This window comes from Salmo salar, chromosome 13, assembly GCF_965601325.2.
Source record: "Salmo salar chromosome 13, fSalSal1, whole genome shotgun sequence".
NCBI lineage: Eukaryota > Metazoa > Chordata > Actinopteri > Salmoniformes > Salmonidae > Salmo > Salmo salar.
The window spans coordinates 84,468,761-84,540,849 of record NC_138303.1 but is presented as its reverse complement, the minus strand read 5'-3'; the positions used below and the strand labels follow the sequence as shown (position 1 = coordinate 84,540,849).

The following is a 72,089-nucleotide window of genomic DNA, read 5'->3' as shown; positions in this document are numbered from 1 at the left end:
AGATGGGACAGGGCAGTGTGCAGTGCGATGGCGATTGCATCGTCTGTGGTTCTATTGGGGCGGTAAGCAAATTGAAATGGGTCTAGGGTAGCAGGTAAGGTGATATGATCCTTGACTAGTCTCTCAAATCACTTCATGATGGCAGAAGTGAGTACTATGCGGCGATAGTCATTTAGTTCAGTTACCTTTGCTTTCTTGGGTACAGGAACAATGGTGGACATCTTGAAGCATGTGGGGACAGCAGACTGGGATAGGGAGAGATTGAATATGTTTGAAAACACTCCAGCCAGTTGGTCTGCGCATGCTCTGAGGACGCGGCTAGGGATGCCATCTGGGCCGGCAGCCTTGCGAGGGTTGCCACGCTTAAATGTCTTACTCACGTCGGCCACGGAGAAGGAGAGCCCACAGTCCTTGTTAGTGGGCCTCGTCAGTGGCACTGTTATCCTCAAAGTGGGCGACGGTGTTAACTTGTCCGGAAGCAAGACTTCGGGTGTTCCTTTGTAGTCCGTGAATTTCTGTAGACCCTGCCACATACGTTTCAGGTTTGAGCCATTGAATTGCGACTCGACTTTGTCTCTATACTGACGTTTTGCCTGTTTGATTGCCTTACAGAGGGAATAACTACACTGTTTGTATTCGGCCATATTCCCAGTCACCTTGCCATGGTTAAATGTGATGGTTCGCGCTTTCAGTTTTATTAGTTACAGTGGGTACAACATCTCCTATACACTTCCTAATAAACTCATTCACCGTCAGTGTATTCGTCAATATTGTTCTCGGAGGCTACCTGGAACATATACCAGTCTGCGTGATCAAAACAATCTTGAAGCATGGATTCCGATTGGTCAGACCAGCGTTGAATAGTCCTTAGCATGGGTACTTCCTGTTTTGAGTTTCTGCCTATAGTAAGTGAGGAGCAAAATGGAGTTGTGATCAGATTTGCTGAAAGGAGGGCCTTGTAGGAATCCCGGAAGTTGGAGTAGCAGTGGTCGAGTGTTTGAGCAGTGCAAGTACTACAGTCAATGTGTTGATAGAACTTCGGCAGGCTTTTTCTCAAATTTGCTTTGTTAAAATCCCCAGCTACAATAAACGCGGGCTCAGGATATGGTCTCCAGTTTGCATAAAGTACAGTGAAGTTCTTTGAGGGCCTTTGTGATATCGGCTTGAGGGGGTTATACACGGCTATGACTATAACTGAAGAGAATTCTCTTGGGCGATAATGCTGTCGGCATTTGATTGTGAAGTATTCTAGGTCGGGAAACAAAAGGACTTGAGTTTCTGTATGTTATCATAATCACACCATAAGTAGTTAATCTTGAAACATATACCCCCGCCCTTCTTCTTCCTGGAGAGATATTTATTCCTGTCCGCGCGATGAACTGAGAACCCAACTGGCTGAACGGACTCAGACAGTATATCCCGAGAGAGTCATGTTTTCGTGAAAAAGAGTATGTTACAATCCCTTATGTCTCTCTGGAAAGAAATCCTCTCCCTGAGCTCGTAAACTTTATTATCCAGAGACTGAACATTAGCGAGTAATATACTCGGAAGTGGTGGGTGGTGTGCGCGCCTCCTAAGTCGGACTAGAAGACTACTCCGAGTACCTATCCTCCTCCAGCTGTGTTTTGGATCGGCCTCTGGAATCAGTTCAATTGCCCTGGGGGCTACGGACAGAGTATCAGATTCGGGAATGTCGTATTCCTGTTCGTAATTCTGGTAGTGCTGGTGAGTTACCGCCGCTCTGATATCCAATAGTTCTTCCCGGCTGTATGTAATAACACCAAAATATTTCTGAGTTAATAATGTAAGAAATAAGACATAAAAATCAAAATACTGCAAAGTTTTCTAAGAGCTAGAAGCACGGCAGCCCTCTGTCGGTGCAATTTGTGTACCTTTGTAGGGACCTTATCTATGTAGTAACTAGGTGTATTGATTCACCATCCAAAGTGTAATTTATAACTTCACCATTCTCAAAGGGATATTCAATGTCTGCTTTAAAAAAAAAAATCATCTACCAATAGGTGCCCTTCTTTGCAAGGCCTTGTAAAGCCTCCCTGGTCTTTGTGGTTGAATCTGTGTTTGGAATTCACTACTCGACTGAGGGACCTTACAATTATCTGTATGTGTGGGGTACAGAGATGAGGCAGTCCTAAAAAAATGATGTTAAACACTTATTGCACACAGTCCATGGAACTTATTTTGTTAAGCTAATTTTTACTCCTGAACTGCTATAACAAAGGGGTTGAATACTTCTTATTGACTCAAGACATTTCAGCTTTTCAGATTTTATTAATTTGTAAACATTTCTAAAAACAGAATTTCACTTTGACATTATGGGGTATTGTGTGTAGCCAGTGACAAAAAAATATCAATTTAATACATTTTAAATTCAGGCTGTAACACAACAATGTCGAAAAAGTCAAGGGGTGTGAATACTTTCTGAAGGTATTGTTATTTGCAAATGTGTATTGGTCTGAAGTATGAGTGCAGTTTAAAAGTTCTTACTAGTCAAACTTGATGCCACATTATTTTATAGACAATTCTAGCCCTTATATCCCTTACGGGAGATTTTCAACCTCATATTCATCATGTCCAGAACCACCCTAACATCATCATAGTGCCAGCGGGTTTTTATGTTTTGTAGTCAAAAAGATAGAAGATAAGTGTTTTGGATTACATCATCTGAATACACGGATGACAACATCTGGTGTGCATCATGTGATTTAACCGGCTGAGCAGAGTGACTTTGCTAACCTTTATTAATGAAGCACACCAGATCAGTAATATTTAACCCCTTGACCTAATGTCTGCCAGTCATGATCAGTCGATCGTTGGGCCCAGAGTTTGGAGGAAGCATTGGCCTCATGTTCTTCCTTGCCAAGGTGTGCGCGTGTGGAGTGTATGTGCTTGGTCTGGTTGAGGCCATACTTGACATATTTGGTCAGGATCCAGGTAAGTCTTGACATTCTATAATTACTAGTTTAAGGCCTAATACTTAAAATTCCAAGCATGCATGCCATGTTTTTGTACTTCTGCTGAAAACAAATTCTATATAATATTTCTTAGAATGTTGGTGCCACATGCATTCAAATGAGTCATTCCACCCAGTGTTTTATCTTGTCCTCTTTGTCCACCTCTCACTCTAGTGTCCTCCTCTGCATTGCGGGTGCTTCCCCAGGGCTACTGGTACACAGTTCTGTACTCTTCCATAGTTCTCCTGCTGGTTCTGTTGGTGTGCCTAGTGGGCGCCCACATCTTCGCCCGCACCTCCTTTCTCATCCTGCTGGTGGTGACCATCTCCTTGCTGTCCATCTACATTAGCCCCATGGCGCTGACCACGCCCCTAAACTTCCTCATCTCCCACCAGGGCCCTGGCAACCAGACCCTCACCTACAACGCCAGCTACACAGGCTTCAACGGCACAACACTGAGGGACAACCTGGGCTGTGAGTACTGTCTGGCTGGGGTCATATTTCAGATGCATTATAGGTATCGTAAGCCTTGATGGGGAGGTGAAACTGTACATGTATAGAGTTGTTCGTTTTATGGTTTGAAAGAGAGCCGTTATAGCAACAGTGTTCTTCTTCTTTTTCCTCTTCAGCGAGCTACACTGTGGACTATAGCACCGGTAAAGTAATGTCATTCGCCTCCGTGTTCGCTGTCATGTTCACCAGCTGTACCGGAATCATGGCCGGAGCCAACATGTCAGGTATTCTCCACATGCATCATACTGAGTAAACCCCCCCCCCCCCCTTTTGCCCTCAGAACAGCCTCAATTCTTCAGGGCATAGACTCTACAAGGTGTTGAAAGCTTTCCACAGGGATGCTGGCCTATGTTGACTCCAATGCTTCCCACAGTTGTGTCAAGTTGGCTAATGTCCTTTGGGTGGTGGACCATTCTTGATATAGACGGGAAACTGTTGAGGGTGAAACCCAGCAGTGTTGCAGTTCTTGACACAAACGGGTGTGCTTGGCACCTACTACCATACCCTGTTCAAAGGCGCTTACATCTTTTGTCTTTCCCATTCACCCTCTGAATGGCACACATACACAACCTTGAAAGTCAATCTTTAAGCTGTCCCCTTCCCTTCATCTACAGTCATGGCCAAATGTTTTGAGAATGACACAAATATTAATTTTCACAAAGTCTGCTGCTTCAGTTTGTATGATGGCAATTTGCATATACTCCAGAATGTTATGAAGAGTGATCAGATGAATAGCAATTAATTGCAAAGTCCCTCTTTGCCATGCAAATGAACTGAATCCCCCAAAAACATTTCCACTGCATTTCAGCCCTGCCACAAAAGGACCAGCTGACATCATGTCAGTGATTATCTCGTTAACACAGGTGTGAGTGTTGACGAGGACAAGGCTAGAGATCACTCTGTCATGCTGATTGAGTTCGAATAACAGACTGGAAGCTTCAAAAGGAGGGTGGTGATTGGAATCATTGTTCTTCCTCTGTCAGCCATGGTTACCTGCAAGGAAACACGTGCCGTCATCATTGCTTTGCACAAAAAGGGCTTCACATGCAAGGATTTTGCTGCCAGTAAGATTGCATCTAAATCAACCATTTATCAGATCATCAAGAACTTCAAGGAGAGCGGTTCAATTGTTGTGAAGATGGCTTCAGGGCACCCAAGAAAGTCCAGCAAGCGCCAGGACCGTCTCCTTTAGTTGATTCAGCTGCGGGATCGGGGCACCACCAGTACAGAGTTTGCTCAGGAATGGCAGCAGGCAGGTGTGACTGCACGCACAGTGAGGCAAAGACTTTTGGAGGATGGCCTGGTGTCAATAAGGGCAACAAAGAAGCCACTTCTCTCCAGGAAAAACATCAGGGACAGACTGATATTCTGCAAAAGGTACAGGGATTGGACTGCTGAGGACTGGGATAAAGTCATTTTCTCTGATGAATACCCTTTCCGATTGTTTGGGGCATCCGGAGAAAAGCTTGTCCCGAGAAGACAAGGGGAGTGCTACCATCAGTCCTGTGTCATGCCAACAGTAAAGCATCCTGAGACCATTCATGTGTGGGGTTGCTTCTCAGCCAAGGGAGTGGGCTCACTCACAATTTTGCCTAAGAACACAGCCATGAATAAAGAATGGTACCAACATATCCTCCGAGGGCAACTTCTCCCAACCATCCAGGAACAGTTTGGTGATGAACAATGCCTTTTCCAGCATGATGGAGCACCTTGCCATAAGGCAAAAGTGATAACTAAGTGGCTCGGGGAACAAAACATCGATATTTTGGGTCCATGGCCAGGAAACTCCCCAGACCTTAATCCCATTGAGAACTTGTGGTCAATCCTCAAGAGGTGGATGGACAAACAAAAACCCACAAATTCTGACGAACCCCAAGCATTGATTATGCAAGAATGGGCTGCCATCAGTCAGTATGTGGCCCAGAAGTTAATTGACAGCATGCCAGGGCAGATTGCAGAGGTCTTGAAAAAGAAGGGTCAACACTGCAAATATCGACTCTTTGCATCAACTTCATGTAATTATCAATAAAAGCCTTTGACACTTATGAAATGCTTGTAATTATACTTCAGTATTCCATAGTAACATCTGACAAAAATATCTAAAGACACTGAAGCAGCAAACTTTGTGAAAATTAATATTTGTGTCATTCTCAAAACTTTTGGCCACGACTGTACACTGATTTTAAGTGGATTTAACAAGTGACCTCAATAATGGATCATAGCTTTCACCTGGTCAGTCTGTCATGGAAAGAGCAGTTCTTAAAGTTGTGTATACTCAGTGTAGCTGTTACTTTACCTGTGCCATATGTATTCTGACTAAAGGTAATGGAATATTTTAGTTCCATTAGTTAACATCTTATTAAGCTTGACATACAGACTCAAACTTGACATGTTCAACTATCTTTCCCTTAATCTGTTCTCTGTAGGAGAGCTGAAGAACCCCAGTGCTGCCATTCCCAAAGGCACCATTACTGCAGTCCTCTACACCTGCATAGTCTATGTCCTGCTCTTCATCCTGGCCAGCTCCACATGTGAAAGGTCTGAATGGATGAGGCTGGGAGTGGTGGAAACTCTGTCATCTTTCTAATTTGCTCATAATTAACTGCCCGAATATTCATCATACTGTAGCAACTATATACTTTAAAACAGTCAACGAATTAATGTATTTTGTTTAGGACCCTGTTGGTTCAGGATTACGGGTTCTTCCAGCGTATAAACATCTGGCCGCCATTTGTAACCATTGGGATCTACTGTTCCGCCCTATCAGCAGCCATGTGCTCTCTGATTGGGGCGTCCCGGATCCTCCATGCCCTTGCACTGGACCAGCTGTTTGGTAAGGATGTTGTTGAACAAGTTTCGCAAAGAGTAACAGAGTAAAGGACATGTTTTGGGCTAACACAGAATAAGGAGCATAATGTTGATGTAATGTTGATGTTACCCATAGGTTTTCCATTGGCTCCTGCTGCTATCACTTCCAGCTCTGGTAACCCATGGGTGGCAGTGCTGTACACCTGGGGGTTGGCACAGGTGATGAGAGGACATGGGTGTATCATATTGAGCTGTGCAGTGCTACTTTTGGCATTTTAAACAGGCTCTGAGACAGTGTCTTTGGTGTGACTGTGTTGCAGTGTGTGGTGTTTGCAGGCCAACTTAATGCCATAGCTGGCCTTGTGACAGTGTTCTACCTGCTGGCCTATGCTGCTGTCGACTTGGCCTGTCTGGCTCTGGAATGGGCATCGGCCCCCAACTTCAGGTAATCAGATCCTAATATCATGCTGTACAATCCGATAAAAAAAAAGAAGACAATGACCTTGCGCTGATGCTCCTCTTTTTGTGTTTCGACGTCGTTGTCCTTAGTGAAGTAGCGTTTATCTGGAATACTTTTGACCATCATTGTCCAGTCTAGTTTTTACCTGTCTTTCACCTTTCCCCGGTTTCCCTTACCATTCTATCTCCCCAGGCCCACCTTCCAGGTGTTCTCCTGGCACACATGTCTGCTGGGCATTCTGAGCTGTCTGGTGATGATGTTTGTCATTAATCCTGTCTACTCTTCAGCCAGCATCATCCTCCTCTTGCTGCTGTTGCTCTTCCTGCACTACAGATCACCCACCAGCAGCTGGGGATACATCAGCCAGGCTCTCATCTTCCATCAGGTACCCACACATGGAGACGCACGCACACACATCACACGCATATACTTGTACCAAAGCAAACATGCGCTCATGGGCCAGTTCCTGGGTCATGTTCAGCAGGGAGGAAACATTTTGAAACGGTGAAGAACTATCTGAAGGTGTTCAGTTTGGAAAACAGATTTAGGTTTTCTGATGCAAAATATTTTGCTACGGTGTTCCCCACTAAACAGGACCCTGGGGTGTGTAACTGCTGTCATTCTTGGTGCTTTGAGTCTACTTTCCCCCATTCCCCCTCTCCTGTAGGTGCGTAAGTATCTGCTGATGCTGGATGTGAGGAAGGACCATGTGAAGTTCTGGAGGCCCCAGGTGTTGTTAATGGTGGCCAACCCTCGCTCCTCCTGCCAGCTCATCAACTTTGTCAATCAGCTGAAGAAGGGCGGCCTGTTTGTGCTGGGACACGTGAAGCTGGGAGATCTGGGTAACATTATAGGGACGGTGACTGGGGTTCTGGTGCCAGTGGTATCATATGATTATGATTCTTATAATAAATGCTTGTAATTTTTATGACTGCATGAAACCTAAAGCTTCCACTATTTGATTACAAAAGGAGTAATCTGAGTGTGATATTTCTGGGGTCCAAAATGATTGACACCCTTGCTAAAAGATGTGCAAAACATACTGTATAAAATAAATAGTTCAAATACTGAGCTATATTGTATGCTCCAAAAATTTGGAAAATATTTTATACTAATGCTAAGAGCTGCTCTATTTTTATGTTATCCAACAAATGTAAACACCTGGAGTTTGCTAAATGACATTGGCACTTGGATTGGAAACAGTCAGATGACATAAACAAGCTTTTAGGCCATGCACACTAGTGGTGGGTTTGGCTTCGTAATAAGAATGCATAAGCAGAAAATAACCCCATATCTACTTTAAAATGTGGTTGTGGTTCTTTGATGTGGGGCTATTTACTTTCTCTGGTCCTGGGGCCCTTGTTAAGGTCAATGGCATCATCAACTTTACCCAGTATCAGGCCAGAGGCTGAACCTTGACAAAAGTGGTGTCAATCATATTGACCCCTACCATCTGAGCAATTGCATTAGTTTAAAATAATAGAATTTCCCAATTTTTTAGGGAGCATAAAATGTAAGCTGAGTGTACCAAATATTAGGAACTCCTTTTGCCCTCAGAACGGCCTCAATTCGTTAGGGCTTGGACTCTACAAGGTGTCAAAATGTTCCACAGGGATGCTCCCCCGTGTTTACTCCAATGCTTCCCACAGTTGTGTCAAATTGGCTGGATGTCCTTTGGGTGGTGGACCATTCTTCATACACACAGGAAACTGTTGAGCGTGAAAAATCCAGCAGCATTTCAGTTCTTGACACAAACCGGTGCGCCTGGCACCTACTATCATATCCCGTTCAAAGGCACTTAAATATTTTATCGTGCCCAATCACCCTCTGAATGGCACACATACACAATCCATGTCTCAATTGTCTTGAGGTTTAAAAATCCTTATTTAACCTATCTCCCCTTCATCTACAATTATTTGAAGGGAATTTAACAGGTTATTATACATTTATTTCAACAAGGAACACTGACTGAGACCAAGGTCTCTTTTACAGCTGGGCCATGTGTATACATGTTTACACATACAGTTTAGGTACAATGATTAAGAAACTAAACAAGACAAACAGATTATTACATTTACACATAGGTTATTCCCCTAACAGCACAAGAACTTGTATTACCTGAAACAGTTACAAGCAATACAAAAATAAAAATCCTCCAATAAATATCTAAAATGGGCAAGAGGGACAAGAGTCTCAAGTTTAAGTTTAGTCTGCAGGCTATTCCATAGGCAAGGAGCGTAACAGGAAAAGGCAGCCATACCCAACTCTGTGGAAATCGCATGGGCCTCAAGTGTAATCCATGCTTGAGACCTGGTTTTAGGAATTATATTCTAATATTGATGAGTGATGAAAAATAAGAAGGTAGTTTATTCAGAAGTGCTTTATAGAAAAACACGAGAGCATGTTGTTCTCATCTCATGGACAGCGAAGTCCAACCCACATTTTTATATAGAACACAGTGGTGAGTTCTGTAGCTAGCACCCGTAATAAACCTAAGTGCGCAATGATAAGTAGCATCCAGCGATTTAAGTGTCGATGCCGTAGCATGCATGTAGATAATATCCCCATAATCTATAGCAGACATAAAAGTAGCTTGCACAATTTGTCTTCTATTTGTAGAGGACAAACATGTCCTGTTTCTATAGAGGAAGCCTAGCTTGATTTTTAGTCGCTTACAGTTCGTCAACATGCATTTTAAAAGACAGTTTATCATCCAACCATATCCCTAAGTATTTATATGCAGAGACCTGATTAATTCGAAAACCATCTAAGCTCGTAAGTGCAAGTGTATTTTCAACCAACTTTTTTAACCTATTAAAAATCATAAAATGTGTTTTGTTTGCGTTTAAAACAAGTTTCAGCTGTATAAAAGACCCTTGTAATATCTTAAAATCTGTCTCCAATAGTGACATCAATAAGGGATCATGGATTTACCTGGTCAGTCTATATCATGGAAAGAGGTGTTCTTAATGTTTTGTATACTCAGTGTAGGAATATTAATTATTTGTTTTATTCAGTCATTTTTGCTCATCTTTATCAGGTGTGTCAATCATTTCAGACCCCATAGAACATTTAAGGGAAACTAGTTTGGCTCTGCTCTTGTTTGGGAATCCAGGCAATCCAGCCTCTCTTCTGTTTCAGACACCCTGCCCTCAGACCCTGTCCAGCAGCAGTATAACTTCTGGCTGAGTCTGGTGGATAAGCTGGGGGTGAAGGCCTTTGTGGACCTGACTCTGTCCCCCTCTGTGAGGCAGGGCACACAGCATCTGCTGCGTATCACCGGCCTGGGTGAGTCACTCAACCTCCTATTTACCATTCTGGATCATTGTTTGTTGTTTTCCTCCTATTCACACACAACTGTGTCGTAAAGAGCATTGACATACTGTATTAATAATAGTACTACTTTGGAAAATGGAACATAAAACTGTTTAACCCGTCAAGCAATGTACTCTTTAATCCATTTGATTATCCTCCTCCACTCTTTACCTCTTCAAGGCGGCATGAAGCCCAACACTCTGGTCTTGGGGTTCTACGACAGTTGCACCCCTGAGGACTACTTCCTCCAAGACCCTGCCTTCTATGAGTCAGAAGAGGCCGGAGGGGATGATTTTGGGGTAGATCTGCCCTCTCTGCAAGCCCACTTCCCTCCAGTCCGCCATGTGGAGAGCCCACGCTGGCTCACGCCAGAGGAGTATGTGGGAATCATCTCGGATGCCATCAAGATGAGTAAGAACGTGTGTCTGGGCCGCTACTTCTTCCAGCTGCAGGGAGAGAGCATGGGGACCAAGATGGACGGGGCTGAGAGGATCATCGACGTGTGGCCCCTCAACCTGCTGCGTCCGGGCAGCACCTCAGCAGCCTCTGTCGACGTGTGCAGCCTTTTCCTGCTGCAGATGGCGTGTGTCCTCAACATGGCCAGCAGATGGCGCCATGCCAGAATGAGAATATTTCTGTGTGTGGAGGCAGAGTCAAGCGACCAGGGCTGGGTGGTTAAAGAGGAGACCTTCCGGGAGCTGTTGAGGAAGCTGAGGATCAGGGCCTCCATCAAAATAGTGCCTTGGGACTCTGTGGTGCAGCTGTACGGACAGAAACAGACACAGGACGCAGAGCTGGGGGAGCTGGGCCTGATGAGGCCGGCCCCAGCCCTCTCAGAGGACTTCTTGTCTGCAGTCAACTGCCTGCTGATGGAGCACAGTGCTCAGGCTGCTGTCCGCTTCCTGTATTTACCACGCCCCCCTACTCACTCTAGCCAATCACAACAATACCTTAGTCAGTTGGAAGCTGTGACTCACGGTTTAGGCCCAACCCTCTTGATTCATGGTCTCACCCCAGTCACGTGCACTGAGCTTTGAGTGTGTCACTGTGTTTATGGGATCAATATGTCATGTAGCTAAATTAATCCTGAGCATAATAGAAAGGGCAGTCTGTTGAATGCTTAAAATATGAGGTACATGATGTATGTGTTAGTTAGACAATAAACACACAGGCACGCTACACAACAGGACCTATTAGTATAGCTCTGTTCTGTAGGCACATAGTTTCACATCTTGTAATGTAACTCATTTGCACAACTACTAATTTCAGAAATGAACACATTTGGCACCTAGTCAGTCACAGTAAAAAAATCCTTCTTTAAGCTGTCTCCTCCCTTTCATCTATACTGATTAAATGGATTTAACAAGTGACCTCAATAAGGGATCATAGCTTTTACCTGGATTCACCTTGTCAGTCTGTCATGGTTTGTACACTGTGTATATTTATTTGTTCATACTGTAATTTAATGGAGTAGAAGAAGAGTTGAGTTCCAACTCTGGATTCTGAAATGGAGAAAAGGCTGCATATGTTTACTAGCTATGGAAACCAGTATTTTGTGTTCTTTTATTTGATGTTGAACACATTCTCTTTCTATTGACCCCTTTTCCCAGCATATTCCTCTTCAGATTGTGACCCAGTTTGGGAGAGCTCACGACTGTCTGGACCACATGATCTCTTAGGATTTTAGGTCATTCACCAATCGGTCATGCTTGAAATGCTGCTTTTCCGGACTATTATCTGGTCCACGATGGAACATGAATTCAAAGTTCCTGACCCCCTAATGCTTGACAATATTATGTAATGTTACACAATCACAAAGGCACTAACAGGCAGATTAAATATCAATTGGTAATTTATTTTGTCAAATTTTTTATGTATCAACTTTATGCCAAATGCTAAGGTGCATCCCATGAATGTATTACTTGGGAAAAGTATTTGAATGCTTCTGCTGTGCTTTTCTTATGTACAGACGTAGGAAACAGAATGTTACGGAGTTACTGCAAGGAGTTTTGTATTCATGGAAGCTATTTTTAAATACTAATTGAAGCATGTATTAGGCGCTGTGTGAAAGCTTCTACATTTAACACGACTTGTGGGACTTTTGTGCTTTAAGCAGAAATAGGACTATAAAGAGAACTGAAGTTACTATATGTTTCTGACTGCTCAGAATCCATGTACTGTTCTCTCGTTGTGTGACACAGACTGTTCTCCAGCGTCAGTGGATTTCTCATTGAGTGCCAGATAGGCCACAAGCTAGTTCTGCAGGACATACTTTATTCAAGAATAAGAATAGACAACGTATAACATACTGAGTAACATATGTGTAGAGGAAACAGTAACAAATGACAGTAATTTGTGAATGGGTTTGTAAAATGCAATAAAATAAACAATAGTAATGTCTTTTTTATAAAAAAAATTCAAGATCACAAAAATGACTTGTTGTTGATATCAGAAGTGGTACTATATTAAATGATCAAATCAACCACAGAACATGCACATTTTCAACAGTCCAGTTATGTTGTAGTCTATATCCCTATATTACTCCAGTATATAGCTAGAATATGTAGTATAGAAGTTTATTTGAGCTGTTTGAGAGTTGCATCTGTATACAGGCAGAATACAGGCTTTGGATGTGATTACCCACAGATCATTCTCTGCTTCACTCAGGCTATATAGGTCAGGACAAGACATGATAGATTTGGGGTCAGCTTGTTTAGGCTACATCACAATATCATCAACTTTACAGTCTTCCTATTACCAATATATTTCAATGGCAGTCAATAATGCAAATACAGAACATGAAGTAAAACATATCTCATCTCAATTTCCAATGTGACCTATAGCACCACATACAGTGCATTCGGAGAGTAGTTAGACCCCTTTTTCCACATTTTGTTACTTTAAAGCCTTATTCTAAAATGGATAAAGAAAGTGCCTCAACCTACACACAATACCCCATAAAAGCGAAAACAGATGTGTTAATTTATAAAAATAAAACAAATACCTTATTTACATAAGTATTCAGACGCTTTGCTATGAGACTCGAAATTCAGCTCAGGTGCATCCTGTTTCCATTGATCATCCTTGGGATGTTTTTACACCTGTGGTAAAGTCAATTGATTGGACATGATATGGAAAGACACAGTGGGTCACTCCAGAAACACCAGCGGCTGTCTCACTTGCACTCTTCAGGTAGGAACTCTTATCAACTCATATAGTCCAATCAAACTGCTGTATACTGTTTGTTACCTAAGCCAAAATGGAGCCAGCAGAATATACAGTATATACTTTTATACTATTTTGTGAGATTGTAAATATCTTTGCCATCCCACAGCACATTGTTCTGTCCATATTCTTCCCTGATTGGCTGTGCCTATCTTCCTACTGTGTGAAGCAGAGAGACGCTTCTGCCAGAAAAGCGGACTAATGAGTGCAAAGGAGGTTGCTACTGAATTGCATACAGTGCAATCAGAAAGTATTCAGACCCCTTGACTTTTTCTAAATTTTGTTACGTTACAGTCTTATAAAATAGATTTTTTTAAATCTATACACAATACCCAATAATGACAAAGCAAAAACAGGTTTAGAAATTGAGATTATTATTATTTTTTTTAAAATAGAATTTACATAAGTATTCAGAACCTTTACTCAGTACTTTGTTGAAACACCGTCGGCAGCAATTTCAGCCTCAAGTCTTCTTGAGAATAATGCTACAAGCTTGGCACACCTGTATTTGGGGAGTTTCTCCTATTCTTCTCTGCAGATCCTCTCAAGCTCTGTCAAGTTGGATGGGGAGCGTCGCTGCACAGTTATTTTTGCTCTGTTCATCTTTCCCTCGATCTTGACTAGTCTCCCAGTCCCTGCCTCTGAAAAACATCCCCACAGCATGATGCTGCCACCACCATGCTTCACGGTAGGGACGGTGTCAGGTTTCCTCCAGACGTGATGCTTGGCATTCAGGCAAAGGGTTCAATCTTAGTTTCATCAGACCAGAGAATCTTGTTTCTCATGGTCTGAGAGTCCTTCAGGTGCCTTATGGTAAACTCCAAGCAGGCTGTCATGTGCCTTTTACTGAGGAGTGGCTTCCGTCTGGCCACTACCATGAAGGCCTGATTGGTGGAGTGCTGCAGAGATGGTTGTCCTTCTGGATGGTTCTCCCATCTCCACAGAGGAACTCTGGAGCTTTGTCAGAGTGACCATCGAGTTCTTGGTCACCTCCCTGACCAAGCCCCTTCTCCCCCGATTGCTCAGTTTGCCGGGCGGCCAGCTCTAGGAAGAGTCTTGGTGGTTCCAAACGTTTTCCATTTAAGAATGATGGAGGCCACTGTGTTCTTGGGAACCTTGAATGCTACAGAACTGTTTGTGTACCCTTCCCCAGATCTATGCCTCGACACAATCCTGTCTCGGCGCTCTATGGACAATACCTTCGACCTCATGGCTTGGTTTTTGCTCTGACATGTACTGTCAACTGTGAGACCTTATATAGACAGGTGTGTGCCTTTCCAAATCATGTCCAATCAATTGCATTTACCACAGGTGGACTCCAATCAAGTTGTAGAAACATCTCAAGGATGATCAATGGAAACAGGATGCACCTGAGCTCAATTTCATGTCTCATAGCAAAGGGTGTGAATACTTATGGAAATAAGGTATTCATGTTTTTTTATTTTGAATAAAACATTTTTTTAATCAAAAAACCTGTTTTCAATTTTTCATTATGGGCTATTGTATGTAGATTAATTAGGATTTGTATTTAATCCATTTTAGATTGAGGCTGTAACGTAACACAATGTGGAAAAAGGGAAGGGGTCTGAATATTTTCCAAATGCGCTGTATATGTAGAAACTGCTTCTTCAATATAAATCCTAGCTCACACTTGTAGGCAATGTTAAGATCATTTTATTGGTCAATTGCACATAAGGTCTCCAACCAAAATGTGACTTCCGTTTTTAACCTAACAGATCCGAAAGACATGCACAGGTTTTGGAGCAGCGCGGGGGGCTGCTACAGTGGACATCCTGGGAGTTGTTGTTGTTCGGGGTTAAGTGCCTTATTCAAGGGTATAATAGCAGACAAATCTAGGATTTGATACCAGCAACCCTCCTGTTTCCAGCTCACTTCCCGAAATATTTTTTCCCCGTCGGACCCGGAATTCAAACTGGCAACCCTCCGGTTCTTGGCTTGCCTCTCTAACCGCTAGGCTACTTGCCGCCCTATTTAAACTCATGTGCAGAAACACGTCATCGGTCTAACGGTCGGGTCCTGCTATCCGGGGTCCTTGGAACGTCCAACTCTGACATCACGTCGTTGAAATTTACATTTAACATGGCTAAGGTGAGGGTTAGAGTTAGGTAAGGGTAGGGTAAGTGTAGGGGTTAAGCCGACTGAAAGATCTACAAATCACCTTGCATCATAAATAATGATTATTATTTGGCAATCAGTCAGTCACAATTTTCCCATGATACATCATGGTTGTGATGCTCTCAAACGGCCAACTTCTGTGCCTCACATTCTCGCTTAAAGCTGCAATATGTAACTTTTTGGGTGACACGACCGAATTCACATAGAAATGTGAGTTATAAAAATGTCATTCTCATTGAAAGCAAGTCTAAGAAGTGGTAGATCTGTTGTATGTCCGCTATTTCTATGCACTTCGTTCTTAATTTTTGTTTTTTGCGTCTTTTGCGTTCGGTTTTGAACACCAGCTTTAAACAGTTGAAAATACAATATTTTTGGTTATGGAAAATATATTTCACAGCGGTTTAGAGGGTACAAGGGGCGGAAGGTAGCCTAGTGGTTAGAGCGTTGGCCCAGTACCTGAAAGGTTGCTGGATCGAATCCCCGAGCTGACAAAGTAAAAAGCTGTAGTTCTTCCCTTGAGCAAGGCAGTTAACCCACTGTTCCTATTCTTTTGTTGAAAATAAGAATTGGTTCTTAACTGACTTGCCTGGTAAAATATGTTTTTGTGTCAATTAAGGCATCTCTCTGATTCAAAGGGGTTGGGTTAAATGCGGAAGACACATTTCAGTTCAAGGTACAACTGACTAGGTAGACCCCTTTCCCTTACAATGATTGTCTATACATTGCTTGTTTTGTCACATAAATTGAAATTAGGCCACTATTAGAATTTTAGCAACCAGGGAATGGCGGAGCCAACAAATCAAACTTTATTTGTCACATACAAGTGTAGGCCTTACCGTGAAATGCTTACTTACAAGCCCTTAACCAACAGTGCAGTTCAAGAAGAGTTAAGACAATATTTACCAAATAAAGTAAAGTAAAAAATTATAAAAAGTAACACAAAATAACAATAACGAGGCTATACCAGTACCGAGTCAGTGTGCAGGGGTACATGTCAGTTGAGGTAATTTGTACATGTAGGTAGGGCTGAAGTGACTACGCAATGATAATAAACAGCAGTAGCAGCAGTGAACAAAACAAATGGAGGTAGGGTGTCAATGTAAATAGTTTGGTGGCCATTTTATTAATTGTTCCTAGACTTGGTGCTCCGATACCGCTTCCCGTGCAGTAGCAGAGAAAAGTCTATGACTTGGGTGACTGGAGTCTGGGCTTTCCTATGACACCGCATATTATAAAGGTCCTGGGTGGCAGGAAGCTTGGCCCCAGTGATGTACTGGGCCTTACGCACTACCCTCTGTAGTGCCTTACGGTCGAATGCTGAGCAGTTGCCATACCAGGCGGTGATGCAACCGGTCGTTACCTCTTCAAAATTGTCTTTGTGTGTTTGGACTATGATAGTGTGTTGGTGATGTGGACACCAAGGAACTTGAAACTCTCGACCCGCTCCACTACAGCCCCGTCGATGTTAATGGGGGCAGCAAGGCACAGTGCAATGGCAGTGTTGCCATTGTTTTTAACAGTTGTTCAATATATATATATATATATATATATATATATATATATATATATATATATATATATATTTATTTTTTTCACCTTTATTTAACCAGGTAGGCCAGTTGAGAACAAGATAAAGCAAAACAGTCCAACAAAAACAACAACACAGAGTTACACATGGGATAAACAAACGTACAGTCAACAATTCAATAGAAAAATCTATATACAGTGTGCAAATGTAGTAAGATTAGGCAGGTAAGGCAATAAATAGGCCATAGTGGCAAAATAATTACAATTTAGTATTAACACTGGCGTGATAGATGTGCAGATGATGATGTGCAAGTAGAGATACTGGGGTGCAAAAGAGCATAAATAAATAACAATATGGGGATGAGGCAGTTTGGTGGGATATTTACAGATGGGCTGTGTCCAGGTGCATTGATCTGTAAGCTGCTCTGACAGCTGATGCTTAAAGTTAGTGAAGGAGATATAAGTCTCCAGCTTCAGGGATTTTTGCAATTCGTTCCAGTCATTGGCAGCAGAGAACTGGAAGGAAAGGCAGCCAAAGCAGGAGTTGGCTTTGGGGATGACCAGTGAAATATACCTGCTGGAGCGCGTGTTACAGGTGGGTGTTGCTATTGTGAGCGGAGATAAGGCGGGGCTTTACCTAGCAAAGACTTATAGATGACCTGGAGCCAGTGGGTTTTGTGACGAATATGAAGCAAGGGCCAGCCAACGAGAACATACAGGTCGCAGTGGTGGGTAGTATATGGGGCTTTGGTGACAAAACGGATGGCACTGTGATAGACTACATGCAATTTGCTGAGTAGAGTGTTGAAGGCTATTTTGTAAATGACATCGCCGAAGTCAAGGATCAGTAGGATAGTCAGATTTACGAGGGTATGTTTGGCAGCATGAGTGAAGGAGGCTTTGTTGTGAAATAGGAAGCCGATTCTAGATTTAATTTTGGATTGGAGATGCTTAATGTGAGTCTCGAAGGAGAGTTTCCAGTCTAACCAGACACCTAGGTATTTGTAGTTGTCCACATATTCTAAGTCAGAACCGTCCAGAGTAGTGATGCTAGTCGGGCGGACGAGTGCGGGCAGCGATTGGTTGAAGAGCATGCATTTAGTTTCACTAGCATTTAAGAGCAGTTGGAGGCCACGGTGTGAGTGTTCTATGGCATTGAAGCTCGTCTGGAGGTTTGCTAACACAGTGTCCAAAGAAGGGCCAGATGTATACAGAATGGTGTCGTCTGCGTAGAGGTGGATCAGAGAATCACCAGCAGCAAGAGTGACATCATTGATATATACAGAGAAAAGAGTCGGCCTGAGAATTGAACCCTGTTGCACCCAAATAGAGACTGCCAGAGGACCGGAACATAGGCCCTCCGATTTGACACACTGAACTCTATCTGAGAAGTAGTTGGTGAACCAGGCGAGGCAGTCATTTGAGAAACCAAGGCTATTGAGTCTGCTGATAAGAATGTGGTGATTGACAGAGTCGAAAGCCTTGGCCAGGTCGATGAAGACAGCTACACAGTATTGTCTTTTATCGATGGCGGTTATGAAATCGTTTAGGACCTTGAGCGTGGCTGAGGTGCACCTGTGACCAGCTCGGAAGCAGGTTGCATAACGGAGAAGGTACGGTGGGATTCAAAATGGTCGGGGATCTGTTTGTTGACTTGGCTTTCAAAGACCTTAGAATGGCAGGGCAGGATGGATATAGGTCTGTAACAGTTTGGGTCTAGAGTGTCTCATCCTTTGAAGAGGAGGATGACCGCGGCAGCTTTCCAATCTTTAGGGATCTCAGACGATACAAAGGAGAGGTTAAACAGGCTAGTAATAGAGGTTGCAACAATTGTGGTGGATAATTTTAGAAAGAGAGGGTCCAGATTGTCTAGCCCGGCTGATTTGTAGGGGTCCAGATTTTGCAGGTCTTTCAGAACATCAGCTATCTGGATTTGGGTGAAGGAGAAGCGGGGTGGGGAGAGGGGGGGGGCTTGGGCAAGTTGCTGCGGGGGGTGCAGAGCTGTTGGCCAAGGTAGGGGTAGCCAGGTGGAAAGCATGGCCAGCCATAGAAAAATGCTTTTTGAAATTCTCGATTATCGTAGATTTGTCAGTGGTGACAGTGTTTCCTAGCCGCAGTGCAGTGGGCAGCTGGGAGGAGGTGCTCTTGTTCTCCATGGACTTTAAATTGTCCCAAAACCTTTTGGAATTTGTGCTACAGGATGTAAATTTATGTTCTGAAAAATCTAGCCTTAGCTTTCCTAACTGACTGTGTATATTTGTTCCTAACTTCTCTGAAAAGTTGCATATCGTGGGGGCTATTCGATGCTGATGCAGTACACCACAGGATATTTTTGTGCTGGTCAAGGGCAGTAAAGTCTGAGGTGAACCAAGGGCTATATCTGTTCTTAGTGCTACATTTTTTGAATGGGGCATGCTCATTTAAGATGGTGAGGAAAGCCCTTTGAAAGAATAACCAGCCATCCTCTACTGACGGGATGACATCAATATCCTTCCAGGATACCCGGGCCAGGTCGATTAGAAAGGCCTGCTTGCTGAAGTGTTTTAGGGAGCGTTTGACAGTGATGAGGGGTGGTTGTTTGACCGCAGACCCATTACGGACGCAGGCAATGAGGCAGTGATTGCTGAGATCCTGGTTGAAGACAGCAGAGTTGTATTTAGAGGGCAAGTTGGTCAGGATGATATCTATGAGGGTGCCCGTGTTTACGGATTTAGGGTTGTACCTGGTAGGTTCCTTGATAATTTGTGTGAGATTGAGGGCATCTAGCTTAGATTGTAGGATGGCCGGGGTGTTAAGCATATCCCCGTTTAGGTCATCTAACAGTACTTGCTCTGAAGATAAATGGGGGGCAATCAATTCACATATGGTGTCCAGGGCACAGCTGGGGGCTGATTGGGGTATATAACAAGTGGCAACAGTGAGAGACTTAATTCTGGAAAGGTGGATTTTTAAAAGTAGAAGCTCGAATTGTTTGGGTACAGACCTGGATAGCATGACACAACTCTACAGACTATATCTGCAGTAGATTGCAACTCCGCCCCCTTCTGCAGTTCTATCTTGACAGAAAATGTTGTAGTTGGGAATGGACATTTCTGAATTTTTGGTGGCCTTCCTAAGCCAGGATTCAGACAAGGCTAGGACATCCGGGTTGGCGGAGTGAGGCTTCTGATGTTAACATGCATGAAACCATGGCTTTTACGGTTACAAAAGTCAACAAATGAGAGCGCCTGGGGAATAGGTGTGGTACTGGGGGCTACAGGGCCTGGGTTAACCTCTACATCACCAGAGGAGCAGAGGAGGAGTAGGATAAGGGTACGGCTAAGGGCTATAAGAAAAGGTCGTCTAGTGCGTTGGGAACAGAGAATATAAGGAGCAGGTTTCTGGGCATGGTAGAATAGATTCAGGGCATAATGTACAGACAAGGGTATGGTAGGATGTGAGTACAATGGAGGTAAACCTAGGCGTTGAGTGACGATGAGGGAGGTTTCGTCTATGGAGACACTCACAAACTGAAAATATGTGTGTACAATAAATTGGAGAGAGAGCGAGAGACTTAAACATCACATTAATTTGTACATAATGGGCGTGTTCGAGCAGATCACTTTTCAGTGAACATTGTTGGTTACCGCCTTTCAAAGTGTGTTGCACTATGGGGATCAGAATTGTCCAACTTGCACATACATGCATGAACTTTACAAAAATCAAGTGATCACGATTGAGGGTGTTTTCGTCCATATCGGCTGAACCGTTTAGAAATTACAACACTTTTTATACATAGTCCCCTCATTTTAGGGGACCAAAAGTACTGGGACCGAGAGACTGAAAAACAACTTCTATCTCAAGGCCATCAGACTGTTAAATAGCCATCACTATCAGGGAGCCAGCAGAGGGAGCCAGCAGCCAACCAGTTATGCAACCCTGCACCTTCCAGGCTGCTGCCCTATGTACATAGATTTGGAATCACTGGCCACTTTAATAATGTAACACTAGTCACTTAAATAATGTTTACATACTGCTTTACTCATCTCATATGTATATACTGTATTATATTCTACAGATTTTTTGTCAATCCCACTCCGACATTGCTCGATCTAATATTCTTTACTTTTAGATCTGTGTGTATTGTTATGAATTGTTTTAGATACTACTGCACTATTGGAGCTAGGAACACAAGCATTTTGCTACACCTGCAATAACATCTGCTAAATATGTGTATGTGACCAATACAATTTGATTTGATTTGACAACTTGACTGATGTGTATTAAAGTTGTCAAAGGTTTAGTAGGTCCCATACTCCTAGCATGCAATGATTATATCAAGCTTGTGACTGCATTTGCTGTTTGTTTTAGGTTGTGTTTCAGATTATTTTGTGCCTAATGTTAAATAATGTTCTGCTAATTTTGGATTCAGTTTTAGTGTAAATAACAATAGAATATGTTTCTAAACATTTTTACATTACTGTGGATGCTATCATGATTAGGGATAATCCGTAATGAATTGTGAATAATGATGAGTGAGAATGTTACAGACATACAAATATCATACCCCCAAGATATGCTAACCTCTCACCATTACAACAACAGGGGAGTTTAGCATTTTATATCATACCCCCAAGATATGCTAACCTCTCACCATTACAACAACAGGGGAGTTTAGCATTTTTGGGGGGCTATGACATTTATGCCTAACTTTCTCACTCATCATTATTCACGATTCATTCATTCAAAACAAACAGAAAATGCATCCAACAAGTCTGTAGAGTCACAAGCTTGATGTAATCATTTCGTACTAGGAATATGGGACCAAATACTAAACTTTTGACAACTTTTATACACTACAAATTAAATTGTCTCAATACTTTTGCTCCCTTAAAATGGGGACTATGTACAAAAAGTGCTGTAATTTCTAAGCGGTTCACCCGATTATAGATGAAAATATCCTCAAATGAAATTGTATCATTTAAAATCTACCACAAATACCTTGTACCTCTGCATATTGATCTGGTACTGGTACTCCCTGTACATAGCTTCACAGTGATCTGGTACTGGTACTCCCTGTACATAGCTCCACAGTGATCTGGTACTGGTACTCCCTGTATAAAGCTCCATTCTTGTGTATTTAATTTTATTAAAATCTACACCAGTTGAATTCAACGCATGTGACAAATAAAATTTGATTTGCTAAAAGTCAGACTGTAGACGCTACACAACACTAGAGGGAGCCAGCAGCATTGCTTTTACTGGCACCTCAGCCAAGAAGCAGCCAACAGAGAGACTGATAGCAAGGCTACTGGCACCTCAACAGTTTTACAGGTGTCATATCTTAATTTGATCACTCTGTTGTCACTGAGAGTGTTCCTGCACCTCAGGAAATTAAAATAAACCCCATGATTTACATAAATTCACTGAAAACCTGCAGTTCTTTCTATCTCCTGTGCAACTACACTTTTAAAAGTTAATGGAAAGAGCAAATGGCACTTTAACAATTCATGTTCACAGCAACAGGAAATAAATGTATACTGTATGTACTGTAATTACCAGAGTTTATAAATGTGCAGGGTGTCATGTATTTATTACAGGGTTCAGAAAGTATGGTGGTGTAGTAGTGAAAAAAAATGCAAGATCACTCTGAGTTAGACCCAGTTAGTTCTAAGTGAAAGTGAAAATGCAATGGCCATGTCAAGTAACTTTTAGTTCAAGTCCTGGAATTACCCCCGCTCTGTGAAATGAAATGCAAAAGCATATATCGTCCTTTCACAGTGGATCGAGTAGAGAAAGGAAGACGAGCTGACGTTTTTTCTGTTGGGACTAACTTATGATTTAAAGGTAATACAAAATTATTGTATATCATTGGTATGTTTGCAGATTGATAGATCAATGTCTAATAGGGAGTGTACATCCAAGTAAATCAAGTAGTTCATAATCAATCTTTGAACTGTGTTCTTTGATTCATGAGATATGTGTTTTGAAATAACAGTAAGTACTGCATCTTCACAAGGAATCTCTTTAAACGTGGTTAATATAGCAATCAATAAAAAGGCATGTTCCTGGAAGTTTTATAGAATAGAAGAGCCCTTTACTTAGAATACATCTACCTAATTTCACTTGACCCTCTTTACTGTAATGTTCTATTTCCCTAGCCTCTGAGGACAGTTGATAATGAGTGCCTCACTCCTGCTCTCACAGGTAAGCTGTGTAACACTTCCACAGAGACAAAGTATGGCTTCAGCGCCTTGTACTCATTATTTATGGTGCCAAGCAAGTCGGGCTGTCCAGAGCCACTATAGGACAGCATTAAGTTATTAAGATGTATTCTTGTCCACAGTGTAAGGTTGAGCATTTCAATGAGTATGTGTTATGGGCACACGTCAAAATGTGACATGTTTATTGACCCACACTATTTACAGACAATTTAATCAATAGGTTGTTTATCTTAATCTCACAACTAATGGTTTATGACATATGTCTCTCTCTTTCCCCTCCCCACTCCTTACCAGTCCGTTCCTCCAACCCCACTGAAGTGCCCCAGATGCCACCAGGCTGGGGCCAGAAAGGTCAAAGGTCAGTGTGCTGTGTGTCAGCGCTGCTCCGAGGCCCTGCGCCGTGTCTACCAGTTCTGCTGGGCCTGTGGGAGGGAGTGGCACCAGTCAGGAGGAACCCTGGAGGGCCAAGGGGTCCTTTTCTCCTGCTCTCTACCAGGCTGTGCCCTCAGGGCTGCCCTCCTCTCCCCAGAGGTCATAGTTGATCCAAGCAGTTCAGCCCAGGGATGCCCCTTCTTCAGGGCCTGTCCTCACTGTAAGGCCATCCTCACTCACACTGGAGAGGGATGCCCCAATATCATCTGTCCACACTGCGAAAAGGAGTTCTGCTTCCGCTGCTTGAAGAAGGAGTGCTATGATTATGAAGTGGATGATGATGATGATGATGATGATGATGATGATGATGATGATGATGATTTTGAGTATCCTTTACCATGCACTGTGGTGGATAACAGTCAGTCTCTCAGAGAGTTGGAACTGTAGGGGCTATGCAACGGTCTGTAGAACATTAATTTACGGCCTCATTCATTACCACTTGCAAAAGGAAATCATCTTGATTGTATTTACTAATGGAATTATTACATTAGTTCTATGGTACAAAGACATCATATTGCTATGCTGCATTGCTTCTGTATTGTTAAATGCAATCTGTCTAATACTCAAGTAAAAGATATATAAAGCCAGAAGTTATCATTTGGGTTTTGACACCAGTGGCATATATTCATGGATGCCAAGGGAAGCCAGGCTTCCCCAAAACATGTTCAAAGAAATAAACATATAATTTTATATTTAGTTTCTCTGTGTTTTCATAATTTTATTTTCAATTCGCAAAAGGCTGAATGCACAGTATCTCACCTGAGAAAGCATCAGAGTGAGCGAAACAGTGCCCCTGTGATGGCCATCTATCTGATTCTATCTGGTCATAAAGAGTATGACATTGTTGCCGCCCAAAGCATTGAATGCAAGGGAAAGAATAGCCAATCAGTGTTAAGCTAAACTGAGTGAGCTCAGCTGTGAAAAAAGTCTCAAGGGAAGCCAGTTTGGATTTGACTTTACTCCTATCACATCGCATCAAGAGAAATATGTCATTGACAGAAACAACTTGAATTGTTGCATCTTATTGTGTTGTTGTCCTAGCTAAAATGTTGTGTTGTTAGCTAGCTAAAATCGGCCCTTTCCTAAATTCGCCATGGATGGAGATTGGGATTTGGACTTGTGGTTTTACTTATTTCTCCATCTCAATCGCACTTCACACTGCCCTTTCCCACCTGGACAAAAGGAACACCTATGTGAGAATGATGTTCATTGACCACAGCTCAGCATTCAACACCAACACCATTTACAACATTAACAATGTCAGCACTGTATTTCTGATCAATTTGATGTTATTTTAACAGACAATTTTTTTAGATTTGATTTAAAACAAGAACATTTCTAAGTCACCCCAAACTTTTGAACAGTAGTGTATATTCTAGATGGTGTCAGAGGAAGGTCCAAGAAATGGTCAAGACTCCAGTCACCCAAGTCATAGACTCTTCTCTCTGCTACTGCATGGCAAGCGGTACCGGAGCGCCAAGTCTAGGTCCAAAAGGCTCCTTAACAGCTTCTACCCCCAAGCCATAATACTGCTGAACAATTAATCAAATAGCCACCTGGACTATTTACATTGCTCCCCCCAACACCCAGGCCCCTTTTGTTTTTACACTGCTGCTACTCGCTGTTTATTATCTATGCATAGTCACTTTACCCCTACCTACATGTACAATTTACCTAGACTAACACTCATCGACTCGGTACCGGTACCCCCTGTATATAGCCTCATTATTGTTATGTAATTTTCTTGTGTTACTTTTTGATGTAATTTTTGCACTTTTGTTTATTTAGTAAATATTTTCTTAACTATATTTCTTGAACTGCATTGTCGGTTAAGGGCTTGTAAGTAAGCATTTCATGGTCAGGTCTACACCTGTTGTATTCGGTGCATCAAATCAAATCAAATTGTATTGGTCACATACACATGGTTAGCAGATGTTAATGCGAGTGTAGTGAAATGCTTGTGCTTCTAGTTTTGATAGTGCAGTAATATCTAACAAGTAATCTAACAGTTTCCCAACAACTACCTAATACACACAAATCTAAATATATGTACATATAAATATATGGTTGAGCGGTGGCCGAGCGGCATAGGCAAGGTGTAATAGATGGTATAAAGTACAGTATATACATATGATATGAGTAATGTAAGCTATGTGAACATCAGGGTGGCAGGGTAGCCTAGTGGTAAGAGTGTTGGGCTAGTAACCGAAAGGTTGCAAGTTCAAATCACTGAGCTGACAACGTACAAATCTGTTGTTCTGCCCCTGAACAAGGCAGTTAACCCACTGTCATTGAAAATAAGAATTTGTTCTTAACTGACTTGCCTAGTTAAATAAAGGTATATTTTTTATTAAAGTGGCATTGTTTAAAGTGAGTTGTGATCCATTTATTAAAGTGGCCAGTGATTGGGTCTCAATTTAGGCAGCAGCCTGTCTGAGTTGGTGATTGCTGTTTAGCAGTCTGATGGCCATAAGATTGAAGCTGTTTTTCAGTCTCTCCATTCCAGCTTTGATGCACCTGTACTGACCTCGCCTCCTGGATGTCACGCCCTGATCTGTTTCACCTGTCCTTGTGCTTGTCTCCACCCCCTCCAGGTGTCGCTTATTTTCCCCCTGTGTATTTATCCCTGTGTTTCCTGTCTCTCTTTGCCAGTTTGTCTTGTTTGTCAAGTCAACCAGCGTTTTTGTTTCTCAGCTCCTGCTTTCCAAGTCTCTCTTTTCTCGCCCTCCTGGTTTTGAACCTTGCCTGTCCTGACCACTCTGCCTGCCCCTGACCTCGAGCCTGCCTATCATCTTGTACCGTTTTGAATCTGACCTGGTTTATGGTTACCTGGTTTCGCCTGTACCCGACCTGCCTTTTGCCTACCCCTTTTGTCATAATAAATATCGGAGCTCAACCAGCTGCCTCCTGTGTTTGCATTTGGGTCTCGCCTTGTGCCCTTATACTGCCCTTATACTGGGTGGTAGCGGTGTGAACAGGCAGTGGCTCGGGTGGTTGTTGTCCTTGATTATCTTTTTGGCCTTCCTGTGACATCAGGTGCAGTAGGTGTCATGGAGGGCAGGTAGTTTGCCCCCGGTGATGCGTTGTGCAGACAGCACCACCCTCTGGAGAGCCTTGCGGTTAAGGGCTGTGAAGTTGCCATACCAGGCTGTGATACAGCCTGACAGGATGCTCTCAATTGTGCATCTGTAAAAGTCATTGTTCGTGGGCCGAGACTGTGGCACTGTATTATCCTCAAAGCAGGGAAAGAAGGTGTTTAATTTGTCTGGAAGCGTGACGTTGGTGTCCGTGACATGGCTGGTTTTCTTTTTGTAGTTCGTGATTTCCTGTAGACCCTTCCACATACATCTCGTGTCTGAGCCGTTGAATTGCGACTCCACTTTGTCCCTGTACTGGCATTTCACTTGTTTGATTGCCTTGCGGAGGTAATAACTACACTGTTTATATTCAGCCATATTCCCAGACCTCTTTCCAAGGTTAAATGTGGTGGTTCGCGCTTTCAGTTTTGCGTGAGTGCCGCCATCCATCCATGGTTTCTGGTTAGGGTAGGTTTTAAGTCACAGTGGGAACAACATCTCCAACGCGCTTCTTTATAACCTCACTCACCTAGTCAGTGTATAGATCGATGTTGTTCTCTGAGGCTGACCGGAACATATCCCAGTTCGCATGATCAAAACAATCTCAGACCAGCGTTGAATGGTTCTAGTCACTGGTACATCCTGTTTGAGTTTCTGCCTATAAGACAGTAGGAGAAAGATGGCATCGTGGTCGGATTTGCCGAAAGGAGGGGGGGGGGGGGGACTTTGTATGCATCGCGGAAGTTAGAGTAGCAGTGATTGAGTGTATTACCCCCGCGCGTAGTGTAATCAATATGCTGATAGAATTTAGGTAGCTTTGTTCTCAAATTTTCTTTGTGAAAATCCCCAGCTACAATAAATGCAGCCTCAGGATATATGGTTTCCAGTTTACATAGAGTCCAGTGAAGTTCCTTGAGGGCCGTCTTGGTGTCTGCTTGAGGGGTAATGTACACAGCTGTGACAATAACTGACAACAATAATATGACGAGGTAATATGGCCGGCATTTGATTGTAAGGAATTCTAGGTCAGGTGAGCAGAAGGACTTAAGTTCCTGTATGTTGTTATGATTACACCATGAGTCGTTAATCATGAAGCATACACCCTCGCCCTTCCTCTTCCCAGGGAGGTGTTTATCTCTGTCGGCGCGATGCATGAAGAAGCTTGGTGGCTAAACCGATTCCGACAACATATCCCGAGAGAGCCATGTTTCCGTGAAACAGAGAATGTTACAATTTCTGATGTCTCTCTGGAAGGCAACCCTTGCTCGAATTTCATCTACCTTGTTGTCAAGAGACTGGACATTGGCGAGTAGTATATTTGTATTTGGGAGCGGTGGGCGATGTGCGCGTATACGGAGCCTGACCAGGAGGCCGCTCCGTCTGCCCCTTCTGCAGCACCGTTGTTTTCGGTCGGCTTCTGGAATTAGATCCATTGTCCTGGGTGGTGGTCCAGACAGAGGATCTGCTTCGGGAAAGTCGTATTCCTGGTCATAATGTTGGTAAGTTATATCGAATAGTTCTTCACGGCTGTATGTAATAAGACTTAAGATTTCCTCGGGTAACAATGTAAGAAATAATACATCAAAAACTAAATACTGCATAGTTTTCTAAGGACTCGAAGCGAGGCGACCATCTCTGTCGACGCCATCTTGATTATGTGCTAAAAATAGAGAGCAACCTCTGCATGTGACAAATGGGTTCAGTAATCATATCATGTCACAGAGAGTTTATAATCAGGTGGCCAATTCTCCCATCCATAGATGGTGGAACTTCCATTCCAGACTAGTGTTCTAACAATAATTATTTTGGCCTCTGACACTATATACTGTCATGTTATAACATAATCATACATAACTGGCACCTGGCGGTGGCACTTTAAATAGCCTATATGTCTGAACTATAGGGACGTCACCACTATTTTTAGCACAGGATTATTTTCTGCTTAAGGATTTAAAGCCATCTACATTTAATCTGGAGTAAATTCAAGGCTTTATAGAACACAGAGCAGGGTTACTACTGCTGGAAAATAGTAGTAGGCCTACTTCTTAGGGTGAAATTTAAAAAAATATTTTTTTTACTATATGCAGTACTAGATAACTGGATAATGCTTTTGGATTTCATACATTTCCATGCAGATTTTTCTGAAAGGTGTTCAAACCACTTTATAAACTGGGTGGTTCGAGCCCTGAATAATGATTGGGTGACAGCCGTGGTATATCAGAACGTATACCACGGGTATGACAAAACAGTTATTTTTACTGCTCTAATTACATTGGTAACAAGTTTATAATAGCAATAAGGCACCGCAGGGGTTCATGATATATGGCCATATACTCCACGTTGCGTCGTGCATAACGGCCCTTAGCCATGGTATATTGGCCATATACCACACCCCCTTATTGCTTTACTATGCTACTTACCCCATCACTTGTTATTTCAGTAAGTGCACTACTAGAAGTCTTTGTTCTTGTGTGCGTGAGAGAGATATTCCCAGTGGCAAGGTGTGATAATAGTGTGTATGAAGGGGTTAGGTGTCTGTGTGTTCACAGTAGTGTGTCTGGCAGCAGGAGGTAATCTGCAGGTGTAAAGAGGTCACTGTGATTAATAATCAGGTGTTTTCCAATGAGATCTAAGTTTGTTTCATAAGGCCTTTATTTGTGGAGAGAGACCAGAGAAAGCTGGCTACCCCACTTGGTTTCAGCAGCCTACTCTTAAACATTTTAGTAATTTAGCAGACACTTATCCAGAGCAACTTACAGGAGCAATTAGGGTTAAGTGCCTTGCTCAAGGGCACATTAATAGTATTTTCCCCTAGTCAGATTGGGGATTCGAACCAGTAACCTTTCGGTTACTGACCCAACACTATTAACCGCTAAGCTACCTGCGTCTTTAGATGCCAAATGTGTCACAATGATGCCTTATACATAAATGTAGGTCCTTAGACCCTCATAGTGACCCTTTAACAGTTAAACAATTACCCTGTAGTTCTACTCCAACATTGCATGTCAGTATATCATTCACACATGCACATCTATTTTTAGCCTGCTTATTCATAGTCGAGTAACTCCATATAGCCTACAGATTAATGCTGGAGCCAGAATAGCTCCTATTACTTCACTAAGATCTTTGATGTAGTCACCCGATCAATAGGAGGTGAGGTGGTGGGGGGGGGGGGGGGGGGGGGGGGGCTGCTGTCTGCTGTGTACCTAAGCTGCTTTCATGTTCCCTCCTCCTACAGGTCTGCCGGTGGCCACTTTGACTTAAAGCTTAGGGAGAAGGAAAGAAGAAGAGAGAATTCAGTCCAAGACAGATGCTCCAATAGTATAGTGCGCCTTTCAAGGATTGTGTACCACTTACTACCAGTCATCAGCCTTCTACTCTATTCTGATTTTAGAGAGTTGCCTCCAGAATTGAATATTTAAGTGTTTCTATTGTAACAATGTGTGACATTGAAACAATGGAATTACATACCTCAAACAACTGTCCATGACAATAAACCAAAAGGCATTGTTATATGTGATATATTCCAAGGGCCCTCTCTTTGGCAGGTAGATGTTTCAACGTCACTTTGCAATATTTGTTACAATTGTACATTTTACATGTGATGTGGATGGATGTGTGTTTGCCCTAGATGATCTGACTTTACAGCGCTATTACTGGGCTGTATTAAGACCAAATTACACTTTGACCACGGGTCAAAAGAGCATGTTCTCTCGTTGCACCTCCTCGGTGCTCTCTCTGTGGTTGCTACAGTTAAAGGGCCAGTGTATGGGCTTTGCTAGCTTTTTGAGGCTTTATCCCTAAGTGTGACCTTGCAGTGTCAGTGCAGTCAGCCTGTCCCACATGCTGCTAAGAGGCTTGCAGGTAGCGGCTCAGTTTAGCAGGACCCCATCTGACTAATCTGATTACTTTAACTGGACTCTATCAGTCGCGACATAGAGAACACACTTGTGATCGTATGACCAGAAAGCTGTATGACAGCATTCTCCCAATATGGGAGTGTATGTGTGCGTGTGTTTGCATGTGTGAGAGATTTCTCCTAAGAAGCAGCCAGTCACAGCCCAATAAACTGTGCCATTCCCCCCTCTATCTGTATAGCAGGCCATTTCCAGGCATCCATATACCTACCATGCACATTGCGGCATCTGAATCTATGGGCTGGCTTGGGTCAAAAGGCCAAAGACAGACTTGTAACTCACCCCAAGGTATATTCAGCCGTGGTATCTTTATCACTGTCACCACTTTGCACTTTGCCCTCTGAATATAATGTCATCTTATGGTCCTGAGTAAAGTCATCGGTGTGGTTAGATTTGCCTTTCTCTGGTTATCTTGTGGTTAGATGCACAACGAGTGTTGTTCTCTCGTTGTGGTGTGCCACAGTAGGTAATGAAATTATGCTAAGCATTGTCCACGCATTGTGAACTGTCCAAGGAAAAAATAGTTCAGTTATTTTCATATCTTTAAAAGTTGTCAATCATCTGTTCTCAGATGAAACATTTTCAGCTCTCTAAGATTGACCATTTCAGACCACCATTGATGTCTGTAAATTGAAGGTGAGAAGGTTCTCACAAAACATCCTCTCATACTAAATACCACTTAAACAGCACTAAAGCCCATACCTGTACATTGCCAGGACAGTCTTTGTCCACTTTAAATACAAGCTGCTCTCTTTCCTTAAGCCCCCATTTTCATCCTCTGCCATTATGTAAGGAGCACCTTTAACCACCTGTAGATAGCACTCAGACATCATATGAACAATTGAGTAAATAAACAATGAATGAAACAAATAGCAGACTCAGTGGCCTGTGTGAAATTGTGAGAATGAACTCAAGGTAGCACGCAATCAAGATCTCAAAGTAATTGGTTTGGTGTAATGGCAAAGGAAGCTAGACTTATCCATTCCAGGAAGTGGAATCCCCTTCGCCATGTCACACAGCCGGTACAATGCCAATCCAATGGAACCGTTGTTAGGCAATCGGACGGAGCTGAAGAACAGGGGAGGGAACAAGGAGGGACATCTAAACCAATCAAAGCCCATTAGATTTGTTTCATGCTACTTTCGTAACCAAGTGGAAGGTGAGAATTTACCAGTTGTGAAGTCGTAAATACCAGTTGCATTCACATGCTTTGAACTCGAATAGAAACACTTATTGCTGATAGCCAACAAACTGTGTAAACCATAAACTCAAAGTACAGCTATCATGCTTGTAAACAAATCATAGTGTTTCAAAACCATAGTAATAGATTGCTTTTTATAAATAATGTTTTGTTGTTGCATTTAACTGCCAAAAATGCTGTTATCAAGGTCATTTTCTTAGTAGGTGACGTCAGAGGTCAGATCGTGGGAGAAGTGGGAGCTCAGAATGATAGATGAGTTTCCCCAGTTGGAGGGCCGTTCAAGTGGAATTCCCAGTCGTATGTGTTAAATTCCCACTTCCCACTCAGTTAGGAATGCCGCATTGGCATGCAATGTCAGTGTCACACTAACTGTAGTCCATGACTCCAATCTCACCACCTGATCAGTGTAACCACTAATGGGGATTTCTAGGTTCAGGTTGAGTTATGGCAGCAGTCTGCAATGTTGGTGCACATAGCATAATCCAAAACACATGTAAGCATGCAGGTTTACATGGTTCCTGCCAGAACCAGCACTTTGTAGAAGACAAAAAATGGCCTCTACCATATTTTTTTTCTGCCAAATTTCTTAGTTATTCTTTTTTTGCAGTTTGACACTGCTAATCAATGGGGGAATTCCGGCCCCAGTCAAGCGCATGTACAGTATATGGAACGTAATTCCTTTTTTGTGTAATTTTCTCTACATGCGTATTCTGACCTTGAATTTAAGCATGAGTTTGGGGTGCTATTCAACCACTATTCGTTTGGGGTAGAGATCCAATAAATGAAGGTGTGGTGGAAGTGTGTCTATAGATATGCAGTTTTCTGACCTTTACTTAATTCCCTAATAATTCCAGCACCTTTATGTGCGAGGAAACCATGAATAAGGTCGAACGAACCTACTGGTTCCAAGTGGGAAAACCATTTACAATTTTTTTTCAGATAGAACAAAATACCATTCTCCATGCACTGTAATTTACAATTTGACAAGAGCTATTGATAAGAGTAAGGTAACAGAATACTCTGTTTGGATGAGGGAATTGTAAATATAAATGACACTTGTTTTAGATCTATTTTACCTTATAATCGCTGGAGACAAATGTGAAACCAAAATGAAAGATATCAAAACATCAACTTTCCCACAGTAAAGTTTATGAAATGTTGTGCCATTATGCAGAATATAAATTGTACATCCTTTTAACTTGCAGGGATGGGCACTCTTGAATGTCTTAATTATAGGCTACCCAGACTTTCTCTGTTTACTATTTCTATCATGTTAAATATTAGCCACTATCAGTATTAGCCACTAACAGACAGTCTGTAGGCCTAATAACCACCCATAATCAATTCCCAAGCAATAAACGAGGGTATAGCCTATTATTGTACACTACTCCCCCATTATAAATATATTTGCAATAATCTTCCAACAATCCCATGGGTTGAAGAACTGAATGTGGCAATTTTCAGAATTAATAAAAATACTGTTTTCTTTCTTTCATGTGTAAAGCCTCTACAAAACATTTTTTTATGATTCATGAACACTTTCCTAAACCTAATAATAATATTTTTTATGTACTAATTGGTGCTGAAACGGAGACGAATATGCATACAGTACCAGTCAAAAGTTTGGACACAACTACTCATTCAAGGGTTTTTCTTTTTCAAAATATTTTCTACATTGTAGAATAATAGTGAAGACATCAAAACTATGAAATAACACATATGGAATCATGTAGTAACCAAAAAAGTGTTAAACAAATCAAAATCTATTTTATATTTGAGAGTCTTCAAAGTAGCCACCGTTTGCCTTGATGACAGTTTTGCACACTCTTGGCATTCTCTCAACCAGCTTCATGAGATAGTCACCTGGAATGCATTTCAATTAACAGGTGTGCCTTGTTAAAAGTTAATTTGTGCAATTTCTTTCCTTTTTAATGCATTTGAGACAATCAGTTGTGTTGTGACAAGGTAGGGGTGGTAAACAGAATATAGCTCTATTTGGTAAAAGACTAAGTCCATATTATGGCATGAACAGCTCAAATAAGCAAAGAGAAATGACAGTCCTTCATTGCTTTAAGACATAAATGTCAGTCAATACAGAAAATGTCAAGAACTTTGAAAGTTTCTTCAAGTGAGTCGCAAAAACCACAAAACACTATGATGAAACTGGCTCTCATGAGGACCGCCACAGGAATGGAAGACCCAGAGTTACCTCTGCTGCAAAGGATACGTTTATTAGAGTTAGCAGCCTCAGAAACTGCAGCCCAAATAAATGTTTCACAGAGTTCAAGTAACAGACACATCTCAACATCAACTGTTCAGAGGAGACTGCGTGAATCAGGCCTACTAAACACCACTAAAGGACACCATTAAAAAGAAGAGACTTGCTTGGGCCAAGAAACACGAGCAATGGACATTAGACTGGTGGAAATCTGTCTTTTGGTCTTTGTGAGACATAGAGTAGGTGAACGGATGATCTCCATATATGTGGTTCCCACCTTGAAGCATGGAGGGCTTCCCGAGTGACACAGCGGTCTAAGGCACTGCATCTCACTAGAGGCGCTAGAGGCGTCACTACAGACCCTGGTTTGATCCCGGCCTGTTTTTTTTGTATGCTATTTTAATATATGAGAATTAACCAATGATATCAGGCCACACCCGGCCATGATTACAGATACCTGTGTGTGTCTTTTGACACTATATAAACGAGTCACGCCGCAGTGTTTGTCATTATTCTCTGATGAAGACAGCTTGTCTGTCAAAACGTTGGACATTACATTTTTGCATCTGAGCTCCTAGAGTGTGCGGCTTGCTTTAATTTTTTTTAAGTGTTCCACTCCGCTAGCCAGCACCTTGTCTAAATAGGTGTGCGTTTCTTTCGCCTCTAGATTGATCCCGGGCTGTATGACAACCAGCCGTGATCGGGAGTCCCATAGGGCGGCGCACAATTGGCCCAGCGGCATCCGGGTTAAGGGAGAGTTTGGACGGGGTAGGCCGTCATTGTAAATAAGAATTTGTTCTTAACTGACTTGCCTAGTTAAATAAAGGTTAAATAAATAAATAGAGGAGGAGGTGTGATGGTGTGGGGGTGCTTTGTTGGTGACATTGTCTGTGATTTATTTAGAATTCAAGGCACACTTAACCAGCATGGCTACCACAGCATTATGCAGCGATAAGCCATCCCATCTGGTTTGCACTTAGTGGGACTATAATTTGTTTTTCAACAGGACAATGACCCAGCACACCTCCAGGCTGTGTAAGCGCTATTTGACCAAGGAGAGTGATGGAGTGCTGCATTAGATGACCTGGCCTCCACATTCACCCGACCTCAACCGAAATGAGATGGTTTGGGATGAGTTGGACGGCAGAGTGACGGAAAAGCAGCCAACAAGTGTTAAACATATGCGGGAACTCCTTCAAGACTGTTGAAAAAGCATTCCTCATGAAGCTGGTTGAGAGAATACCAAGAGTGTGCAAAACTAGCACCAAGGCAAAGGGTGGTTACTTTGAAGAATCTCAAATATAAAATATATTTTGATTTGTTTAAATTTCTTTTAGTTGCAACATCATTCCATATGTGTTATGTCATAGTTTTGATGTCTTCACTATTATTCTACCATATAAAAAGTAGTAAAAATAAAGAAAAACCCTTGAATGAGTAGGTGTGCCCAAACTTTTGACTGGTACAGTATATTTAGATGCATTTATTTGATTTATGCCTAATATTCTGAACCCTTTCTCTCGATATACAGTGCATTCGGAAAATATTCAGACCCCTTGACTTTTTCCACATTTTGTTACGTTACAGCCTTATTCTAAAATGTATTAAACAATTAAACAATACCCACAATGACAAAGCAAAAACTGTTTTTTAGAAATGTTTGCAAATTTAAAATAACAACAACTGAAACATCACATTTACGTAACTATTCAGACCCTTTACTCAGTACTCTGTTGAAGCACCTTTGGCAGCAATTACAGCCTCGAGTCTTCCTGGGTATGACGCTACAAGCTTTGCACACCTGATTTGGGGAATTTCTCCCATTCTTCTCTGCAGATCCTCTCAAGCTCTGTCAGGTTTGATGGGGAGTGTAACTGCACAGCTATTTTCAGGTCTCTCCAGAGATGTTCGTTCGGGTTCAAGTTCTGGCTCTGGCTGGGCCACTAAAGGACATTCAGACACTTGTCCCAAAGCCACTCCTGCGTTGTCTTGGCTGTGTTCTTAGGGTCGTTGTCCTTTTGGAAGGTGAACCTTCGCCCCAGTCTGAGGTCCTGAGCACTCTGGAGCAGGTTTTCATCAAGGATCTCTCTATACTTTGCTCCGTTCACCTTTGCCTCGATCCTGACTAGTCTCCCAGTCCCTGCCGCTGAAAAACATCCCCACAGTATGATGCTGCCACCACCATGCTTCACCATAGGGATGGTTCCAGGTTTCCTCCAGACATGATGCTTGGCATTCAGGCCAAAGAGTTCAATATTGGTTTCATCAGACCAGAGAATCTTGTTTCTTATGGCATGAGAGTCCTTTTAGGTGTCTTTTGGAAAACTCCAAGTGTGCTGTCATGTGCTTCTGTCTGGCTACTCTACCATAAAGTCCTGATTGGTGGAGTGCTGCAGAGATGGTTGTCCTTCTGGGAGGTTCTCCCATCTCCACAGAGGATTTCTGTTGCTCTGTCAGAGTGACCATCGGGTTCTTGGTCACCTCCCTGACCAAGGCCCTTCTCCCTCGATTGCTCAGTTTGGCCGGGCGGCCAGCTCTAGGTAGAGTCTTAGTGGTTCCAAACTTCTTCCATTTAAGAATGATGGAGGCCACTGTGTTCTTAGGGTCCTTCAATGTTGCAGAAATGTTTTGGTACCCTTCCCCAGATCTGTGTCTTGACACAATCCTGTTTCGGAGCTCTATCAACAATTTCTTTGACCTCATGGCTTGATGTTTGCTCTGACATGCACTGTCAACTGTGGGTCCTTATATAGACAGGTGTGTGCCTTTCCAAATCAATTTGATTTACCACAGGTGGACTCCAATCAAATTGTAGAAACATCTCAAGCATGATGAATGGAAACAGGATGCACCTGAGCTCAATTTCGAGTCTCATAGCAAAGGGTCTGAATACTTATGTAAATAAGGTATTTCTGTTTTTATTTTTAATACATTTGCAAAAATGTCTGAAAACCTTGTTTCCCTTCGCAATTATGGTGTATTGTGTGTTGATTGATGAGGAAAATGTTTGATTTAATCAATTTTAGAATAAGGCTGTAACAACCAAATGTGGAAAAAGGGTGGGGGTCTGAATAATTTTCCGAATAGACTGTATTCTAGTGAGTATATCGACAAAATTCTAAATAAAAGGTACAACGTATTTAAAGGGATGGCTTAAGATTAATATACTGAAAACCCTATTGAACAGAAAATCTGTTGACCAGCAAGTGGGAGAGTTTTAAGCGGTTGAATGAAATGTATTCCGAGCGCACAAGGTAGTCACACCTGCGGAGCACACCGATCTAACTGCACTGTTCAATTTACAGTAGCTACTACAGTGAAAGACTACTGTACTATTGTTTGAGGAGAGTGCACAATTATGAACTTGAAAATGTATTAAGCAAATGGTACCAAGAATATGCATATCCTTGCTTCAGGGCCTGAGCAATAGAAAGTTATAGGTTTAATAAACCAATTAGGCACATTTGTGCAGTCTTGATACAACATTTTGAACATATATGCAATGGTTCATTGGACCAGTCTAAAACTTTGCACATACACTGCTGCCAACTAGTGGCTAAAAATTGTGCCTGCCCTGGAATAATACATTAGGGCCTTTCTCTTGTATTTGAAATAAAAAAATAAAAAACGTTTTTTTTTTGTATTATCTTTTATTAGATCTAACGTGTTATATTCTCCTACATTAATTTCACATTTCCACAAACTTCCTTTCAAATAGTATCAAGTATATCAAGTATATCAAGAATATCAAGAATATGCATATACTTGCTTCAGGTCCTGAGCTAAACATTTTTTTTTTAAAGGGTCCGATCCTTAAGAGGACTGAATAAGGTAAGTCTGGATACCAAATACTGAGAAGTGCATAAGAAAAGCGAGCGTAGGAAAGGCGTTCATTCTCTAAGTCTGAATTGGCCCGCAAGTCATTAACAGCCTCCTCAAATGAAACTTCCATTGTTACTCTGGCCTTTGAGTTTTAAGTTTTTAATAAAATAACATTTATTGTGTGCATCTTAAAGATATAGTTAACCCAAACTACACATTGGTTTCTTTACCCTGTATTTTTATTTTTTTACCTTTATTTAACTAGGTAAGTCAGTTAAGAACAAATTCTTATTTTCAATGACAGCCTAGGAACTGTGGGTTAACTGCCTTGTTCAGGGACAAAATGAGAGATTTGTACCTTGTCAGCTTGGGGATTCAAACTTGCAACCTTTCGGTTACTAGCCCAACGCTCTAACCACTAGGCTACCCTGCCGCCCTGTAAGCAGTCTATGGACTTGGTATGACAGCAATCCATGCTTTGGTTTAATTTCTCTGTCAATGTTTTTGAATGCTAACGTTTTAGCATTTGTGGCACAAATTCCATTCAGATCATGGCACCGATATCAGCTTTTTTCGTGCATCATGTTCAAATGCAGTGATTTCAACCTGTGGTCCATGGTGGTACTCTGGTACTGCAGGTGGTCTGCAATTTTTTTAAAGATTTTGTATTTTTCTTTAAAAAATAGTAACAGTTGGGAGTATTAATGGCATTTTAAGCAATTTTGCATTACTATTTACAATGTAAATTGCTTATAATAATAACAAGAATAATAGGCATATCTGTTACATTCACTGAGACAATCGACTCTAAATTTGTCTGGAAAGATATTTTATGTGAAACATATCTGCGACTCTGCGATGGTGGTCCTCAAGAGCTTTTGACAGTGATTTGTTGGTCCCCGGAACGGAAAAGGTTGGGAACTGCTGCACTACTGTATGACCCTGGGAATGGGTAGAACACATTGCTCTATTTTCACCTTCTTTCTCTTCTATCTGATCCCTTATTTCTTTCCCTCCCCCCTGAGCCTGAACTGCACACTCACACTCCCACACTGTTAATTATGGATTAAAAGCTAAAGCGGGTTGAGAAGTCAAAGCTTGCCTGTCCTGCTCAGCCCTTCCCTACCCTTCACCTGTTTTCTCTTACCAACTATCAGTCTATATACTGTTTTCAGAATGGGTGAATCTCACCCTTCTTCTTACATCCCTCTTAGTCCCTTGCTCCTAGGTTTGGGGCAGGTCCCAGTCCAAAACAGGGGCAGCAACTACTAGGACTAAATTACATGAAGCCTGTGAATTTGCTTGGATTTGTACAAAACAGATTCTAACAAGAGGATTCTAAAAACAAGAGGACATTTTTAAACTGTTCTGATTTCCCCCATCCCCCATCCCCCTTTCTTGGAATACTTTTTATTTTACATTTTCATGCGAAGATACTGTACCTGCTCTATTGCTGAATTTCAATCTCCTTGTCATCTGGATCCCTGCCATTCAAAGACAGAGAGCATCGATATGGCACTGTTATAGACAAACTATTCCAGGTCAGCAACACTTCCAATCTATATGATTTTGTTTTATTATGTTTTAGTACTTACTGTTTTTATTTCAATACATTCTAACCTAACTTGTATGCTGTTGTGCTGTCTTATAATGTAATTTATAATGTATACATATATCATTGTAAATGTATATATACAATTATAATGTATTTTTCTTTAATTCAAGGCTCATCAGTAAAAGAGACCATGGTCTCAGTATGACTCCCTGATAAAATAAAGGTTAAATAAATACAAATTAATTAGTCAGTCAATGGTTGAAATACTTAAAAAGGACTTTGAGCTTTTCAGGTCAAATTTTGTGACATTTTTGTGCCCACCTGCATAGGTGTGTGTTCAGTAGGTGCTAATGTTTTCACTCCACAGAGATGGATCAACATCATCTATTGCAGCTGCAGTGATATCAGGATACCTGGATTACACAGTTATATTACAATTTCAGATTCATAGAGGAATTTGTTTATGATGGATTCAATAATCCTAGAGTCACAGCATCACATTTATGTTGTACGGTCAGTAAAGGTTTTATCACCAAGAGACTTGGTGCTGGATTTTTCATTCTATATTTATCCAGTATTCCTTTCTTATAATGTGTTTCGTATCTCAAATCCTCACAGCTAATGTAATTCACTTGAATGTACTGGATGTCAAGTCATAATTTGATTTAAATACAATTAACATTGGATATGTTTCTGACATCAATACTGTAAATGGGACCATGAGGCCTGCATCACTTTACAGCTCATGTCATCACTACAGCTACTCTCACCAAAATGCCTGATGTTAAGCTGCCTGGAAAAGTCATGGTGATTCAAAAGTGGTAACTGAAACAGAAAATGCAGAAACCTGTGTCTGCATATCAACTTTTGTTGATATGCAAACTCAAACACTAAAGAAATACATTTATAATGGAGATTTATTGGTTACGCGGTTTAGATGGCTTATACTTGTACTCGGGCTATAGCAATATTTTATGGTAACGCATCAGAGCAAGGGGATAGCCTACTGTAGGCCTCAGTATTTAGCCTATTAGCAGGTTCTTAACCATTGCCATTATTAGCTTTTGATGATAGCCATGCAACTTAGCTACGGCTTGTACACTGTGTGCTAGCTGTATGTGCTAGCTGCAACGCACAATAAACAATAACTTTATTTTTGTACACTCACCCAATTCAGCAACATTTCACTTTAATAGACTAGAGATATTTAGACACTGCTCAGACTTGCTCAGACTTTACTGAGAACCAGTCATGTTTTGTCATGTCAGCAGGGCAGAGTAAAAAAAATCTAAAAATCACTGAGGACACAGCTGCAGGAAGTAGGGTTGCTGAGGGTGGTGCATCACCCAGTGAAAAAATCGGAATAAATAAAATTGAAAATAAATATAGTTTTTCACAAAAGTAGTGCACTGGGCCTTTAATAATCCTGTATTAGCGGACTGATACAGCCGTCAATACCAGTGTCTACATATGTGAAAATGGCACATCTCTACTTTTAGTAGAAAAAAATATATAAAGTAAAAAAATTCTACCTGATGACATCTTCAAAAGTTAAAACGTTTTAAAACAGTGATTTTCAAACACTATGCGGTGATGTGGGGAGCAAAAAAGTACCCTACCGTTAGCTAGAAACTCGTTGCAGTTAAAAAAAAAAAATTAAACCAACCCTGTAATGCCACATAGAAGCATTTTTTAGGACCTGTCTTATCTTTTTAACAACAGATAATAGAAACACACTTTTCATATGTACACTGGTTTGGTGCTGGAAATATGGAATATGAGCTTGAAAAGTGGTGGAATTGCCCTTTAAAGAGAGAGGAACAGTAGGCCTTCACTTTTTCTGTTTAACAAATACACTACATGAAAGTAAAACTGATAGTGAACGAGAGTAAAAAGCTTTGGAAAGCCTTAAATGAAATTTTGGGCAAAAAGGCTAACTCCGCTCCATCATTCATTGAATCAGACAGCTCATTCATCACAAAACACATTGATAACTACTTTAATAATTTTTTCATTGGCAAGATTAGCAAATTTAGGCATGACATACCAGCAACAAACGCCGACACTACACATCCAAGTATAACTGATCAAATTATGAAAGACAAGCATTGTAATTTTGAAATCCGTAAAGTGAATGTGGAAAAGGTGCAAAAATTATTGTTGTCTATCAACAATGACAAGCCACCGGGGTATGACAATAATAGGATAATAGCGGATGATATTGCCACTCCTATTTGCCATATCTTCAATCTAAGCCTACTAGAAAGTGTGTGCCCTCAGGGCTGGAGGGAAGCAAAAGTCATTCCGCTACCCAGGAATATTAAAGACCCCTTTTGAATTTTCATTTTTTAAATGTAAACTTTATTTAACTAGGCAAGTCAGTTTAATAACAAATTCTTATTTTCAATGACGGCCTACCCCAGCCAAACCCTAACCCGGACAACGCTGGGCCAATTGTGCGCCACCCTATGGGACTCCCAATCACGGCCGATTGTGATACAACCCAGGATCGAACAAGGGTCTGTAGTGACACCTCTAGCACTGAGATGCGCCACTCGGGAGCTCAAAGAGCTGACCAATCCGCCTCTTACTAACCCTTAGTAAACTTTGGGCAAAAATTGTATTTGACCAGATACAATGCTATTTTACAATAAACAAATTGACAACAGACTTTCAGTATGCTTAAAGGGAAGGACATTCAACGAGCACATCACTTACACAAATGACGGATGATTGGCTTAGAGAAATTGATGATAAAAAGTTTGTGGGAGCTGTTTTGTTAGACCAGTGCGGCTTTTGACATTATCGATCATAGTCTGCTGCTGGAAAAATGTATTATGGCATTATACCCCCTGCTATATTGTGGATAAATATTTACCTGTTTAACAGAACACAGAGGGTGTTTTCTAATGGAAGCCTCTCCAGCATAGTCAAGGTAGAATCAGAAGTTCCCCAGGGCAGCTGTCTAGGCACCTTACTGTAATGTTCGGAAAATATTTGGTAAAAGAGGATGATAGCGGTAAAAGTGGTAAAAGAGGATGATAGCAGTGCCGGTTATGTTATGTGTGATGATTGTGAGGTGCTATACATATTCGACAGTCACAAGACGGAACTTCAAATAACCTTATGGCATGTCAAGGAAACTGGAGCCTACAGTTTAGATTGGTTAAATGGAAACTGAAATCTGGACATTGACTAACCAGAATAACCTATGAATCAACATCCCTGTGTTTTGAGTTTTACAGGTGTTGCTCGCGGTTTAAACAAGAAAACAATAACTGATTTGATAAAATGAACGAAGTTCTGCGCATGGCCTATTTATGAAGGGCCTACATATATCAACTTTCACAGTGAATGCTTTTGTTTATACATTTTGTGCAAATGAATTGAACATCACCTAATGCATCATAAAAAAATATTGCACCAATTTAATGCAACCCTTGCTGTTAATAGATCGCAAAGCAGCATACAACTGAACTAAACGTTTGGAACAAGTTCACTTTCTCATCCATTGCCTAAAAATGCATATCAAGTGCAAGTTAGCTGTTTAGCTCAAATCTGAAGGCTGGGAGGGCATTTAGGACATCTTCTACTGCGGATCGCTAAAATATCCAATTGATTATGATCACACTTCCTCATTTCAAATATAATGGCGACACTATACCAATGATGGTTTGGTATGTTTTGGAAACTTGGGAACCAAGCTCGAGTTATCAGTGTAGCCTGTTATCGCCTGGATTTGTAGAAATATCTTCACACCTAGAAAAAAACCTTCAGGATTCCGTCATAACTGTCAAACGGTCCAAAAAAAAAAAGAGCGAAAGAATTACAGGGGGGCAGTTTGGAAAAAAACGCATGCCGTCTGAATCGTCCTCTAGAATAACGTATATTCTGGCGTAATAAATACATAACCAACGTTCTCTACTTTAATCCTATATTTATATTGTATTTTTTTTTTTTATATATTTTTTTTATCCCAGGCTCTCGTCCCCGCAGGAGGCCTTTTGCCTTTTGGTAGGCCGTCATTGTAAATAAGAATTTGTTCTTAACTGATTTGACTGGTTAAAGAAAGGTTCAATAAAATAAAAAATAAATAGTGATACTAGTCCCGTGAAAATAGGGCTATAGTCTAAATAATAACTCCTGCTGAATTAAGCAACACTTGCAGTAAAATTATAGACCAAATGTTGGCAAAATTTGGATTTAGGAACAGGAGTGGAGAAATATGATTTATTTATTTCTGCATCTTGAGAGAATGCCATGCTCAGTTAGATACAATCTGTAGAGCTGCTGTCTTCATCATAAAACATAATAAAATCTGATAGCATTTCAACCACATAAAATATGCATCAAAGGTGAACTGAAATCTAATCAGAAACACTTTGGGCCGTTTTCACAGCTTTGTATTTCCTTACAACCGGTCAAACTGTTGTCATTTGGACATTTTGCACAGAAAATCTTATCCTGTTTGCTCCGCACAAAAGGTGATAGAAAACTTTACAGATGTCAACAAGATTGAAGCATTAATTCTATCGATCTATTACATTCTGTTGAGCAATGGTTTATTTAGTCTTCTCGGGCAACATATAATGACAAAAGAGAAGCTACATGTATCTAATTATAGACCCTGGGAATGGGTAGAACACATTCCTCTATTTTCACCTTCTTTCTCTTCTATCTAATCCCTTATTTCTTTCCCTCCCCCCTGAGCCTTAACTGCACACTCACACTCCCACACTGTTGATTATGGATTAAAAGCTAAATCGGGTTGAGAAGTCAAAGCTTGCCTGTCCTGCTCAGCCCTTCCCTACCCTTCACCTGTTTTCTCTTACCAACTATCAGTCTATATATTGTATCTGTTATCAGAATGGGTGAATCTCACCCTTCTTCTTACATCCCTCTTCGTCCCTTGCTCCTAGGTTTGGGGCAGGTCCCTGTCCAAAACATGGGCAGCAACTACTAGGACTAAATTACATGAAGCCTGTAGATTCAAGTTTACTAACAAATAGCCTACCAAAATGTAAGAAATTATATACAGAAACATATCTAAACCTGAGAAAAAAATCGTTCTTCAGTCTTTGACTGTAGACGATAGCACATTTTCTATGTTTGCGGGTTAGGGTTGGGTGCGGGACTCAGATATTCACTTTATCACATATAGTCAGGTAGTTGCAGATGGGTTATTAGCAATTGGAGATTGGTGTGGATGAACAAACAGTTGACCACCTACTATACAATGCTATACATGTTAGCTACTACAGCGACTGAAATGACTGCAACACAAAGAGCTGCAGTTAGTTTCAGAATGGGTGGCAAGGAATAAATATTTCAAAAACTAAAAGCGTTGTATTTGGCAGAAATCATTCACTAAACCCTAAACCTCAACTAAATCTTGTAATGAATAATGCGGAAATTCAGCAAGTTGAGATGACTAAACTGCTTGGAGAACCCTGGATTGTAAACTGTCATGGTCAGAACATGTTGATACAACAGTAGCTAAGATCCAGGAGAAGTCTGTCCATAATAAAGCGCTGTCCTGCCTTTTTAACAACACTATCAACAAGGCAGGACCTACAGGCCCTAGTTTTGTCGCACCTGGACTACTGTTCAGTCGTGTGGTCAGGTGCCACACAGAGGGACTTAGGAAAATTACAGTTGGCTCACAACAGGGCAGCACAGCTGGTCCTTAAATGTACATGGCGAGCTAACATTATAATATGCATGTCAATCTCTCATGGCTCAAAGTAGAGGAGAGATTGACTTCATCACTACTTGTTTGTTGTAAGACGAGTTGACAAGCTGAATGCACCGAGCTGTCTGTTTAAACTACTAGTTCACAGCTTGGACACCCATGCATACCCCACAAGACATGCCACCAGAGGTCTCTTCACAATCCCCCAAAATACACCTTATGGAACAGCGGGGAGTGTGAAGAGACATATACAGGTACAGATACATGCATACACACACTAGCACACGCACTCTACACACACGTACATTGTAATATTGTTGTACGGTGGTATTATACATTTTGTATTCTAGATATGTAGTGGTGTAATAATGTCATATGATGTACGGTTTTATATTTTGTTTTATGTGTGATGTAAATGCCTTAATGTGTTTGGACCTTGGCAGCAGCTAATGGGGATCCCTAATGAATACAAATACTACATACACAACACAATTTTAGCAAATAGTACTTTTAGTTTGAAATTAGAACTTTTCATTTGAAAATGTTTAGTTTGAAATGAGCACTTTTAAGCCCCGCTTATACCTGGTTCTAACATATATAATTTTTCCTGTTTTTGTCCACATTCTGATTGTACCCACATTTTCAGACAGGTGTAGACGATTACAAGACTTATTGTGATCTGACTGTGATCAGATCAACCTGACCACCTCCGGAGGTACTGTAGGCAGGCACGCATTTTGTCTGGATATCTTAAAAGTCTAGATGGATCTGGACAGTGACACCAATTAAATCATCATAATCCTGCCTTCTCAAAATATTGACAAGTGGCACCATTGAATTATGACATCAATATGTGTTTTAAAATAAATGTAAAAAGAATATTGATAAAGAATAGCTGTCAAATTATTTGCATACAGTGAGGGACCAGGAAATCTGGTCACAACGCGGACACAGCGGACGGATATGAGACACATTTTAATACCATGTGTAGACATATTTCTGAAAATGTGGGCACAATCAGAATGTGGACAAGATCAGGACAAAGGATGCATGTTAGCACAAGGTATAAATGAGGCTTCTGTTAGAAAGTGAGAGGGCATGGGTCAAGGTGGTGACAATGGACTTCTCTCTCAAAATCCAGTTAACTCCATCAGGGATAGGGGTAAATTCCATTTAATTTCAGGAAATATTTAATTAAAATTAAATTAAATAAAATTGTATTGTCTACACCTGCAATTGAGAAAGGAAACTGAAATTCCAATTTTCCTCAAAGGAATTTCAGTTTACTTCCTGAATGGTCTGGATTTAAATGGAATTGACCCCAAACCTAAACTCCACAGTTCCATTGACAGGACATGATCTCATAAAAGGTAAGTGATTATCAGATCAAAGTTTATTGATGGTCTTCCTAATCCAGTTATTTCTGGAGTTATTACATAGTGAGATAGAGGCCACCAGGGAAGGAGAGGCTGACCAAGAGGTCACATGGGGCGAGTGACTTCTGAGAAAGAGAAAGCGATAGGGACATGGAAGACAGATTACGAGCCACGTTATTTGGCATCGCTCACACCATGGCTAATGGCCCCCACCTGTGTCAGCAGCTAATCTGATTGCCACTTGCATGTCATGGAAGCTGCCTGGGCACAGAGCTGAGCATTGATTCAGCCATGGTTTCAGGGCACCCTGGTCTGAAGAGACAGATGGACTGAGCTCCTCCAACATCACATTACATTCTTATAATGGGGATAGTCTTTGTCAGTCTTGTTTACCAGTGATTTCTCTTACATCATTACTTCATATGTTCATACAGTATTTATGTTGTCCAAAAGCAGTTTAGGGCTCTATTCAATCAGATCCCCTTTAGCTGACATCCGCATAGTGGTTGTTTTTGTAGTGTCAGAGGTGGAACTGCGTTGGATTATATAGCCTACCTAAAGCGGACACTGCCATTGGCTGCACGGAGTCGCATTAACAGAAATCCCACACAGCCTTGTTTGCAAGTTCAAACAATGGAATGTGAGATGTAGATATCCTAATAAAAATCCTAATTGAGTGTAATTATTTATATATAGCCTACACTTTCTCGTTCTACAATTCTAACGCGAGTGGGGCGGGTGTGGCTTCGTGACAATGAGAGCGAGAGCAACTGCTCACCGATTTCGGTTCCAACCCAGTTCCACCTCTAACACTGCCAAAACATCTGCTATGCAGGTGTCTGCTATCGCCAGTGAACGCTTGATCTGATTGAATCTAAACCTTTATATGTTATGTAATAAATCTATATTAATGAAAGTACAATTATTATAGAAACAGTGCATTTCTGAGCTTCTGATGACACTGTATCTCACCGACAAAGACAGAGCTTTGTCCTAGAAAATTGAGACAGAAGATAAAATATGCTACAATATGTCTAATTTTGTTTTCTCTCACTCATATGTTCCATGGAAGCAGTGATGGCTGGGAATCCAGAGGTGACCTTCACAGCTCTGGGCTAATGCCCTACAGAGTGCTAGGGGGCAAAATCCCTTCCGTACACACACAAACACACACACACACACAGACACAGACACACACACACACACAGACACAAACACACACACACACACACACACACACACACACACACACAGACACACACACACACACACACTCTTCCGTCACTTCCAACCCTCCATTTCTCATCTGTGGTGTCTGACTCCAGATAGAAGCCCTGTGAGACAATGGCATCTCACAGAAACTCTAGTTTCCTCCTCAACCTCTCCCACCACCCACGATGGATGCAAGATCCCTTAATGAGGGAGAGAAGGAGACAAAGAAGGACAGAGGATACAAAAACAATGAACAGTCTGACCCCTGCATCGTCATCTGCGGTGCTACGCTCCAGAAGCTCGTGGGGAAACTGGCTGATGTTGCCCCTGCTGATGGCCACCTATCTACCCTGTGAGGCCTGGGGCGCCACTTTCACTGTGGCCATAATTGGGCCCTGGACATGTGACCCTATGTACTCCAAAGCCCTCCCTGACCTGGCTGCACGCCTGGCCACCGCCCGCCTCAACATGGACCCCTACACTAAGAAAGGCTACTGGTATGACTATACTCTCGTCAACGAGGACTGTAAAACATCCAATGCCCTGGCCCGCTTCTCCTCTCTGGAAAGCTATGGCTCGGCTTTCCTCGGCCCTACTAATCCAGGCTACTGCTCATCGGCTGCTCTGTTTGCGAAAAACTGGAATAAGCCCTTTCTGTCCTGGGGTTGCCTGAAACCAAACATGGAGGATGGACAGTATCCCACCTTTCACAGGCCCCTGCCTCTGTCCTCCCGGGTTCTGTTTTCTGTGCTGCGGTATTTCCGCTGGGCCCATGTGGTCATCGTGACGTCAGAGGATGACCTGTGGGAGGCTACAGGACACGAGCTGGCGGCCTCTCTTATGGCCCTGGGCCTGCCGGTTATCAATGTGGTCACCATGGAGCCGGACAAGGATGGGCCCACAAAGGCCTTGAAAAGGATACGGGAATTAGACCGTGTCAGAGGTGTGTATGCGCATTTGTGTTTGGTTGTTTATGTGTGTGTTTGTTTATGTGTGTGCATGCATGCGTTTATGTGTGTGTGAATGTGTGACTTACTGTCATGTATTCCATTATAACACACTGCCACACTGCAATGACTAATAATGGTCTATTCTATTCCCTTCTTCTGTCCCCTACTTCCAACTTTACTACCTTCTTACTTTCCTCCTCCTCCTCCTCCATTCTCCCTTCTCTGTCTCTGCAGTGGTCATCATGTGCATGCACTCAGCGTTGATCGGTGGTGAGGCCCAGTATCAGCTCCTAACCTCTGCCTCAAACATGCGTATGATAGACCGTGGCTATGTTTTCATCCCCTACGACACCCTCACATACTCGCTGCCCAAGGGCACAAACCTTCATGCTCTGACCAATGACAGCTTGTTGAGAAAAGCCTACGATGGAGTTCTCACCATCACCATGGATTCTGGTGAGAACACTTTCTATGAAAGCTTCAAAGATGCTCAGGAGAAATTTGAGATTCGCACCAGCACTCCACCAGATCAGGTGAGACATCCCAGAGTACAGCTCCTGAGGCATTCATCTAGTCATCATTCATCATTAGCCACACATGCCATGGACATGCAGTACTGTAGCAAGCACATTTGGTTGCACAACAGTCCTGTTGAGTTGTAGTTCTTCAGAAACAGGTAACCTTAAGGTATTTGGACCTCTTAAACCTTAAAACCAATGTTGTTGGAATGTTTCAGTATTGATGATAATGACCAGTGGTTTGTCAGTGTCTTGGCAATGGTATGTTTCTCTATTCCTGTACTCCCTGCTTACCATCATCAAAACTCCTACTGCCAGTCTAAAGAGTCTACAGACAGAGTCTTCAATAACAGCTGGTCAGATCAATGATTGATACATTGTCACCACTCTTCTCCCCTGACCTAGGTGTCTCCATTCTTCGGCACCATCTACAACATGATATATTACATGGCCTATGCAGTAGAGAAGAGTCGCATGGTGGCTGGGCGCTGGGTGGATGGGGAGACCATGCTCCAGAGCGATGGAGGGGTCGACTTTGAAGGCTTCAACCAGCCCATCTCATCCGATGAAGATGGGTTGGGGATGCTGGCTCGCTACGTGGTACTGGACTCTGACGGGGGAGACAAACTCTACATGACACACACTCTGGAAGCCCCTCATACCCTTGGCAAATTTGGGGCGGTCAAGTACAATGGGCGCTCCATCCACTTTGCTGGCAGTAGCCCCAGCACAGACTCCCGTTGCTGGTTCAGTCCATACATCACCTGCAGTTGGGGTAGGTGGTCTAGCATTGGGGTCAGTGATGTACCAGTAGCCTATGGTAAAATGAGGTTTGTGTTCCCTCAAACTCTTTCTCTTTATCACTCCCTCTATCCCCCTCTCTGCCTTAAGGAATGGACGCAGGTACTATCCTCTTTCTGTTCATCCTGTTCTGTGGGTTGGTTGGAGGTGGAGCTGCCTTTTATGTGAAGTAAGTTAAGCTCAAACACAGTGAGGAGTGTGTCAATCAGCTGCCTGTTTTGTCTTCTGCGTTGAACACATGCTTTTGTTTGTAATGAGGTTACTGATGTTTTGGGGTCTTGCCCTTTGTGTCTGTCCAGGAGAGGTGGCCAGATTGGAACCATCTTTGGAGGATCAGGAGGAGGAGGAAGGCCCTTAAAAGTAGTCTTGAATCTGGATGACCTGATATTCATCAATACCCAGACCAGCCAAAAGGTCAGTGTCAGGCCTATGATACCATAAAGGCCAATTTGTGTGTGTGTGTGAGTTTGTGTCTGTTTAAAGTCCCTTATCTTTGTAATCTCTCTCTGTAAGTAGAAGCTGAATGAGGACAGTATGATGAACAGTCAGCTGGACGTGAAGACGCCTCGCCACTCAGTGTCGGGACGAAGCTACTTTGGCTCCACCCCTGACAGTTCCAATGTCGCTGTCTTTGAGGTGGGTCACATGTCAATGTGGGGAATCTACTGTAAAACTACTGTAGAACAGAGACAGCAATCCAATATTCAAATGTTTGATGCCCTGCATGTAAGAAATAGTACTAATATGTAACTGGACCAAGTTCATATGTGATGATGCACACACCCAATGTTGATACTCTTGTCTTCTTGACAAACAGTTCTGAACAAAAATATCTCTGTTTAGTGTCCTTGTCCGTAGCATTTTGGGTTTTCCAGATAAATATTTGCTAAACCTGTATATTCTGTCCTCACTAGGGTGACTGGGTTTGGTTGAAGAAATGTCCCAATGGAAACACTGTGTCAAGTGTCAGTGATGGCACTCAAAGTATTTTCACCAAGGTGAGTGACTGTCTGAGTGAGCCAGTCAAAACAGCAAGACATTGAATCTGTCTGCCACTGCATTGTTCCTCTGTCATAACCTACCTCTCTCTCTGTCCTCTGCCTCTCTCAGCTCAGGGACATGCGGAATGAGAATCTCAACCTGTTCCTTGGCCTGTTCCACGACTCTGGGATCTTTGGTGTTGTGACAGAGCACTGTACCAGGGGCAGCTTGGAGGACCTTCTCAACAACGAGGACATGCGTCTCGACTGGATGTTCAAGTCCTCCCTGTTGATGGACCTGATCAGGGTAAGGAGGGAAACAACTCTCACGTTCATAGACATGTCTGACTATATCTCTCTCCTCGTTGTTTAGACTCTGTCTCAATCCTTCCTTTCCCTCCCAGGGAATGAAGTACCTGCACAACCGTGATGTCATCCATGGGCGCCTGAAGTCCCGAAACTGTGTGGTTGACGGACGCTTTGTGCTGAAGGTGACTGAGTACGGCTTCAACGAGATCATATTGACCCAGGGGGTCGACTTTGACGAGGGCAGGCCTGAGGGTAAGTCCATAAGGACACATACACTACACTCAACATATCAGAGCCAGCAAATCCTCCACCTCATCATTTACCAAGTCATTACACAAACAAAAGACACGTGTGTCCGTTTTCCCCCCGGTCAGGTTATGTGATCACGAAAAACTCATGGCCTTAGTAATGTTCACTCTTATCACCATGATCCTTTTATGGGGCGGCAGGTAGCCTAGTGGTTAGAGCGTTGGACTTGTAACCAAAAGGTTGCAAGATTGAATCCCCGAGCTGACAAGGTAAAAAAAAATACAAAAAGAATAACTGCCCCTGAACAAGGCAGTTAACCCACTGTTCCTAGGCCGTCATTGAAAATAAGAATATGTTCTTAACTGACTTGCCTAGTTAAATAAAGGTAAAAATAAATTAAAAATAAAAATGTTTGAAGGAAGGTGAAACAAACCAACCCCCTCTTGTCCCCTCCCTGGTCCACCTTGCAGATCAGCTGTGGACGGCTCCAGAGCTACTAAGGGACTCCAGTTTGATGAAGAGAGGATCATTCCCAGGGGACGTTTACAGTTTCGCCATCATCATGCAGGAGGTCATTGCCCGCTGTGCTCCCTTCTGCATGCTGGACATGCCTCCCAAGGGTGAGAACTCATATCAAACAATACCACCATAACCTCATGTCAGATGTAAAACAAATACAGAAGGATGACCACCATGCCAATACGAACAGTACAATTATTGGAGATCATAGGAACCACCAAAGGTTTGAAAACACTCAAAACAATGCATCAGAAGTTGACAGTGTGTGTGTGTTTGACAGAGATCATCAGTAAGTTGAAATCCCCCCCACCACTGTGTCGGCCCACTGTGTCAGTGGATGAGGCTCCACTAGAGGTGATCCAGGTCATGAAACAGGCCTGGAGCGAGGAGCCAGACAAGAGACCCACCTTCGAGGAGATCTTCAAACAGGTACTTTACTGTACACAAACATACACAAAGCTACACATATACAGTCAGGTACAAAATTATTGGCACCATTGATAAAGAGCAAAACTACTGCATAAAATAAATAATACAAATACTGAACTATATTTTATGCTAAAAAAAGGGAACATTTTATTATTTTATACTAATACAATTACTCAGAGAATGATTTTGTTTAACAAGTAATATTTTTTTCTCTCAAAAAGATAGGGGTCAAAATGATTGCCACCCCTGTTTTCAATACCTTTCAATACCTCACCTTGTATAACAGCACTGAGCTTTTATCCCAAAAATAATATGAAATTGGGAGGGAGCTTGGACCATTCAGAATCTTTCCAGATCCTTGATATTCTTTGTCTGCCCTTATGGGTGGCCCTCTAAATTCAAACCACAGATTTTCAGTGGGGTTCAAGTCCAGAGACAGATGGCCATTGCAAAATGTAGATTTTTGTGGTCAACTAACCATTTCTTTGTGGATTTTGATGTGTGGTTTGGGTTATTGTCTTGCTGGAAGGTCCACTTGCAGCCAAGTTTCAGCCTCCTGGCAGAGACAACCAGGTTTTAGGCTAAAATGTCCTGGTACTGGGTCAAGTTCATGATGCCATTGACCACAGGACCAGTGGAAACAAAATAGCCCCATAACATCAAAGATCCACCACCATATTTTACAGTAGGTATGGGATTCTTTTCTGCTTATGCATCCTTATTTCAATGTCAGATTCACTACTGGTGTGCGTGGCCAAAGAGCTCTGTTGCACTGGTTCCAATGCCGTTTAGCAAACTCCAGAGGTTTGCATTTGTTCGATGACATGAAAATAGAGCTATTTGGCCATGCCCAACAGTGGTGGGTTTGGCGTCAAAATAAGGAACTCCACACCTAATGTAAAAATGGTGGTGGATCTTCGCAAGGTGAGGTATTGATAGGTTTTGAAAACAGGGGTGCCAATAATCTTTTTTTTGTGAAAAATATTACTTGTTAAACAAGCATTTTTGAGTATATAATGTAACTCAGTATTTGTGTTATTTATTTTATACAGTCTTTTTTGCCCATCTTTATCAAAGGTGCCAATATTTTGGACGTAACTGTACATAAACACACAAATACATTTTCATAGACACGCACAAACCTGAACACAACAAACCTGAACACTGTGGTCTCAAGCTAACAAGAACTCAAAACAACATGCTTTTTGTGACCAACTTTTTATTTAGGTTTGTCATTTTTTTTTAATTGAGGTGGGTTACAGGTACAAAAAAAAACAATCAAAGAAATGCATATTAAGATAACCCAAACCCATCCCCCCCTCAGTCCCCATCCACCTGCCCGCATCCTCCCTCCCCATCCGGTAACCATGCCTCCTAACAAGAACTCAAAATGACATGCCTTTGTGAACCATATTACAGTAATATGTAACACACTTCACCCCCTCCTCACTGCATGCTGTATGTTTTCCCTTTCATCCCTTAGTTCAAGAGTATAACCAAGGGAAAGAAGACCAACATCATAGACTCCATGCTACGTATGTTGGAGCAGTACTCTACTAACCTTGAGGACCTGATCAGGGAGAGGACAGAGGAGCTGGAGGTGGAGAGGAAGAAGACTGATAACCTGCTGGCCCAGATGTTGCCCAGGTCAGTGCCCCTCCTCTCCTGACACTTCAAATTAAAAGCTGCACATGTCTATTTGCGTCATCACATTTTTTATTTTTTTTACTGTATTGAGAATATATTGTTTTTGTCCATTGGTTGCTTGTCATTTATTCTCTACCTACACTCCAAACCTCCATCCTATCCACATCTGCATCCCTCTATCCACTCCTTTGTATTGTCTAACCCAATAGGTCTGTGTGCCTGGCCCTGAAGACGGGCAAGCCTGTGAGACCAGAGCACTTCTCTGAGGTCACTCTGTACTTCAGTGACATTGTGGGCTTCACCACCATCTCTGCACTCAGCGAGCCCATTGAGGTGGTAGACTTACTCAATGATCTCTACACACTCTTTGATGCCATCATCGGGCAGCATGATGTCTACAAGGTGAGTATCCTGTCCTGCTGCAAGAGAGTTGTATCCTATATTAGTGATGCAATGGAAGTTTGTTCTAGTTTCAATACAAATCCTGGAAGTAAATGGGTGCATTTCTTGGTGTGTACGAGTTTGTGTCACTGACTTTCCTATGTGATTAAAAAAAAATCCCAATCGGGACAATAAAGATATTTCATTTATTTTATTGAACCTTTATTTTATCAGGGAGTCATACTGAGACCAAGGTGTCTTTTACAGATGAGCCCTGATTTACATACATTATAGAAAATACACTCATCAAAAGATGAGTACAAAATGCAAGCAGAAAGAAAAACACGGTCATAAAAAACTAACACATTCATCAGTAGTAAGGTCCTCAATCAGCTTTCTGAATTGCCCTAGAGGCACCAAAACATCACATTTAAGAACATTTCGAAGATTGTTCCACAAATAAGATGCAAGAAAAGTAAAAGCTGATTTCCCTAACTCAGTAGAGACCAAAGGACTTTTTGTAAAAAAGGCTTTAGAAATGAAAACATAAGAATGTATCAACCTACGTGACAACAGAGGGCCAACCAACTTCCTGGTAGAGAATGCGGTGATGAGTACTAATAATAAATAATAAAGCGCAGTGCACTATGATAAACTGCATCTAATGGGTTTAATGAAGTGGCAGCTGCGTTCATATAGAGGATGTCGCCATAGTCTAGGACAGATAGGAACGTCAACTGAATAATCTGCTTTCTACTATTTAGCAAGAGTCAGGACCTATTCGACTATTATTATTATGATATTATTATATTGATATATAATATTGATTGATTTGTGTACTTCAGGTGGAGACCATCGGAGATGCGTACATGGTAGCCTCTGGAGTTCCAAACCGGAACGGTAGACGCCACGCAGCTGAGATGTCCAACATGTCCCTGGACATTCTCCACTGTATTGGAACCTTCAAGATGAGGCACATGCCTGACGTCAAGGTCAAGATTCGTATTGGCCTGCACTCTGGTGGGTGACCCATCTCAAATGATTTGTCATATTGTTATCCTCTGAATCAGTGTTTATAATGTAGACAGATTGACTGTCCTTTTCTCTTTAAAGCCATAATTCTTCATTTGTTTTTCAACCAAACGGTAACCCCGCTACTTAGTTTGCTAAAAAGCTGGGTGATAATATAATAATAATAATACATGCCATTTCGTGCTTACATGAGGCTGATGAAATGTTACTCTCAAATTCATAGATGGAGCTATGGATAAAATGACTGGCAATCCATGAGGTCAACTGCTATAGATTGCAGTTCATCCATGAGCAACAAAGTCAACAGATGAAATGTAAAATTCAATACATAAGCAAACTACGCTTTTGCTACATTATATTGAAAAAAAATGGAGAATGAGTACATTTATTCAATCCTTGTATTGGAATTCTCTGGAACATGGCATTAACGTCAGAGTATTGGTCAAAAGTGTATTTTTACCTCATCCCCGTCTAGAACATATTCCTGGAACTGTGAAATGTCATCCACTTAGCCCTGTCATCCTATTAGTCTCCACTGCCTAATGCTTTCTTGTTACTCTACCCTACCAATTAATATGGAATGTTTTACACATTTCTAGTAACACAGAGGGGGCTACTTTAAGGTATGAAAAAGGACAGCTCAGAAATAACACAATGGCATAAAATAAAAATATTCTGACATCTCTTCTAAAGATTGAAAGGATATTCTGCAATTAAACTGATCAAATGAAGTTAATTTGCTATTTCTTTGCTCCAGAGACTTTTGTGAGACATATTGTAGGCTCTTTGAATAAGTCATGAATCACAAGTTATAAATCAGGAATTATGTTGCTTCTGATCTTCTTTATTTATTTAACCTTTATTTAACTAGGCAAGTCAGTTAAGAACAACTTCTTACTTACAATGACGGCCTACCAAAAGGCAAAAGGCCTCCTGCGGGGACGGGGGCTGGGAGAAAAATAGGACAAGACACACATCACGACAAAACAGACACCACAACGCTACATAAAGAGAGACCTAAAACAACAACATAGCATGGCAGCAACACATGACAAGACAGCATGGTAGCAACACAACATGACACCAACATGTCATCATGTGTATTATCTGCGTTTGTGTCTGTGTCCATCAGGCCCTGTGGTGGCAGGTGTGGTGGGTCTGACGATGCCTCGGTACTGTCTGTTCGGAGACACTGTCAACACAGCCTCTCGAATGGAGTCCACAGGGTTGTGTGAGTACCTCACATTCGTTCTTTGGCCAGTCACCACTGAAATCACGCTGTGTGAGGCCACTAAGGATAGGGACAGGTGTATGGCAGTTTGTGTGCATGCAACACTAAAGAGGTTTATTATAAGCAGTCCTGACTAATCCTTTAAGACTATCAGTGGAATTAGTGGGCAAATTCAGGGTTTAAAGGCCCAGTGCCATTAACAACATGATTTTTCTGTGTTTTATATATACTTACTCACCATGAGACCTTCAGTTTCTTGGCAATTTATCGCATGGAATAGCCTTCATTCTTTGTTTCTGGCCATTTTGAGCCTGTAATCGAACCCACAAATGCTGATGCTCCGGATGCTCAACTAGTCTAAAGAAGGCCAGTTTTATTGCTTCTTTAATCATAACAACAGTTTTCCGCTGTGCTAACATAATTGCAAAATGGTTTTCTAATGATCAATTAGCCATTTAAAATGATAAACTTGGATTAGCTAACATAACGTGCCATTGTAACACAGGAGTGATGGTTGCTGATAATGGGCCTCTGTACGCCTATGTAGATATTCCATTAAGAATCTGCCGTTTCCAGGTACAATAGTAATTTACAACATTAACAATGTCTACGCTGTATTTCTGATACATTTCATGTTATTTTAATGGACGAAAAATTAGCTTTTCTTTCAAAAACAAGGACATTTCTAAGTGACCCCAAACTTTTGAACAGTAGTGTATATCTAGGGTATTTCTAGAGGTAAGGGGCAACCAGTATAGCAGCTATAGTAAGTAATTATTATTGTAGGTGACAAAAGAGAACAGTACATCTCACATCTACTCCCACCAAGTGGCCATAGATATAAATTGCTGCACAAAGAGTCTACGGAATCTGTCAAAAATGTTATTGTGAATATATGGGGTCAAACACAATATATTACCTTGTGTTGCTCTACACTAAATCAGTATATGGTCAACCATATAAATGAATCAAAGTGTAAATATATGTAGGATATGTGAATGATGCATGAGTTCATAATGTTGATACTCTTTAGACAAATAACTAATGGTAATTGTTTACATTGAATTTGTTCTGTGTTTGAGTATTTGAAGTCTAATGCTGCCTTTGTGGTTGCTATTGTTGTTTATTATCCCAGCTTACAGAATCCATGTCAACCAGAGCACAGTCGATATCCTGCATGAACTAAAAATGGGCTACAAAGTAGACACCAGGGGCATGACAGAGCTGAAGGTGAATACACACACACACACACACACACACACACACACACACACACACACACACACACACACACACACACACACACACACACACACACACACACACACACACACACACACACACACACACACAGAGAGAGACAAGACAGAAAGACCCAAACAGTAAATCTATTTCTATTTCAGGGGAAGGGAGTTGAAAACACTTACTGGTTGGCTGGGAGAGCTGGGTTTGACAAGGTTCTGCCCATACCGCCTGACCTTACTCCAGGGTAAGATTTAACATGCCTTCCTGCTCTATTTACATTGTGCTTTATGTTTGCCCTAACTATACTGTCATTGACTCTCAGTCCTGCTGGGTCCTTCTGCCAGCCCCCTTGTCAGTAGTACTTATGCAACCCTGTTTGTGTCAAAACAGTTGATTTTCATCTAGCTAGGTCACTGTGGATATAAAGGATAAGATGTCAGAAAATAATTGAGAAAAAACTGATAATGTGCTGACCCATTTGTCAGATTGCGTGGTTGGAACTAACAGTTTTCTAAATCATAATTTCTCATTCTATTTCTATGTGCTGCTGACATGACCATGGTGTAGTGGTTCAGTTCACACGCTGACCCAAATGTACAATTCCTCATCTACCACCTGTTTAATCCATGCTTAAATAATCCGTATCTCCCACTGCACTACATAATGTGTGATGAACGCTCTGCCTGGCAGGCAGCAAACATGGCTGTAGTGTTTCAACACATTACCCTGGTGGTTGCCTCATTTAGCCCTGTTCACATTTTATGACTGTGTTACAAGTTCAAACTGAGACACGGTTGTCACCAGCGGTTGCTGAAAACAGTTGTCATTGTGGACAGGGCTTTTGTTGCTTCATATACTGGGATATTCTGAGTGCTCAGTGTGCACTACCAATCGAATAAGCCTTCTTTCTTTGACTTTCCTCAGGGCAAGTAACCATGGCATCAGTTTGGAGGAGATTCCTCCCGATAGAAAACAGAAATTCCTTGACCGGCAGGCGAGGAATAAGTAGCCTGTAAGGTACGCCTGGTTTTTTGATTTCAAATTCTAGATTTACAATTACTTTATTTCCCCAAATGGTTTGTAATGTGAGTGATGTCAATTCAGGTACATACAAATCCATTGTTCTGCATTTATGATATCCTTTTAAGTGATAATATATGAGATTATTTTCCACAGATAGTGTGGCCCAGTCCTACCTGTTGGAGTGAAAGACCAGAGAGGTGAATAGAGCAGGTTGGTAGAGAGGAGAGGAGAGGATGGGTTAGGGGTGCGTCTGACAGACAGTCTGTCGCATCCCCCCATGTGTCCTGTCAAGAATGCAGATCCACATTGCACAAATAAGCCAAAGTTGGAGAGACACTGTCTGTCTTCAACACATTACATTTGTTGCACAGAGCAAAGGTACCTTTAAACAAGAGTTTATTAAATGTACTGTAGAGCATATGTGGGAAACAGGAGAGATAAATAAAGGGGTATTACAATCATGCACCAAAATACCAAATACACTACAAAAGTATGTGGACACCCATTCAAATTAGTGGATTCAGCTATTTCAGACACACCCGTTGCTGACAGGTGTATAAAATTGCGCACACACAGCCATGACATCTCTGTAGAAAAACATTGGCAGTGAAATGGCCCATACTGAAGAGCTCAATGACTTTCAACGTGGCACCATCATAGGGTGCCACTTTTCCATCAAGTCAGTTCTTGAGTTTCTGCCCTGCTAAAACTGCCCCGGTCAACTGTAAGTGCTGTTATTGTGAACTGGAAATGTCTAGGAGCAACAACAGCTTAGCCGCGAAGTGGTAGACAACACAAGCTCACATAACGGGACTGCCGACTGCTGAAGTGCTTAGCGTGTAAAAATTATCTGTCCTCGGTTACAACACTCACTACTGAGTTCCAAACTGCCTCTAGAAGCAACATCAGCACAAGAACTGTTCATCGGGAGGTTCATGAAATGGGTTTCCATGGCCTAGTAGCCGCACACAAGCCAAAGATCACCATGCGCAAAACCAAGCGGCGGCTGGAGTGGTGTAAAGCTCGCCACCATTGACCTCTGGAGCAGTGGAAAAGTGTTTTCTGAAGTGATGAATCACGCTTCACCATCTGGCAGTCCGACGGACTAATCTGGGTTTGGTGGATGCCAGGAGAACGCTACCTGCCCGAATGAATAGTGCCAACTGTAAAGTTTGGTGGAGGAGGAATAATCGTCTGGGGCTGTTTTTCATGGTTCGGGCTAGGCCCCTTAGTTCCAGTGAAGGGAAATCTTAATGCTACACAATACAATGACATTGTAGACGATTATGTGCTTTTAACTTTGTGGCAACAGTTTTGGAAAGGCCCTTTCCTGTTTCATCATGACAATGCCCCCGTACACAAAGCGAAGTTCAGTGAGATCGATGTTGAAGAACTTTACTGACCTGCACAGAGCCCTGACCTCAACCTCATTGAACACCTTTGGGATGAATTGGAACATCAACTGCGAGCCAGTCCTAATCACAAAACATCAGTGCCCGACCTCACTAATGCTCTTGTGGCTGAATGGAAACAAGTCCCCACAGCAATGTTTCAACATCTAGTGGGAAGCCTTCCCAGAAGAGTGGAGACTGTTATAGCAGCAAAGGGGAGACCAACTCCATATTAATGCCCATGAATTTGTAATGAGATGTTCGACGAGCAGGTGTCCACATACTTTTAGCCATGTAGTGTATATTTATGTACTGTAGGAGTCATTGTAGAATGAAAACATCACAGGACAAACATGGGAAGAGACGGACTTCTTGAAAAAACGTTAAATGTCCATTATATCGTGTATAATATACTGTATTTATCTCTACTGTCTATTTTGCTTTGTAGAAATATTGGACAGATTTCATTTTAAACACCCCAACGGTGAATGAAAAGTATTCATACTCAACTATATAACATGCGTATATTAAAATGTAGCATGCACTGTAATGTATCTAACCTGTTATAGTTTGGTACCGTCGTCTCTCACAATAATACAGTACATCGATCTTAGAAGTTTTTTTTTTTTACAGGTATAAGGTAGACTGTTAAAGAATTTGGTCCAAGGCGTTCTCTGTTTTTTATTTTCTTATTGTCCTGCTTAAGTAATTAACGCCTTCTAATTGTTTGAATGATAGTTTAGAAAATTCAACCCATTAGAAAACATTCATTCATATTTTTTTCACTAATTTGTCAGTTGGGACATTAATTGAATAGTTCTCAAATCAAATAAAAATGTTGCAAAATCACTGTTCCCAGAAATTAAGCTTCACTTCAACAGATTACTAATAAACGTTGACTCATAGATCTAAACTCTTATCTATTGAGACAGAACCAACTCTATGCTCTTCTCTATCTTTCTGAAATCATGCTTTATTCATGTTTTCACTGTATTTTCTTATTCAACCAAATTCAGGTATGTATGTATAGACACATTTTGTTTTATGGTATTTATATATCAGTATTGTTTTACGTATTTATATATCAGTATATCCCAATTTTCTTTTTTAATGAACTGTTCATTTGTTTTAACATGAAGTGATATGCATTTTCTTACAACAATAACATGGAATGAGCAATGGGATTAATAAATGTTCCAATGGGAAACATTTGGATGAAAAATATGTAAACCCACATTATAAAATGATAAGGTCACAATCTCAATTCTTACAGAGTCATGTCATTCAAGCTATTTTCTGCTACATATATTGGTTCAAATAGTACAACATGCAAGGGAATAATAATGGCTGCAGTCATTTTTAGTTTATTTCTACATATGCTACAATACACCTTCGAGTCATAGGGGACTGCTTACAAATCAAGAGCAGAGACTGGAATACACACCAGCTTGTACTGTACATGGTTCCTAATAGGAAGTGATGTATTCAAAGGATGAGCTTCACGTATTTGGTCTGAAAGATATAGACTGTCTATCAAACCCAAATAGCAATGTTTTATTTGGTATTATGATGACTGAATTGTAAATCTTGCAGTGTGGTCTCATTGTGTGTGCTTGTGTAAATAAATAATGGTTTTAGTGATGTATGATTGTGCTTCTTAATTTTTTTTGCATACAACACGTAACACGATCTCATTACCAACTGCACATATAAACATGGCCGGAAATCCTTGACCTTTGCCTGATGGTTTTAGGATTTTGAGAAAATCTTAATGTTGAATTGATGGTTCACAGTATTGTGAATGACTACATACAGTAAAGGTAAAATACTTTAAGTTGTCATGACATGATCAGTGATTATCTTTTTCTATATTCTCTGTATGAAACATACATAATTTTAGCTGAATGTCAAAATCCTGGCTGGTTTAAGAAAAGGCATTCCTTGTGAAAGTAACATTATAAAAACACAAAACCATATAGTTTTATCAAAAGGTATAGATACGTTTTTAAAGATGGTACTGTTCGGAAAGGCCTATATCATGACTGCACAGTGGGATAAAGCTACATAAAACAATTTGATCAGAGCTAGGAATCATACTATCCAGTGAAATTGTAGTATGCCTATTTAGGATGCAGACTGAGCAAGGCCACAATCCTGAGTTTGTGTTTCAGCCTGATAGCAGCCCCACCACTTGGTTTAGTAGAAAGCTGAGGGATAGGGCTGGAGAAATGTAACCACTCTCAAATTCAAAGACACAGCGATTGATGCAAGGGCTCACAGTCATGAGAGCATATTTACATATTTTGAAGCTATACATTCACTCATCTGAAAACAAAAACATAAACAAAAGACAATATCACTTCATATTTTCCTTGGATTATAATCGGAAATTAGGCAGTTGTAGCCCAAAACCATTAGTCTTATATTCTTAAAGAATAAATGGTTACTTATATCATTATTGGAAATTAGTAATAAATGTAATAATCAATGTAATAAATTAGTCATTACATTGGTGTGAGTTCAAGATAAATTGTATGGTCATAAAGCGTTACTGATAAATGTAGCATCAGCTGAACGCTATTTCTGTTATCTGCCAACGGCGGTAATATATATTCTGGGTTGTAGGATTATAGGAGTGATGCGTGATATTGCCCATCCTAATGGAGAGGACTCATTCTGAACTGTACCAGAACCAGAGCACGAAGGCTCCGCCTACTCAGCTGGAACTAGCTCGAGCATTGGTCTGCATTGTGCTATATAGATAAGGATTCTGTGGGAGTGATTTGACTGTACAAAAACTCTGATTGGTTTGAGACTTTATCAGTCAAGGTAGCAGTAGCAATAGAGGCTTTCAGAGATAAATCATTTGACACAATTTAACAACTGTTTCTGGTTAGCTGTCATTGACATCGAGTGATTAAGCCTGTTATTTCTCGGAAACTAATAGCAGGTGTCATCAACCACGCTCGAAGAGTCAACCATCAAGCCTTGCCTTTTTTCTATTCGATTTGCTGCTAAACCGAAACGTCTGTGCAATTACTGGTTGAATCACTTCTTGTAACACTATTTAATTGCTCACAATGCAGGACACAGCATCGCCAATAAGCAGATTCATTACGCGTTTCACGGATTTCCAGGAAGACCGATAACGAAAGGTAAAACTTGGATGAAGAAATGCATGTCATAGCCACATATTTTCTTGTATGCTACTTCTATTAAGAACAATGATTAATTTGGAAATGTACTATGTTTTGCTGTGTGTATGCGCCAGTCGCTCTCTAGAACTTGCTTTAGGCCTGTAGCCCAGTGGACTTTGTCGGTGTCTAATATACATATTTATACATTGTGTGATCATATGGAAATAATGCAACCGTTCGCCGCTGCAGTTTTTGCGACGTGTCATTATGTTTCTAATACGAATCTAGGGTAAACATGTTATAAAATAGGTATGGAAGTTTTCCAAATTTAAAGGTCCTTTTTCATTTCAACTATGTATATTTATGTAGCCTAGTTACTGATGTGCTGTTGAGCGCACGAGGGCGGGGCCAACCCAAATAAATGTGGGGAGGGAAAAACGAAGACAACAAACCCTTCAAATGTAGGCCACCGTGCGTGACCCAATTCCTCGTAACACAGCGAGTGAATATGGAACACGGCGTTCCCCCGCCCCTCGTCATGGCTCGGCACAGTTCCAGGGCAAAGCTCTGTGTTTTACTGTGCCAGGATGGTAGGTTCAATAAAAATGACATTACAAGAAGTAGGTTATCACTATATAACACTGGATTCTAAAGGGATTCCGCATATTGCTGTCATTTCACAGTCTCTACTGATGATGGCAACCAAACAAAATAATAGATTCACTATTGGATTGTGAATCAGAATGCTTAATGGTAGTCAAGTTTATCTTCTCCGTCTTCCCTTGAATCAAGCCATACTTATAAAAGTGAGCAGGGTGAAGAGTTTTGTATTAAAGTATCAGGTTTTCTTGGCTCAAGCGGCTGTGTGACATATATTTTGTTTTGGGCCCCTGGCAGTGTGATCAGTCTGGCTCTGACCTACTTTCCTCCTAACTTCATACCTGCAAAGCTATTAATATCCCTGACATGGGGTTGGAGGAGCAGCACACAGCATATTCAACTGGACCTAGTTTTACCCTTATTATCAGCATCTCATCAACATATATATGTATTATACAGCTGCCTAGAGCTATTTCCTATTAATTATTGTGGTCAGGTCAGGACAACCTACTTCAGGGATCTTCAGCCCTGTTCATGGAGACCTACCCTCCTGTAGGTTTTCACTCCAACTAACCTGGTTCAGCTCATCAACCAGCTACTTATTAGAATCAGGTGTGCTAGATTAGGGTTGGAGTGAAAACCTACAGGACGGTAGCTCTACAGGAACAGAGTTGGTGAGCCCTGGCCTACTTAATACCTGTTATTTCTTAGCACAGGGTTTCCCAAACTCAGTCCGTCCACCCCCCCCCCCCCCTCCCCCCTCCGTGCACGTTTTGTTTTTTACCTTATCACTTTATACTGAACAAAAATATAAACAACAATTTCAAAGATTTTACTGAGTTACAGTTATAAGGAAACCAGATAAGGAAATTATTCAATTGAAATAAATGAATTAGTCCCCAATCTATGGATTGGGAGCCAGGCCCACCCACTGGGGAGCCAGGCCCAGCCAATCAGAATACGTTTTTCCCACAAAAGGGCTTAATTACAGACAGAAATACTCCTCAGTTTCATCAGCTGTCTGTGTGGCTGGCCTCAGACTATCCCGCAGGTTAAGAAGCTGGATGTGGAGGTCCTGGGCTGGCGTGGTTACACATGGTCTGCGGATGTGAAGCCGGTTGGATGTAATGCCAAATTCTCTAAAACGACGTTGGAGTTGGCTTATGGTAGAAAAATTAACATTCAATTCTCTGGCAACAGCTCTGAGAATTGGCATGCTGACTACATTCCTGCAGTCAGCATGCCAATTGCACGTTCCCAAAAACTTGAGAGATCTGTGGTATTGTGTTTTGTGACAAAACTGCACGTTTTAAGTGACCTTTTATTGTCCCCAGCACAAGGTGCACCTGTGTAATGATCATGCTGTTTAATCAGCTTCTTGATATGTCACACCTGTCAGGTGGATGGATTATCTTGGCAAAGGATAAATTCTCACTAGCAGGGATGTAAACAAATTTCTGCACAAAAGTTTAGAGAAATAAGCTTTTTGTGCATATAGAACATTTCGGGGATCTTTTATTTCAGCTCATGAAACATGGGATCAACACTTTACATGTTGCGTTTATATTTTTGTTCAGTATACATACATTTGATTGACACATTTTGGATAAAAAGCAGGAGATACATTTAAGCGAAGTAGAGCAACATTTTATGAATAACCTCCATTATCCTTCCACAGTAATGTTACTGGATATATTTGGAAATGCTTTCAAAAAAATTCAAGCCTGATTTCACCAATGTAGGTTATCTTTAATTGTGTTTGATGTGTTTTCAGAGGCCAGCAATGGAGGACAGGAGAATTCTCCCTACAGGGGGAGCAGGTGATCCAAAAACAAAGGGCATACCCTTAGTGGTCAAAACTGAACCGGACACAAAAACCCGTAGGGTGAGAGAGGAGGCACAGCCTACCATACCCATCAGGGTTAAAAAAGAGGACGTCTCTGACGTGCCCCTCAAAGTGCCCAGATTCCAGTACGTGGACTTTCCTTCGCTGCACCAGTGCATCCAGCAGCTCACCGTGCCACCCCTGGACAGCTGGCTGAAGGGTTGCCCTCTGGCCCTGGGAAGACCCTCTGGAGGATGTACCCCTCTCACTTCCAAGGAGAAGGTTCCCAAGTTTAAGTATGTGGATTATCCCTCTCTGCACCACTGCATCCAGCAGTTGTCTGTGCCGCCTCTGGAGAGCTGGAGCTCGGGGTTGGCCAGGCCAGGGAGTGCAGCGACAGGGGGACCTGGATCCACCACCTCTCAGCTCAGCTCTGTGAGGGGGAATCAGACAGGACAGGGAGATGTATCAGCATCGGCTCAAAAACAGGTCAAGTACACTGCTTTCCCCTTCCCTGGTCCTGACCCCAGTTCCATCCAGTTTGTGAACTCCTCAAACCAGGCATCCCATAAGCCTCAACTGCCTCAGATGCGCTTGAGCAGTCCTCCCCGAGCCAGGCCCGCAGTAAGCTCACAGGGGGAAGAGGCTCGCCATAACGTGGTGTGTTCAGATCAGCTGTCTCAAAAGTCCTCTAATCCCAAATCTTGGGTTGCTGGAATGAAGCGTGTCAGAGGAGCAGGGCCACTCCATCAGAGTAATAGGAAGTCAGCTGGTGATGATAATTGGCATGCAGACCTAAAGAAATCTCCGGAAAGTCATCAAGAGGCCAAAGTGGAGCTCAGTGACCCTCCTGACCTAGGGCAAGGTTTTTGGAGAACCATCCCAGAGTCTGTCTGCCCCTTTTGCCAAAATATGTTTTCAAATCCAGAGGAATTGCGGATCCACCAGAAGAGTCACAGAGAAAAGGTGAGTCTGTAGTACCTCTCAAAATGTTCTGAATATGTGACAAATCCTTCTTTATCCGATCAAATTGTGTATCAAAGAATGATGAATCTTGTCTCATGATGTTTGTCATATAATTTCAGAAGCCACATTGATGTCTTGACCAAGGACATGTACAGCTGACAACAAGGAACATCTTCACAACTGTGCATCTACTTCAGTACTTACTACACAGGCGTGGACTGTGGCAGTCATCTTCACAAATTATTGGTGACCTGAAAGGGGTCCACTGAGGTGGTTTTGAGTGTTGCGTGTTTATCTTGATGACCTACTGTAAGTGAGGGACTACAAACAAACTCCTTTAGCTAAGAGCTTAATTCATAATTCAGTTTAGGAATTAAATGTGAAATGAAATGTAATAGATTGACCTGCAGTGGCTTTTGATAGTCTTACAACTCCTCATTTACTTATGGGTTAATTTGCTAGGAGGTGGAACACATTATATTAGATATAACAGGAAAATCAACCATTTGATGTTTCAATTCAAATGTCAGGAATTCGATTGAAATGCAATGCAATGCAATGCAATGCATTCATTTTTGTGCTGCGGTTGTTGAGAATTTAGTTTTAATATATTTTCCTTAAAAGGGATGCCAATGTTTTCCTGTTTACAAGCTCTTGTTGGTGAAGTTTCGCTTTATGGACAAAAAACATTAGTAAATTGGGGTATCAGCACCTTGTTCACTGGAGATGGCTGCCTGTTCAGTATTTTTAACATAATTATCCAGCTTTGGATGCCTATAAAACCATTAGCTTTTGCTGCGAAACAACACAGGCTTCTTTATTATTATCTAATGTTTTTATGCTTTGTATTTTGATGTTTCTTTTTTTACAATGGTAATTACATATTATTGCTTGTAATGTCAAGAAATAACTTTACACTTTTCTTAAACTTTGTTTTCAATTGTCTGTGTGCATTAAAGCTTTTCTAGTAAAGATTATTACTCTACTTTCCAGCAAATGCTATACGCATACAAGGGTCACATTATTTTCAGTACATACTATGGTAACCTACACTACACTGTTCTCTAAAGAAAATGCCAAGAAAACAACCATGATTATTAAGAGCTCAGCCTTTCCATCAACAACATAATTACAAAACTATTTGTGATGATGTATGGCTATGCCATTTAGAACTAGGCCTAAAACAGTAAAAGTTGGAAAGTAAACCAGTCAAATCAAATTGTATTTGTCACATGCTCCGAATACAACAGGTGTCGACCTTATCATGAAATGCTTACTTACAAGCCCTTAACCAACAATGCAGTTCAAGAAATAGAGTTAAGAAAATATTTACTAAATAAACTAAAGTAAAAAAATCGAACCAAAAGTAACACAAGAAAATTACATAACAATAACGAGGTTATATACAGGGGGTACCTGTACCGAGTCAATGTGTGGGGGTACAGGTTAGTTGAGATAATTTGTACATGTAGGTAGGAGTAAAGTGACTGTGCATAGATAATAAACAGCGAGTAGCGGGGGGGTCAATGTAAATAGTCCGGGTGGCCATTTGATTAATTGTTCAGCAGTCTTATGGCTTGGGGGTAGAAGCTGTTTCGGAGCCTTTTAGACCTAGACTTGGCGCTCCAGTACCGCTTGCCATGCGGGAGCAGAGAGAACAGTCTATGACTTGGGTGACTGGAGTCTTGGACAATTTTTGGGGCCTTCCTCTGACACCGCCTAGTATAAAGGTCCTGAATGGCAGGAAGCTTGGCCCCAGTGATGCACTGGGCCGTACGCACTATACTTTCTGTAGCACCTTACGATCAGATGCCGAGCAGTTGCCATACCAGGCGGTGATGCAACCAGTCAGGATGCTGTTGATGGTGCAGCTGTATAACTTTTTGAGGATCTGGGCACCCATGCCAAATCTTTTCAGTCTCGTGAGGGGGAAAAGGTGTTGTCGTTCCCTCTTCAAAACTGTCTTGGTGTGTTTGGACCATGATAGTTAGTTGGTGATATGGACACCGAGGAATTTGAAATTCTCGACCCACTCCACTACAGCCCCGTTGATGTTAATGGGGGCTGTTCGGCCCTCCTTTTCCTATAGTCCATGATCAGCTCATTTGTGTTGCTCACATTGAGGGAGAGGTTGTTGTCCTGGCACCACACTGCCAGGTCTCTGACCTCCTCCCTGTAGGCTGTCTCATCATTGTCGGTGATCAGGCCTACCACTGTTGTGTCGTCAGCAAATTTAATGATGGTGTTGGAGTTGTGCTTGCCCACACAGTCATGGGTGGAAAGGGAGTACAGGAGGGTACTAGCACGCACCCCTGGGGGGGTGTGTGTTAGTGTTGAGGATCAGCGTGGCAAATATGTAGTTGTCTACCCTTACCACCTGGGGGCGGCCCGTCAGGAAGTCCAGGATCCAGTTGCAGAGGGAGGTGTTAAAGTCCCAGGATCGTTAGCTTAGTGATGAGCTTTGTGGGCACTATGGTGTTGTCAATGAACAGCATTCTCACATACTGTAGGTGTTCCTTTTGTCCAGGTGTGAAAGGGCAGTGTGGAGTGCGATTGAGATTGAGTCATCTGTTGGGGCAGTATGCCAGACCATAACTAAATGCTTCCATTCAAAGAATTGGGATATTCCACTTGGGATACAATGTTTCACTTACACAATACAACTATAGCTGAGAGCTGTGCAGCAAAAGTTTGATTGATGAGGACTATGAGGAGAAGACCTAAAGTTAAAAGTCTGTCTACCGAAAACCCTCAAAATAATAGATTTTAAGGTAAGGGTTAGGGTTGGGGTTTAAGGTTAGGGACATCCCAAGGATCCAGAAAAGAGATCTGGTAACCCAGAAGTAAATTTGGTCAGCTGTGTGATTAACTCTGTCTGTGCTTCTGTGTTCATACTATACGTGCAGAGGAAAAGGTGAAGCGAGAGGATTTACTCTGCTCAAAATCCAGTAAAAGGCCTAGCTGGCTTCTGGTTGGCAGGTTATTTGACAGTCACCCAATAGCGCCCAAAGGGATGTGCCGGTACTACACTTGGTTTGTAGCCAGGTGCCGCTGCAGCTGCAAGTCACTGAATAACCCCTCACTGGATAAGCCGGTGTCAGTGTCAGATCTGACTGCCTAACTAATCTAACTCACCGTCACGCCGATCTGCGTCACAAACATTTTGGAAACGGTTTCGCTGATTCTCTTCCATAACTCCACCCCATAGTTACTATTGCTATGACCAGTAGTTACTGTTGCTCATCTGTGTGCGAGCAGTTCGTGGGAAAAGGGGAGAGATTGGGCAAAGTACTGCAAGCTAACGTTAGCTAACAAGGTAGCAGCTAATTCTGTGGCTATATACTGTATGTAGCTAGCTCACTAGTTAGCAACTCGTTTGTTACTGAATAAAATAGTAGATGGACGTGTTGATTGTATCCTCTGAACTAATAGCTCCAGCACCTTGGTCTGTTAGCTTCCAGGCCAATAAGCTAGCTAGCAAGTTGTGTGGTCATTTAGCTAGATAGCTGCTGTGCAACATAATCAAAGCCATTTACAACCTCTAAACACATCATTGGCTATGCGTATGGAAAGTGTCAAGTTGTGTGTGTATATGTCAGCATTTTAAGGGATAAGTAGATAGAAAATTACTGAAATCATTCTGGTTGATCACATTTTGGCACACAGTGACTGGGAGAAGAACCCCTTAGGCCGCCTTTCATTACAGTAGGCTATTTGAGTTTGTCCTTGGTGAGACAGTCTTTACAAATACTGCTGGTTGACATCTCTGCCAGTGTGCATCATGAGGTTATCATTTGATAAAGTTTGTGCAGGTCCTGTTCTGACCAGAGATGCCCACCTGACAGCCCCTCCAACACCATATTTTGTGAAACAGTAAAACTTGCTTGACTCAATACTGTCAAAGCCGCTAGCCATCGGTATAGCTATACTGCATAATGACTTTTTCCTTGCAAATGTCGACTGGAAATTGAGAGGCATAATAGCCGATAAGTGTTTAGTTAGTTCATTGCTTTGTCATGCCCATGCCATACCAATCAGTCTGCACAATTAACAAATAATTGTATTAGTGACCTGTGATAGAGACATTGTTCTACAGGTAACAGTTATTCTTGCCCCTGGAATCACTGGTGTTTAAGAAACATGTTACAATTTACACAACGTGTTCAACTAAGTTTCCTTGATAATGGTTTCCAACATACAAGTGGCAGAACTTCACTGAAGAGCAAGAACATTTTTGTATTGTAATTCTATTTGCAGAATACCTTATTGAACATGTGACTTGTTGCTGGTAACAAAGTTGCAATGTAAATTTGACTGAACAGTTTCGCAACAGTGGATAAGTCTGCCCTCTTCTTCCTCATCAGTACAGTTAGAAACATTAGCAGTAGAATTGGGGACAAAGTGATGTTCCTCCTCGGTTTCTCTCAGCTATGGAGACAGGTCATCAGCCTGAAACATCTGTGAAAAAGGAGCACAACTTATGTATTGGTTAGCATGTGTGGAAACTTAAAACATAAGAGGTCAGTCTAATGCACCAGGGTGGTCAAGGGCCAATGAAGTGTGAATGAGACTTTCTGTGTCCCGATTCACCACCCTTCTCCCCCACCATAAATGTATAAACATTGAATTGATGTAGTCATTGGCTATAGAGGGAGTTTCCATCATAAAATCCATAACACTGCACATTTTGGGAGATGGGTGGACAATCAGGACATAAGCCTACCCTTTACCCTAAGTCAAAGGAAGCACTCATACAATCACCCTCATGGGCTTAAAAGGAATAGATTGGTGTAAGGAATATGGTGGAACTGCAGTTGGTCAGTGGAACAATTACCTTCTCATAGTTTCCTGAGGGTTGGAACACAAAATAGATTAGTTGAAAGGCACAGTGTCAGGTCTCGAAAGCAAATGAACTTGTATAGAAAATACTTTTCTTCCAAAGATAACTTTTGTAACCTTCAAATATCACATCAGAAAAATGAAACTGAATTAGACTATTTCCAGTCCATATCATAGGTCATCCCCTTTCAGAGACTCTGGTACTGTCCCCACTGTTAACAACTGACAATATTTACTTGGTATGCATACAAGGCAAATGTAAACATGTCGTCCCCCACAAATGATTCAGTCCCCTTGTGCCAATTGAGATATTGCGTGTGACTAACACATTTCAGTTATTTACTATAGTTCCTGCC

The 72,089-nt window shown here is 41.7% G+C and overlaps 4 protein-coding genes across 5 annotated transcripts in view; all 4 read left to right on the top strand.

The window, feature by feature from the left end:
• LOC106567881 (solute carrier family 12 member 9) overlaps window positions 1-12,464 on the top strand; it is a 19,681-nt gene extending 7,217 nt beyond the window's left edge. Inside the window, exons 4-15 of one of the 2 annotated variants that reach the window (XM_014137734.3) lie at window positions 2,815-2,952; window positions 3,147-3,286; window positions 3,368-3,446; window positions 3,602-3,709; window positions 5,912-6,023; window positions 6,161-6,318; window positions 6,430-6,512; window positions 6,614-6,738; window positions 6,946-7,138; window positions 7,421-7,595; window positions 9,895-10,041; window positions 10,249-12,464. In XM_014137734.3, coding sequence (XP_013993209.3) covers window positions 2,815-2,952; window positions 3,147-3,286; window positions 3,368-3,446; window positions 3,602-3,709; window positions 5,912-6,023; window positions 6,161-6,318; window positions 6,430-6,512; window positions 6,614-6,738; window positions 6,946-7,138; window positions 7,421-7,595; window positions 9,895-10,041; window positions 10,249-11,105 — 2,315 coding nt within the window. In that variant the 3' untranslated portion in view covers window positions 11,106-12,464. Of the gene's footprint in view, window positions 1-2,814; window positions 2,953-3,146; window positions 3,447-3,601; window positions 3,710-5,911; window positions 6,024-6,160; window positions 6,319-6,429; window positions 6,513-6,613; window positions 6,739-6,945; window positions 7,139-7,420; window positions 7,596-9,894; window positions 10,042-10,248 lie in introns of both variants that reach the window. The other variant, XM_014137730.3, reaches the window with a different exon arrangement.
• Window positions 12,465-22,527: 10,063 nt separating this feature from the next.
• si:ch211-284e13.9 (uncharacterized) lies at window positions 22,528-24,285 on the top strand. The gene is made up of 3 exons (XM_014138062.3): window positions 22,528-22,782; window positions 23,097-23,142; window positions 23,454-24,285. The coding sequence occupies exons 2-3, from the start codon at window positions 23,116-23,118 to the stop codon at window positions 23,976-23,978; spliced, it is 552 nt and encodes a 183-aa protein (XP_013993537.3). The 5' UTR covers window positions 22,528-22,782; window positions 23,097-23,115; the 3' UTR covers window positions 23,979-24,285.
• A 14,687-nt stretch (window positions 24,286-38,972) lies between these two features.
• Window positions 38,973-62,009, top strand: LOC106567882 (retinal guanylyl cyclase 2). The gene is made up of 20 exons (XM_014137735.3): window positions 38,973-39,367; window positions 47,525-48,604; window positions 48,846-49,144; window positions 49,535-49,904; window positions 50,021-50,099; window positions 50,230-50,344; window positions 50,447-50,566; window positions 50,845-50,928; window positions 51,041-51,217; window positions 51,315-51,471; window positions 51,939-52,088; window positions 52,268-52,416; window positions 53,900-54,063; window positions 54,273-54,465; window positions 55,290-55,464; window positions 56,609-56,707; window positions 57,843-57,937; window positions 58,111-58,196; window positions 58,877-58,969; window positions 59,129-62,009. The coding sequence occupies exons 2-19, from the start codon at window positions 47,794-47,796 to the stop codon at window positions 58,959-58,961; spliced, it is 3,408 nt and encodes a 1,135-aa protein (XP_013993210.2). The 5' UTR covers window positions 38,973-39,367; window positions 47,525-47,793; the 3' UTR covers window positions 58,962-58,969; window positions 59,129-62,009.
• Window positions 62,010-63,139: 1,130 nt separating this feature from the next.
• LOC106567883 (uncharacterized) lies at window positions 63,140-67,879 on the top strand. The gene is made up of 3 exons (XM_014137737.3): window positions 63,140-63,521; window positions 65,878-66,894; window positions 67,014-67,879. The coding sequence occupies exons 2-3, from the start codon at window positions 65,887-65,889 to the stop codon at window positions 67,023-67,025; spliced, it is 1,020 nt and encodes a 339-aa protein (XP_013993212.1). The 5' UTR covers window positions 63,140-63,521; window positions 65,878-65,886; the 3' UTR covers window positions 67,026-67,879.
• The last annotated feature ends 4,210 nt before the right edge of the window (window positions 67,880-72,089 follow it).

Bases quoted from the DNA above. Each gene is read 5' to 3' on its own strand.
- LOC106567883 (XM_014137737.3), top strand. From the start codon at position 65,887: ATGGAGGACAGGAGAATTCTCCCTACAGGGGGAGCAGGTGATCCAAAA.
- LOC106567882 (XM_014137735.3), top strand. From the start codon at position 47,794: ATGGCATCTCACAGAAACTCTAGTTTCCTCCTCAACCTCTCCCACCAC. The intron at 48,605-48,845 runs GTGTGTATGCGC...CTGTCTCTGCAG, and splicing joins GGAATTAGACCGTGTCAGAG to TGGTCATCATGTGCATGCAC. The intron at 49,905-50,020 runs GTAGGTGGTCTA...CTCTGCCTTAAG, and splicing joins ATACATCACCTGCAGTTGGG to GAATGGACGCAGGTACTATC.
- si:ch211-284e13.9 (XM_014138062.3), top strand. From the start codon at position 23,116: ATGAGTGCCTCACTCCTGCTCTCACAG. The intron at 23,143-23,453 runs GTAAGCTGTGTA...ACTCCTTACCAG, and splicing joins CCTCACTCCTGCTCTCACAG to TCCGTTCCTCCAACCCCACT.